This window comes from Adiantum capillus-veneris, chromosome 23 (genome assembly GCF_014529385.1).
Source record: "Adiantum capillus-veneris isolate H3 chromosome 23, ASM1452938v2, whole genome shotgun sequence".
NCBI classification, from domain to species: domain Eukaryota; kingdom Viridiplantae; phylum Streptophyta; class Polypodiopsida; order Polypodiales; family Pteridaceae; genus Adiantum; species Adiantum capillus-veneris.
Genome location: NC_140953.1, coordinates 130,825,376 through 130,897,464, shown reverse-complemented (window position 1 = coordinate 130,897,464; position 72,089 = coordinate 130,825,376). Strand labels below are relative to the sequence as shown.

The following is a 72,089-nucleotide window of genomic DNA, read 5'->3' as shown; positions in this document are numbered from 1 at the left end:
TGATTTGGAGTGGTTGTGCTTTTAGGTGTCTTGTTTAATGCTATCGGTTTTTGTGAGATCATCCACCCCAATCACAACTCTTGATGTACATGAGGACCAGCTAGCAAAGATGGACCTGGGCGAGGGTTTTCAATCAGCAAAGGACATAATATATGATGTGTAGGAACCTAATTGATGCTTTGAATCTATGCATAGGACATTTAATCTTGAAAGAATGTGCATGAAGGTAACAATGTGTAATTTTATGGCTGCTCTATCATGCAGGGTTCCCCTTGAGGATATTTCAGTACGCAAGGGAAAGCCTTGGCGAGGTGGGACTCAGCGTGGCGAGAAGTTGGCAAAGTACATAATATCCTTGTTTAGTTTCATTGAAGACACAGTGCTCGACCTCTTTGCAGGCACAGGAACGTTTGGGTTGGCTGCTGCCTTCATGGGTCGCCATGTTTTGATGTTTGAAGGAGACGATCGGATCTATTCTAGACTCCTTCTTCCTTATCGGAGTATTGAATTGTAGTTGACATGTTGGAAATGTTTTTCATTGGTATATGGTTGAAATTGTTGTGTACACATAAGGCTATATGCACCGGATTTGTTCTAGACTCCTTCCTTATCGGAGTATTGAACTATAGCTGACATGTTGTATGTTTTGCATTGGTGTTTGGTTGAAATTTTGTGTTCACATAAGGCTATATGCATATTGTTGTGTTCGAGATAATCTCTACATTTTGCTGTCAAGTTTTATTGAGTCTACTTTGTGCATCAGGTTGAGAAATTTTTTGAGAATTGTAGTGTTCTACATCAGGTTGCTCAAGGTTAATTCAATTAGTTTCCTGCTAAACAGTGAAGTGAAGTTGAGCGTGAAGTATTCTCTGTCATCATTGATGAATCCTAGCCCTCAAGCTCCAAAAGATGTGGTTTGTACATTGAATCTAGTTTCTAAGGGATCTCTTTAGTGTGAAATTGGATTCTTCTTTTTCATATCGCCAGCTTTGTCCAATTAATGCCTACATGTCGTAACAACGCCTCAAACAAGAAGAAAAGTGGGCTTGTAAAGGTGCAAGATTCCCGAGCTTTACATCAATTGGGATAGTCTAAGTGGGACTTGAACCCCAATCTTGAGGATGCATGGTGTGTGTGAGTGGGGCATGTTTCCTCGCTAGGAAACTTGATAAGAAAAACAATGCATTGTGAAACAAGCAGCGGGATTGCCCAAAAGTTAAACATTTGTTCTTAGATACATTATTGACAGTTTACGATATGAGTAAAAGATTGATGTAATTGGAGAAGTTATGGCCATGGGTGCTTTTCAAACCTGTGTATGGCATTGGAAAATGAGCAAATTATCGAACAAAATTTCTTTAGAAGATATAGCTGGGAAAGTTAGGGCTAACAAAATGCAGAGATTATCTCAAACACAACACATGCAAATTGAGTCTACTTTGTGTATCAGGTTGATTTTTTTTTTGAAAATTGTAGTGTTATGCGTCAGGTTGCTCAAGGTTAATTCAATTAGCTGAACAGTGGTGTGGCTATTTGAAGCATCAAGCTGTAGCTCCTCTTTGATGAAAATGGGTCACAATTAGAGGCTCGCTAATGCCTGCATACATGCATATTTTTGTCAATGCAAAACCTGGCCCTTCATCCAACGATGGCTGGGGGAACGTTAGCTTCCTATCCTCACCCAGGAAGCAGAAGGAATTGGCTGGACTTTTCCTTTCCTCACCCCTTCACTAAGACTCGAGAAGAATAAAATACTACCTGACAAAACATCACAAACCAAACACTAGCTGTTAAACTTCAGCCGACTCCTACATGTTTGTCGATTATGTAGTCAACCTCACCTGTCTCAATTGTGGAACCTCACACTACGACTGATTGTTGTACGAATTCCAGTTGTTTCTCCTCCATAGGATGCATTTGGCCTTTTGATTTCCCGCACTTGTCCTTTGCACCGAATGACAGTCTTTTGATGTTTTAACTGCAAGACAAATTACTTCATAGGATCTTCCTTTGCTGCCTTCTTTGAAACTTTGAGCCGTTTTGCTGCCCGCCCAACACCCGTTATCTCAAACTAGAAAGAATATTTGGATCAGCAAGAATATTCGTAAATTCGGATCAACAAGAATATTTGCAATTGGATTATAAATTCGTGCAACCCCACTTCCACAAGGATATGAACCTGCAACCCGACCTTTGCCAACAAAGTGCAGAATCATCTCTCTGTTTTGCATACACGCTGCAGGGAAACAAACAGAGAAAGTTCAAGGTTTTTTTTTTGGGGGGTTTGCTATACTTTGGGCACTTTTACCTTTGGTTTAACCAATTATTCATGGCCTTGTCAATTTGTCTCTGTACATTGTGTGGATGATGTCTTGCACTATAACACCCTCTATGACACCAAATCTTGTATGCTAACTGCTCACCTATTTTATTGTTGTCGTAAAAAGTGATTTGCACTCTACTCCCTGCTCACTTCATGTGGCTCGCTTCATACTCACACCCGAAATGCTAAGGTCAAATTTGCTGGCTTCATTAGGAAAGAAATGGACTCATTTTTGGGCCTTTCAACTCTAGTGAGAGAATGCTCCTTAGCCAATAGGAAGAAGACTAACGTTACGTTGAAAAAACATTTTTTCTCATTTTGAAAATGTCCATGAAAACCATTTTGGTGAAATTGTCACTATCATGAGAAAAGTAAGGTGCTTGATAATGACATCTGGCACAAGCGTCGAACGCCTTTTTATGACCCGTTGTTGCTATCCTATAAAGTGAAGTACTTGTACTTGTGCATTTCGCACAAGTATCAATCACCTTTTTATGAAGTACTCGCAATTTAAATGCGAAAATATTGTACTTGATAGTGATTGATAGAGGTACTATTTAAAACTATGAAGGAGTCAGAACCAAGCGAATAGGGGCGTTTGAGGGGTCTCTGGGACCTCTATTCGCTTGGTTCTGACCTCATGAGGCCCTAAGATTAAGATATAGCACTTTTTAAGCCCACGGATGCGTCCGGAACGTACAAAAACCATAGGATAGCTCTTTAAAACACTGAAATCTGAGGTCTCTAGCTCAATATAGCACTTTTTAAGCCCACGGATGCGTCCGGAACATCCAAAAACCATAGGATAGCTCTTTAAAACACTTAAATCTGACGCCTCTAACTCAAGATATAACATTTTTAAGCCTAGGGCCTCATGAGGTCAGTACCAAGCGAATAGAGGTCCCAGAGACCCCTCAAGCGCCCCTATTCGCTTGGTTCTGACTCCTTCATAGTTTTAAATAGTACCTATCAATCACTATCAAGTACAATCTTTTCGCATTTAAATTGCGAGTACTTCATAAAAAGGTGATTGATACTTGTACCTCTATTCCGTGGCATTATTTATGTATTTTGAAAACAACTCTTATGTGTTTTCTCTCATCGCACATCACATCACTCATTAAGATTCACAGACATGGAATTTTGTGTACACTTAAGTTGGGCTCTCGAAAAGCATTTTGTACGAGCATGCATTTAAGGGATTGAGAAAACTTTTACGTATGTACTATGAGAAATAGAATTCCAAAAAAAAACTTTTGCATTTTTCATAATTACCTCTCTCTATGCTGAGTTGGCGTTTCTTACAGAGCTCAAAATTGAGTCCAAGTTTCTCCTAATGGAGGGAATATGATTAAGTCCTTGGCTTCTTAAAGTCATTAAAGAGGGGCCAAAGAGACCATGAAGGTGAGTAGTTACAACATGCCCTCTTTTAGTATGAAAGACATCAGGGTGAAAGGAGAAAAGACATTGTTGGGGGTTTCCATCATTGCATAGCTCCAATGACCAACAAAATTATCAATCCAGAGGGATGAGCTACCCGACTAGGGCATGGAAACACACACAATTAGTGAGCTAATCATGGCAACACAAATGGTGACACTACGAGGTGATCTCCTCGGCCTATGGAGGAGCTACGCCACAATGATGGGTAATCTCCACATCCACTTTCCTTCACCTCCAATCAACCCAGTCACACACACGAACGATTGAAAGATGCACATAACACTAATCCTATCATGAAACACACTAATCGCAATCACACACACATAGATCTATCGAGCACCACACTCCAATCAAACCTACATGCACACACAAGCAAAAGAGGACAAAGATTAGAGAGGGATTAACCACTAATTAGTTACGATCTAGCTAATCAAAGCATCATAGGCAATCATGAGAAGCATGAGAGAGGCATAGTGAAAGAGAATTAAGCATTGATTAGTGTTAACCAAGTCACATGAGCAAGGAGAAGCTCAAGGACTCCATAGCCACACACCTCAAGAGTTCTCACCAAAGAGTGCTCTCAACAAATGAGCTTGAGAACCCTAATTTCTTACAAATTGCTTTATATACCTAGGGTAAAAATATGCAATGTTCGGGCGCCCAAGGCCGTTAGGGCACACTAGCTGACCTGTTCTTTACAGCGTGGAACTCCCATTGAGCCCGTAACACATTAAAATATTACAATGGCTTGAAATAAACCAAGAATTTACAATATATAACCATTTTAGGAAAATGTGTAACTGCAATCTTTACTGCTTCTTCATGTTGATCTTCAATGTGCATCCGTACGTCTTTGGTCTTTAGCAGCTCCGGTTAACTGATGTTATTTTTTGTGTTGCACTTGTGGCACTAAACCATAAGCCAAATAGCCAAAAACATGCATGTGCTCAATAGATGGCTTTCTATCATGCCATGCTTCATATGGAGTCATAGACTGCAACTCTTTTGTAGGACACCTGTTGAGTACATAAGTGGCACACATGACAGCGTCGAGCCAAAACAAATGTGGTAAAGCTTGACTCTTGACCATACATCTTGCCATTTTTGTAAGAGACCTGTTTTTTCTCTCAACAACATCATTTTGCTGAGGCATACATGGCACTGTACATTGGTGTTTTATTCCACGACTAGCCAGAAATGCATTAAATTCATGAGCCCCTCGATCAAAACGGAGGAGGGTGCCCATAGTACATTTTGATACATTTTCAACCATAGCCAGAAATTGTTGAAGCACATAAAAATTTCGGACTTCGCTTTATGCGGAAATACCCATGCATGCTTGGAGTGATCATCAATGAAAGCCACGAAGTACAGGTAATTGCCCAAGGACGGAGTTTGCATGGGCCCACAAACATCACTATGCACAAGCTGCAACCTGCATGTGGCCCTAATTGAACCATCCTTTGGAAACTTAGAACGCTGCATTTTACCCAAAATACAGCCTTCACAAACATGTTTGATAGGTGCTTCAAGAGGCGGCAAAGAAGCAACCATATCAGATTTCTGCAAATGCAGCAAACTGGCAAAATTCAGATGCCCAAAATGTGCATGCCAAAGTTTTGCATTTGAAATAGCCCTTGAATCTGCAACTGCATTTGCAAAATTTTGTCCACACTTGTCATACAAAGTGAGCTTATACAGCCCACGGCACAAAAGACCAGATGCAACAATTTCATCACTCACCAAAACTAAGATCATGAACTGTACATCTGTCATCCACAAATTTGACTACAAGTCCAAGTCTAGCAAGTGCGGATACAGACAAAAGATTCTTCTTGATCCCAGGTACATAAAGTGCATCAACAAGTGTAAAAGAAATGTTATTTTTAGCAGGAAGCACAATCTTTCCAACCCCCTAAACCGGATAAGAGGCATTGTTGGCACAAGTGACTGAATTCCCATGAGGGACAAACTCAAGAGAGGTGAACAATTCACGATGTGAGGTAAGGTGCTTTGTAGCACCGCTGTCGAAACGCCACACATGTGAATCTGCAACAACTGACAAGCATGCATCATGGACAACAGGATTGTAAGTGCACTCTATACTAAAAGCCCATTCTGCATCAACATCAGCATCACAGTCTCCTTTTACAAAAGACTCAACAATGGCTGCATTTGTAGTGGAACCAGCATTTGCAGTGGAACCACCCTCTTTCTTCTTAGCCTCTTTGGCCTTCAACTTAGGACACGACTTGATCAAGTGATCATTGGCTTTACAATAATGGCAACGCATCTTCTTTTTGCCCTTATCACCAGAATTGCCAGACGAAGTGCTGCCAGCAGAAGCATTAGGAACAGAATTCTTGCCACTCGCAGCAGAACCATAAGAAGTGCCTGCATTGCTGTTACCACCCTTTCTTTGAGAAGCAATAAAATCCTGTTCAACTGCACGCTGCCTAGTCTTGTTTTTTCTGGAAAGTGACTCTTGCAACAGCAATGTGCATAATGTATCAAACTTGACAACTTCTGGATTTCCTTGGGTCATAAGTCTCCAAGTACTAGCAAAAGTCTGGTAAGGCATCAAGAACAGTCTGCACAACGGAACTGTCTGAAATAACTTCACCTGCAGAAATAAGTTGCTCATTGATATCCTTGACACTAGCAAGGAAAGTGTCCATATCATCTTCCTCATGCATAATCTTCGATTCCAGCTCTTTACGCAGCAAAGCAATTTTAGCCTCATTGCGGCTTGCATAAAGACCTGCTAGAATATCCCCAGCCTGTTTTGCAGATTTTGCTGAACGAATGTGAGGAACAATGGTGCGCTTCACAGACAACACAATCAATGCATGAGCCTGTGCATCCTTTACATCCCAATGAGCTTGTTCTACCGTAGGCAACACAACTCTAATAGCAGCAATCCTTGCAGCAAGACCTGCAACATCCTCAACATCGCCTACATCATCAGAACCAGGACGTACATCAATGCCTTGCACAATATAACAAACGCCCTTTGACACAAGAACATGTTGCATCATGTAAGCCCACATAGGGTAATTGTCCCCATCCAACCTATCCTCAGCAACAAACATCTTGAACACATCTGTGTTGTTGTCAGCCATGGTAAATGTTGCACCTGATGTGAAAACTGCCCGAAAAGAGGAGAAACAAAGCGGGAACAACATGTGCTATATAGCACAAATCATAGAAGACTGTAAGGCACATGTTATGTAGAAAAGGCAATGACAAAAAATCTGCACAAAATGACGAAATAGTTTGTGCAGTACTACTTGTAGTGGAAACGAAGGCCGAAACGAGCCCGAATCAGAAATCTGAGCAGACTGAGCTCTACGAGCAATCTCGAAATTTTTGTCGACCTGTGAACGCTCACCAAAGCTCACTGAAATCGGAGAAAGTGAGCAGGCGTGTGCTGGAGATGCTGGCAACTAAGCCCGGGAGGATACAAACTGCTCTGATACCAGTTGTTGGAATTAGGGTTGCAAAGAAAGGCACACAACTTGGAGAAGACGAAGGAAGCTCAAGGCACACAACTGAGAGTGTGCTACTTGGTGTGTTGTGGAAAGATAGATAGCCCTAGATTGATGGGCGTATATACAATGCTTCGGGGAAAAAACCTCCTAAAGAGGGGAAAAATGTCACCGTGCTCCTAGTGTGTTCACAAACATCACAACCACATGTATATGGTAACACTATTTATGTATACACAAAAATGCATGGAAAACAATATGTTGTGCAAGAAAGATTTTGAGGGATTCTTCAGAAAGATGGTGTAGCTATAAAAGCACATGACATCGCTTTGCAAGCTGGCACCCCTTTAAGAATGGTTTTTGTTGTCGAGGATATGTGCTCTCATCTTACTCTGCACTGTCCGTGAGTGTTGGACTCTACAACACTCCACCAATTGTAAGTTAATAGACTTCGACTCTTATGCTCATCTCATGCAGCATGAGCGACATGACATAGATATGCTCAACTCTTCCAGCTTGAGCGTAAGCCTAATAACTACGACTCTTAACACAGAGTTTAATATGACTTGAAGCTTTGGGACTAATGCTTTGCTCATTTTATGGCTCAGCAGCCTGACTCTGACTATGCCAAAGAGTGTTTTTTGCACCCTGGCGACTTGAGTCTTTACATTCTTGTGCTTACTACAAACATTTCTTCAGGTAAAAGTAAGCTTGAATCCTCAAAAAGAGGATTAATGAAGGACCAAGCTGGCATTGAAGGTTTCTTTTGCCATACCTGTTTTATCATCTTTGAATCAAAATCTTTGTTGGTTGGATTGTCCTTCTTTGATTATGAAGACTCCATTATCTGTTTGATTCTCCAATTGATAGGAGTCGTTGATGTTGTTGTAGGCCTCTGTTGGTTGTCGGCATCTGGCTTTTGACTAGGAGCATTGGAAGACTTAGGAATCCAAATCTCTTGAGGACCTTTGTAGCTCTTTTGTTGACTTTTCTTAGCTCTAGGTCTTGTTGAGTTCCTAAGATCTTCATGTAGGTCTGGTGTAGTTGCAGTTGGCTTATGGTTGATTCGTAGCCATATCTTTGTATAACCTGTGTAGAATCCTTGTATAAGAGGAAGATTCTTTGAGATCCGTCTTTGTTTTGTATCCTCTTGAGAGTTGTGGTTGACTTTAGCATCTTTCAATGTTGTTTTGTTGTATACCTGCTTCTTAGGTATCTTAGGATATTGTCGAGGTTGATACCTTGTGGGCCTTCTTTCTTGGGAGAGACTTGAAGTTACTTCATATGCTCTTACGTGAGGTTTTGGTATCCATATCTGTCTGTTACCTCTATAGTACTCCTGTTATTTTAAGCTCCATTGTGATGCTATCCATCCCATGTGTTTGTCTTTTTGTGTTTATTTCGTGTCTTTAATCCAAACCGGTTCATTGACTTTGACTAAATGCTCGGAACAAACACTTGCTTGACTACCTTTTGCTTTCTTGAGTACTTTGGCTGAAATATCTTTTCTTTTCTTGGTGTGCCCGTCCTCTGGCATTGTTGAAAAGTGTTCGTGGAGGCTGTGGAAGCTTTTTGGTTGGTTGTTGATGGGTTGATTGTCTTCAATTGTTGTTGAGTTTGTTGATGAGGTTCAATTTGCCGCAGCATCTTCACTGGTCCGAATAGGTCTGATGTGAGAGATGATGTTGCATTTGTCCATTGTAATAGCATAATGATGAGGAGGCTTCTGTTTATTTATGAAAAGTATGTACAAGGGATTAAGAATGATGAGGTTCTAAATTAGAGTCTAATACCTGGATGACCAAAGGAAAAAAAACCCAGTGGGAGAAAAGTGTTTTTGGGATACGCGCATTATTGGGGTACTTATTAGCATTGGAAATATTAATAAAGTAATCAAGGGATTATTTGCTGATAGATATGAAATTAAAAAGGCAAAAAATATGAAAGGGTAGCATGATGGAACATGGGTTTGCCTGTTGTGGTCCACTCAAGGTGCATGGGTGGAAGCAAAAAAGAGTGTCTAATGCATATGTCCAATGATGGGACATCCTATTTATGCATACATAGAAATCCATGGGAAACAATATGCTCTGCAAGAAAGATTTTGAGGGGTTCTTCAGAAAGATGGTGGAGCGATAAAAGCATATGACATGCGGCTTTGCAAGCTGGCACCCCTTTAAGAATGGTTTTTGTTGACGAGGATATGTGGTCTCATCTTACTGTGCACTGTGCGTGAGTGTTGGACTTTACGACACTCCACCAATTGTAAGTTAATAGACTTTGACACTTATGCTCATCTTATTATGCACTTTGCGTGAGTGTTGGACTCTACAATACTCCACCAATTGTAAGTTAACAAACTTCGACTCTTATGCTCATCTCATCCAGCATGAGCGACGTGACTTTAGATATGCTCAACTCTTCCAGCTTGAGCGTAAGCCTAATAACTACCACTCTTAGCACAAAGTTTAATATGACATGAAGCTTTGGGACTAATGCTTTGCTCATTTTATGGCTCAGCAACCCGACTCTGACTATGCCAAAGAGTGTTTTTTGCACCCTGGCAACTTGAATTTTTATATTCTTGTGCTTACTACAAACATTTCTTCACGTAAAAGTAAGCTTGAATCCTCAAAAAGAGGATTAGTGAAGAACCAAGTTGGCATTGAAGGTTTCTTTTGCCATGCCTGTTTTATCTTCTTTGAATCTACATTCACGTTGGTTGGGTGGTCATTCTTTGACTGTGAAGACTCCATTATTTGTTTGATTCTCCAACTAGGCCTGTTGTAAGAAGTCTTTGATGTTGTTGTAGGCCTCTGTTGATCGTTGACATTTGACTTTTGACTAGGAGCATTGGAAGACTTAAAAATCCAAATATCTTGATGACCTTTGTATCTCCATTGTTGACTTTGCTTTGATCTAGGTCTTGTTGAGTTCTTGAGATCTTCATGTAGGTCTGATGTAGTTGAAGTTGGCTTGTGATTGATTAGTAGCCAAATCTTTTTCTAACCTGTGTAGAATCCTTGTCCAAGAGTAAGATTCTTATTTGTTCTGTATCCTCTTGAAAATTGTGGTCGCATCTTGTGGTCGCATCTGGATCTAATTGTGTCTCTGTGGAGAGTGGCTTGAGACCCTGTTTTCCAATCTGACTTTCATGAGCTGAATTAGCTAGAAATGAGTGATTGATATTTGGAGTTCCTATTGCTTAATTTTCTTTAAGCTCTACTGAAGTTCTATTCGATGGAGAGGAATCATCTTCAATAAGATCTTCCATTTGAATTGCGCTTGAGGACTTTGTGATGTCGTCCGCAAGTGACCAGTCTTGATCTCTATTCTTTGTTATCTGTGATGACTCCGTCATGTTTACATTCTGTATCTCTAACATCTTCTGGGCCATTAGCATTCCCATTATGATGTCATTTGGCATATCTTTTGCTGTGATCACGTGAAATTGAGCTATGATTATCTATGAACTTACTTCAATGGTGTTGGAGATGATTCCCCAGCATTCTGCTCGTTTGTCTCCAGATTTGTCAACGAATGCAAGAGCATCTTCCAGTTGTGGTTGGTCACATCTTTTCCAAGTGTGAAAAGACATGAGGTTCTTGTCTAACTGAAAATCTAGTTTTACTTCTCTTGACAACTTTTCTTCATTTTCACCAACAATGTTGCACTTGATCTCAGGATTTGTGTCTGAATTGACTTCTTTTGCTATGGCAACATCCTTTGGTTGAACTTTATCTGCATTTTCTTTGCTTTTATCACTTGCTTCAATTGATTTTGACTCGTATGACTGTGATATTGCACCTTTTTGCAATTAGTAAGCATTCTCCACCTGCATCTCTGGACTTTAGCTTTCATTGATTTTGAATTTTCTAACACCTTTTCTGGCAGCTTAAGGCTTTTCATCATCTTCAGATAGTCTTTGACTTCACTCATACCATCCATAAGGGTTTGTACAAGGTCATGCTCTTGTTGATATTGGTTACCGTGTGCATCTTGATATGCATATGTGAGCTTGGTCACATGTAATTGTTTGAACACTATTGGATTTGTGGGCTTTTGGCTTTGACTTGTGGAGATCAGCTGAAACTTTTGTCCTTGATGATCTTCATAGAGGTATTTATCTATAGACTCTAATGGGATCTGGGTCAATTCAAAACTTTCAGAAACCATATGATCTTTGAATGGTTTTTGCTTTGAAGGGGTTTGTTGGCTAGAGGCTCTAGGGCTTCTAACTGTTATTGCGGTTCCTGGTACAAGAGCTAAGATTGATGAATTTATAGTTCCCCCCTTCCTAGGGTGATCATTATAGCCTGCTTCATTATAAGAGATCAAAATTGTTTGGCTCTGGTTTAGTTTTACCTCTTGGGACTGTGAAGGTACACTTTGGGTAGCATTGTTTGATGTTTGGCATATGTAAACCTTCTACATAGTTTCTTATGTATCTTCGTGAAACATAACAAATTATTCTCCAAGTCAAGCTATAGATAGCATTATCTTTGTCCTGATATTGTCTATCTAATGGGTCTCCTATGATATAAGCTTCTGTGATTTCAGGACCCAAGGCATCATAGATGCTAGACTCTTGTCTATATCTACGACTGTTATGATCAAAGTATATGCTCGTTGGGTTATAACATCGAAGCTTGATTTTTGATGGAGGAGAGTTTGGCTCTGAACATATTTCTGGGTTCACTCGGGTAATATCCTTCAGCTCTAGAGAGGATGGGCTATAATAGATTCTTTCCTAAAAAATGAACCATCCTTTTTTATCTATCACTGGACGCACTTCTATGAGCTAGTATGTGGACCACTCAAACACTGGTTGATCCTTTTTGTACAATTTTCCTCTTTGGTCTACAAAGTGTGCATATGAATTATGTGTACCATACAAAGCTAACATCATTATGTTTGATGTGTCCCTTAGACTCGTGAATGATTGCACACTTGTGACAGTGGATGCACAATCATTTGCAAACCTAACAGTCTTTTCATCATTCGGTGATATCTAGACACCTTGACAATATTCATGCAGGAATTTGTTGTTCAAAAAATCAATTTTAAGTTTTTCAAGTGTCTGTGCATCTTTATGCTCATTTTGAACTTGTTGTGCTTTTATTGGTGCTTCTAATGGTAATGCAGGATCATCTGATTGCATTAAAAGTGATGAGTTAAATGCACTTACATCGAGATTTGCATTTCCAGTTTTCTCTATACCTTGCTTTGCGATTGATGTGTCCTTGTTGTCTAGATTTCTTGGGCAATCTTCAAAAAAATGTCCACCATTTTGTCCACAATCTGAGCAATATGCAATGACTAGTGGTATTTCAATTGGTTATGTCATGTCAAGCTCTTGCTGAGAAGTTTTTGCTTCTATGCTGGCCAAGTTGTAGGCATTTTCTTTTATAACACTAAGCATCAAGCTGTAGATTGCTCCGTCTTGACCTTTGTATCGTCTTTGGCTTGGTTCCCCAATTAGGCTGGCTCCTATTGGTTCATCTATAAGATCTTCCATTTCTGGTTCTCGACTATATATTTGACCACTGTAATCCATGTACAATGACCCTGATTGCATATGCACCAACTGTATGTTTTCCTGATTTGTGCAGATTTTTGGATAAACATTTGGGTTAACTTTTTGAACTTCTATCTGCACTTTGTCTTTGAGCTTGCAATACTTGGCTCCACTGAAGTCTGTGAACATTTGGGAGTTTTCTAGATCTGGCTTTACTCTTATCAATAGGATCTTGGCTCCTGTGCTGCTTTTGCTGCTCATCAGGTATCTATGGCCTTCTGAATCTACATATGAGACTTTATCTCCATTGTAGCCATATAGCTGTAAAATTTGCTTTGTTGTACTTGTACCGATGTTGCCACTACTACTGGCTTGCTCTGATGTACATGAATTCTCGACTCGATTTGAGTCCATGTCGACTTGTTTTGCGAAACTGTCTCCTAGCAGATTTTGGTAGCGATTAGCAGAATTTCTGCTCCTCGTACTAGCGTAATGTGCAATCACATGTGAGTGGTTGATTTTTGGTTTGATTTTGACAAATTAAGAAACTTGTCTATCGCATCACTACTTCGAGTTGACCGTTTTGCTCGCTTTTTTCGGCTGATCTGATTCGCTTTGTGGTGTGTAATTTTCTCGGATTCACTTTTTTTTTACTTGCTCGCTTTTGCGCAGTTTACTCGGTTTGTGACTCTTTCGGTCTTGTTTTTTTGCTTTTCTGGGTCTTTCTGGCTCGTTCGACGACTTTCTTTTTAATTTTATTAATTTTTTGTGAAATTTTGAATTTTCTAATTTTTTTAGTATTTTTATAATTTTTTTGAGAAAGTTTTGATTTTTAATTAATTTTTTGTGAATTTCTGAATTTTTATGGAATTTTTTGAAGGTTTTATGAAATTTTTATGATTTATTGGGAATTTTTCGGCCACATTTTGATTCTTTATGATTTTTTTACTCTTTTTTGTGTTTATGTGAATTATCATATCAAATTTTTTATTTTTTAATGAATTTTCTATGAGATTTTCTTTTTTTTTAAAACTTTTCTATTTTTTTAAATTTTTAATCCTTTTTTATTTTTATAAGGCTTTTTTTAAAATCCCTTTTTTGGATTTTTGCTTTCTTCTTTTGTATTATTATTATTTTTTATGTTTTTTCGTGATTTTTAAAACCTTTTTTTAAAATTGATTTGTTTATTTTATTTGATTTTTGATAAAGCAATTTTATTGGCCTGTCCCAAAGGGGGGAGGCCTTAGTGATGGTTTCCCTTTTTGGCATGCCCAAAGGGCAAAGGCTATAGAGATCACTTCTCTTTTTGCTGACTAAAATAGGAATAAAATTGAGTTGTATTTTCAAGTATTTTTTGATAGACTTAAAATGTTGATTGGTTGAAATAAGATAGTGCGCACTCATTGAAATGAAGAGTGTGTAAATCTAATGATGGACATGTCTTGAGTTTTGAAAAATGAAATGAACTGGCATATATCAAAAAAAAGATTTTGTGTTGCCCAATGCCTTAGAAAGCATGAAAAGTTGACAACCTTATATGTTAAATGATAAAGCTTAGAGGCTCCACAAATCCCAAGAGTCACTTTTTGGCCTGCCCAAAGGGCAAGGCTATAGCGTTGCTTTCTTTTTTTGCTGACTAAAATAGGAAAAAGGTTTAGTTGTATTTTAAGCATTTTTTGATAGGTCAAAAATGTTGATTAGTTGAAATAAGATAGTGGGTACTCATTGAAATGAATTGTGTAAATCTAATGATGGACATGTTTTGAGTCTTGGTTGCCCAATGCCTTTGAAAGCATGAAACTTTGACAGCCTTACATGTTAAATGATAAAGCCTTAGAGGCTCCACAAATCCAAGAGTCACCTTTTCATTTTGAAATTTGAGAAGTTCTTTACTCACCTTTTCATTTTGAGAATTTAGTTCATCCTTTGAAACTTGAGGTAATAGATTAAAGTTGTCATTTTTATTATTTAAAACTTTATGGAAGGAATTTATCATTTAGAGCTATAACCTTTAAAGGATTTTTATTTTTATTTTTAAAGATTTTAAAGCTAAGTTTAGAACTTGAAGATGTAGAACTTTTAAAGTAAGGTCTCCAATGATCTAATGAGTACCTAGAGTTTTTTTTTTATTAGAAGGTAAAACTTTGAATTAAAGAAAGTGAAAATGTTACATGGATCCACAAGTAGGAGGAGGGTCACCTAGAGATGCTAGAATTTTAGAACTTAGAACTTTAAAGCTTTTAAAGTGGGATTTACAACTTAAGGATCTACAGTTCTAAATTTGTAAAAAAGGCTCTAGAGCTTAAAAATGTAGAATTTTTAAAGTGGGGTGTAAAGCATAGAGATCTAAAGCTTAGGGTGTAGACCTTAAGGGTGCTTTTTTAATTCAATTCTCTGTGCTTATGTTTTTTTTCAAAAAGCTTAGAGATGTAGTGATTTTAAAGTGGGATCTAACTTCAAATCAAGGCCTAAAATTGACGCCTTTTTTTTTTTTGTCAAGGGCTATTTTGCCTTTTTTTTTTGTCAAGGGCTATTTTGCCTATCAAAACAATCTGAAAATTGCCTATCATTTTTTGTATTTATATCTTTAAGTTAACGTTATATATGACAAATTATATAAGTTGATTGCAAAAGGGGCTTGAAAATTTGCATGTCAAAAAGAAATTTTTATCATGCCTGGCAGGCCTGGTGATTTTATCACTTGTTGCTAATGAAAAAGGAGATGTTTTTTTAAAATGTAAGATTTTTTTATTGTTGTTAATGAAAAAGGAGAGGTGGTTTTATTAAAAATGCAAAAAATTTAATGGTGTTTTATTGGTGGAATGAGATAGTGAACGTTCATTACACATTAAGATATCTAAAAAATCATGAACTTCGGGTTTTTGACACTTGCAAAGCTCTATGTATGGATGACTCCATTCACTATTGGAATCTTTGTGAGACCGAAAAATTAAATGTCCCATCTATCAGTCCCTCCATGCCGGATGTCTCCTCTGTCCCCTCTATGCTGAAACTTGTTTGTGCACTCTCCGCCCTCTCCAGCTCTCGACTGTCATTTGTTCCTATACCAACTGTCTCCCCTGTCCGCTCTGAGCCCTTGCCTCTGTGTGGTTCGTGCCCTGCATCTTCCTTGGCCCCAACAGTTGTTGAAAAAAAATTCAAAAGCAATGTAGCTACTCGAAATATGCAGCACCGCTCCTGGCCTTGCTCAGCATTGGCCTATGCCCCTGCCCTCGACGAGCCATGCCTGGATTTTGCCGCCCCAATCCCTTGCAGGTGGTGCCGCCATGGCACCCGCACAATGGACCTTTCTCAGCACTGGTCCGTGCCCTTGTCCTCGAATGCACATCAAGCTCTGTGATTGCCTACCTGGCTGAGCGCCCCAATCCATCGCTTTCATTTGCTTTGCTTTCTCCTTTCCATAGCCGGGATTCACCTCTAGTAACCCAAAAGAAAAGATATGACCCATTTATTAACCTTTTGGCTCTCTCATACACTTGTGAGCCTGATGATGCCGCAACGCCACCCTTCAGTGCCCTGCTACACCAAACTAGCTCTACTTTGGCTATTCAACAACAACTCTGTATGTTTTTTCAGATCCATGTACGCGCCTATGCTTGGCGTTTGTGGGGTATGGCATGGCTTTGTACAGGCATCTCGGGAGGACGGAGAGCTAGGGGACGGTGAGGAGGAGGATGAGATGCAAGGTGACGTAGTTTACAATGATGTGCATGGGCATGAGAGGGCATGCATCAACATCCTTTTAATCTGCACACCTAGCAGATGGTGGTGGATGTCTTGCACTCGTTTTGGAAGTCTAGGGCATCACCTCGTTCGTCTTGGATTGCCGGAGTCATGAAGTCTAGACTTCCACCAAACCTGAGGCAAGCTGTGGCGTTGTTTTGAGCCCCTTCTTGCCAAGTTTTCCAGGTGTATGGTGCCTGCACGAGGCTGCGGAAAGCATGCAACACCTGCAACACTCCAATCGTCTCTCTCTTGGTGGGTGGGTGGGTGGGTGAGAGAGAGAGAGAGAGAGAGAGAGCTCTTTTTATTCCCATGGAATGTTCGGCCGCCTCCTTCCCCTCTTCCTGCATGTGTAGAAGTGTGTGTGGGAACACGCCTAGTTGCTTCTCAACACATCCCCTGTGTGGGTGCTTTGACCTACTGAGAAGCGAAATAGCAGCAGCATTTAACCAAAGAAACCATGCACACAATAGTGCATGTAGCGGACTAAGCTTGTGGCGGAGCAGTGAAAGGTAGGGACGGGCAGTATGGAGCTCACAAGTTCAACCGTCTGTAGAATGGGGAGGGAGATGGAGCGTTAAGGGCATGCAAGCTGACACATGCACATAAAGTCAATGGGAAAGACAGGGAACTTGTAATGGGGATGAGAAAGAAGAAATGAACAAATCGGCAAGCGAGCTGCCGGTCACTGGACCTTCCACGACACTAAGTGACACAGGATGGGACGTGGGGGTGGGTAAAGGGATCGACGGTGAAGGACGATGGCGGGGATCTCGAGGTGGGCAAGTCCACCCAAAAAATGGTGGCGTTGTTGGGAGGCGGGGGTTTGAACCCAGAATGTCGCCCCTCAATGCTTTTTGAAGCATGGGCTAATCACTACGCTCGCCCGCACACATTTGAAACCAGAGCTGTTTTACACAATGATATAAACGATAAACCTGGACAGCCTAGAACTAAACCCGGACGGGGCCCTTGGTCGGGTTTAGTTTTAATAAGACATCTACGACCCAGAACACCTCGACGATCGCGCGTGGAGTTCTCGTCGATTGATCCCCTCACCCCCCCGTCTTAAATGATCCGTGTCACTTAGTCTTGAGGACCTTCCACGAAATCTTGGATGATTCTTGATGTACAACTAAACCTTCTGAAGGCTTCTATCGAGATTGATTCTTATGTCCCTTTTATTGAGTGATTCTTGTGGATTCTCAACATATTGTTCTTCTTGATTCTATTGTCTGACAATGTTGTCTCTAGTACTAAAAACTCCATATGAGGAGCTCTCTCTCAAGAATGTGTCCTGCTCGGAATGCAAGCACAAATGCTCTATGTATGTCATTATTATCACCCTTTTGTGGTCATGTAATCTTTTGCAATAGCATTATTAGTATACTTTTTTGGACATGCATTGATAAATAAAAAACTCAGTTGTTTTGCCGTGCACATATAAGGCTCGATCTTTTGTATCCTGGTGGACAATGACCATTTTAAAACTTTGAAAATGCTTGCAGAGTGTTTTAAATTTTTTGACTATTGATCCAAAACTAGCTTGACTTGCAATGAAAACATTGAGGATGGATAGTCATGTTTCTTTGCTATTTGAATGTTCCAAAATACATGTGCTTAGCTCTTGATATATTGTACATTTATCATTGTGAACTTTGAATACCATCCAAGGTTTAGTCGCCCCTCTTTCCACATCTCTATTATGGTAAGTGCTTGCCAAAAAAATATTCTAACCATAGAAAAAAGGACGCAATTAATCTTTCCCGACTTTTAGGTCAACATTTGAAGCATTTAAGTTTTCTTCAAGGCAAGCCTTAAATCTAGCTACGATCCTCCAAATGATTTAACCAATTAAAAATAAGATTTTTATTTGAAGCACACTAGATTTTATCTTATGACCAATCTACCGATTTTGAGCAGGCCTCGTGATTTTATCACTTGTTTTAAAAAAAATTATTGCACCTTACCTGCTTATTGTCTGTGGTAGGAGCCGTGGGACCTGGCAGTGTTGACATGGCAGCGGAGAGAGACTAGAGAGAGAGCGCGCTTGTGTGGCAGCTGACAACCATCTGGCAAAGAGCATGCGAGAGAGTGCGAGTGTGTGTGTGTGGACATCAAATGATGTTCACTGTTGGTGAGCCAAAGCAGCGAATGAGAGAGCGCAATTCAGGCCTGCTAGTAGGTGTGTGTGAGAGTGTGAATCCACAACAAAGGAAGCTCGATTGTAGGTCCGAGTCAGGAGCGTAGAGACAAAATGAGCCACGTGTGTGTGTGGGGGGTTTTGCCTCGTCTATATGTAACACGGGGTCCAACTCAAGGGATCAAAGGTGGGAGTGAAATTAGCCGTTGATTGTTTTAAGGCCTATCAAATATTGGGTGCAGGCGAAAAGGGAAGGCTCTGCGTAGGTTAATTATTGACACCGAAAAAGGCCAATACTAGCGAAAGCGACGCGAGGCAGGGACCCTGTGCAGGGAGAGAAAGTGGCGCAAATGCGAGAGACCTGTGTGTGCCAGAGCGCGCCTTGACTCCAACTGGCCCTTGCGCAGCACTAGCAAATTACACACAGTCTCGACAGGTGTTCGAGTTGTGTCGAGATTACTGCGCAGAGACAGCACCTTCAGAGTCAATCACAAGGGGAGGCCACACAATTGCAATGGCGCCTAGGGGCTGGTTTCGCATGCTGAAGCAGGTTTAGGAAGTATGCTCAGCCTCCCATCAAGCTTTCAGCATTGGCATGGTGAGCTTGTCTGGGTTTGCCTCCTTCGATTACTTTTTGGCATGTCAGTTTTCAGCAAGGCAGAGATCTTGCCTCAACTCACACATAGTCATGCAGGTTTAGGGCTTTTCTCTGGTTATCTGAGTCAAGATTACTGCACAGGCGGGTTATCTGTGTTGAGATTACTGCGCAGGCAGGTCATCTGTGTCGAGATTACTGCGCAAGGCAGGGGTATTATAGCAGGTACAGAGCATCACGAGGAGGTGTTCGAGCAGTTATTGATTCTCTGATGTGCTGAGTTTACTGCACAGACATGTTCGATTTCAACATTGCAGGGATGTTATAGCAGGTACAATGTGCAGCATGCAGGTGTTTGAGCAGCTATGTGGTCTCTGATGTGCTGAGTTTACTGCGCATACTGCCGAGATTACATTATTGACACAATCTCCAGGGAGCTGCTGTGTTAGGTCGAGAATGGGGTGCTCATCTTTTTTTGAGGGCATCGTGGGTGTTTTTGAGAGAGAATGGCATTGTGAAGGTTTCTGGATTGAATTGAGTTTTTGCAAAACAGAGAGAATCGTTTTCAAGAAGGTGACAAGGTCCACGCCCAACTTGACATGATGATTGCTTACAAACAAGTTCTCTGTACATGGGCTCAATGGGTCGATAGGCATGTAGATCCACATGAAACACGTGTCTTTTTTCGGACATACTCTCCGTAGCATTTCAGGTAAAAGACAGGGATTGCACTAGCTATTTTGCAGTGTGACTTCTGATAGGTGCAAAAACCCATCTTAATCATTTCTATTTAAGATGGCTTAATCTTCTTTCCTACTTCCAGGGGAGGGCGATGGAATTCGGGCGGGCATTGTGAAGACAAGACAGAGCCAGCAAACGACAAGTCTGATCTGCCCACATATCCAAATGAGATGCGAGCTCTAGAAGAAGTCCTGGGAATGATAAAAGTACATGTTCATGTGCTCGACGTTATGAAGCTCTCCGCATATAGAAAGGATGCACATCTGAGTGTCTATTGGTATCCTCAACAACTGAATGTGCGGCAGCAAGATTGCGGCCATTGGTGGTTACCGGGGGTTGCGGACATCTAGAATGAGCTCCTGTACTATTCAATAACCTCGGCTCCCTAGAATCTGTATGTCACAGCACATGCCGTTTGCTAATCGCGCATTGTGCACCATTGCTTGGGAAGAAAAGGAAATAGCATCTCTATGATGCTGCCCAAGAGATGTATGTATAGCATCCCTTCAAGAAGTGAGGAAAGTGGCAGCTTCATGACGCTGTGGAATCAATACGTATAGCATTGCTTGAGCAACATGTCTCATGGAAACGGAACCTCTTTCACGAAGTCGGGATAGCACCGTAGGCTCTGGCTTTTGTGGTGGCTAGAGTTGGAGAAAATTAGCATTCCATACTATAACTGATATACAGAGGATTGCACCAAAGGTTGCATTCCTTAATTAAATTTTGGACAAGGCCTTGTTCTGGAAGTTGCAGAACTGGTCACCAATAAGGCTTATTTAGTAAACAAGTGATTTTCATCAGCATGCCATATGTGAGCAATGGAAAGCACAAAATCAGATATGTATATATGTTTATCAACACCACACCTTGAACCATTGTTTGCTTTGTAACGCCTTTTTAATGCAATGGGTCTGAGGTGAGAGGTTTAACCCAACACCTTGCACAACACTTGTGCATTCCTTTTTGAGTAAGTTATACCTCTACTATGTTGCCTTTGACGTTGTGTAGGTTGCATTGGAGTGCACTTAGATACCAAATACATCTTCAAATTGCTCTCTAATTTGATTGAAGCAAACTCTTGGCCACGTACAATGACTAAATAAACGAATCACGTTAGTGATGTTTGTATGGTTTCTTTCTAGGAATATACACATTATCATGCACATGATCGAGACTCCTATCTTGAAAATCTCTTTAACTTATGGCAAATATTGAACTAACAATCTCCCCACAATCAAAGAGATTTTGACCTTTCCACTTTAGTATCTATAGCTAAGTATGGTGAAGTAAACCTTGGAGCAACGTGATGGACCACATTGCGACTAGATAAGAAGCAATGGCCTCCTAATTGAAAGGACATCTAACAAGAAAGGTACAATAACATTAGCCTTGCTAGCAAAAAGTCACTTGTATGCCTTTAAGGGACTTTGGTAAGATTTTTTTTCGTATTGTTACGATGTCCAAAACAAAAACCCTTTAAAGGAAACATGTCCAATAGACAACATAAGTACAACTAATAGAAACAAAAGAAATGAAGTATAAAATTGTTATTCCATGGCAATTACTTATCTAAATTCTTTCAAAGGTAGGCCAAATAATGCTTGAGCAGGCTCAAGCTCCTTTGAAAACTCCTTATGTGAATATTTAACAGAGTTGCTAGACTTGTGCAATACCTACATAGGACTAATGACATTTGCAATTGCTTTAGTTGATTTCTATTTGAGAGTATGAAGATAAAGGATGGTGCATTCAACAAAGGGGTATGTCCATTGATAAAGGCATTGTGTTGTGCTCATGATAATAAGTGACATCGTAAGGAAAATATCCTTGTAACTTTGTCGTGATTTCTCATGAAATAAGCCCTCTCATCAATACTAGGGGAGCACAATAATACTAAGTTGGCAATAGAAACCTATTTAAGGTATCATCAAATCTTATAACACTTTCAAGGGCTTAGGGTAAAAATTGATTAAATATTAATATACAAGGATTTGTATGGTTTAGTTAGTGCATGATGTGAGTGTTCCTATCTTGATTACTGCATGCTTGACTCATTCTATCCATCTGTGCATCCTCGTGTATATATAAGACCAAGAAAGCGCTTTCCCCAAGCAATTATATCGGAGTCAATGACGTAGTTGGTTTGAAGATCCAAGGTAGATGAACAAACAAGCATGTGGGATGGATTGGTTCTCAACACTTGTAGGAGCAAAGCTACCATGAAGGCCAAAGGTGACAAGACACAACCCTATATGCTATGTAGAGATGCCAAGGATAGACATCGCACCATGAAAGCACAAATCAAGAAAGAAGATAGTCTAGTCAAGCTAGAAGAAAGCCACAACAATCAAAGTCATATACCTCTAAAAAAACAATCGAACATGAAGCAAAGATCCGTTTTGACATTTCAAAACTAATTTACTTATGAATGAGAACTATGCCATAGCTACATTATTTGTGTGTTGCAAAGTTAAGATAGCGTTTCACCCTGAGAGTGCTAAGTAGTTCACTACTCAGATTGATTTCAAGGGTTGCAAGGCTAGATTGACATCAAACCTACAAGAATATAACTATGGACAATGGTAGTGAAAGGGATGGTACAAGGTTGTACCTGATGCATTAAGTTGCATGCTAGAAATCCATGCTCTTTTTTACAGAGATTATGAGTCAATTTTGGCATATATTTGCGATACTTGTGAGCATGATTAGTCATATGATAAGGTGCATATTCGTGTAAGAATGTAAGATCTCTCTTACACTAGAGAGAGTGTTATAGATGACTCCACAGGTAGTTCCACTTTATTGAGTGATGAATTGTAGTTATGAGTTTTTTTCTATCAAAGATGGGTACTTGCTTCACAAGGGGAGAGTATGTGGACTTTCGTACATAGACTAAGTGCTAGATTCTTTTTGAGTCACAATAGCCCAAGTGTAGGTCATTTGGTATTAGAAGACATGCACCATTAGAAGCCAATTCTATAGGCAAGTTTTGCATTAGAATATGTGTTTTTGAAAGTGTCGAGCAACAAAGGTAAAGTTTCATAAGGTAGGTTGGACTCTTGCATTGCTTAGAGATACCTAATATGGGAGAGCAATTCTATGGATTTTTATGGTTGGTCTCTTGCTTCAAATTGCAATCAAAATTCAAGGTAGACCACTTGACAAAGATGTGTCCTCTTAATCTTACTAAGATGATGCTCAAGGCATTATAATTAGCAAGGTGTCAGAACAAGGGTAGGACCAAGGGGGGCACCGTCCCTAGGCACAACTGGCTAAGGATGGCTTAGGAGTTCATAAAGATAGGTTAGGATGCTTATAAGAAGATGAGGGTGGAGAATATCATGCTTGGTCCCCTATCTTCTCAGTGGTATCAGAGCTATAAAGATTTTTGGAGAAAGGTGGTCGTGGAGAAACAACCACTTTTTACATGTGCATGGATTCTCTCTCTCTCTCTCTCTCTCTCTCTCTCTCTCTCTCTCTCTCTCTCTCTCTCTCTCTCTCTCTCTCTCTCTCTCTCTCTCTCTCTCTCTCTCTCTCTCCGTCCGTGAATGAGGGTGATTGGATGAAAAAGCACACTTCTTTGCGTCCGTGAGTGTGAATGTTACTGTGTGCGTGTGCGAGCACGTGTGCGAGAGAGGGGTAGAGAGAGAGTAGTTTTTTTTTTGCGAGTGTCAAGATTACACACAGTGTGCCGAGATTACATATAGAGTGGGTTTTTGCATTACTTTGATGTGGGTTGAAAGTTAGACTCTTTAAAGTAGGATGAGTGAATGTTGAGCATACTTGCAAGAGTCATAAATGAAAGAATCTACTTTAAGCTTGACTTCAATGCACAAATAAAAGGCACCGTGCCATGCCACCGAAAGTTATGACTGTGCAGAGATTACTTCTTGTGTCGAGATTACAATTGCACGGCGCCGAAAAAATCCGCGGTCCTCATTGAATCTTGATCCTACTTTTCACTCCCACCTTTGATCCCTTGAGTTGGACCCCGTGTTACATATAGACGAGGGGGGGCTTGGCACTATGAAGGCGACCGGGCAGTCAACAAAGACTTCATGGTGAGGTTCGGGTGGTGGTTCTGCAGCGCTGTAACCCGCTATTAATGCTGGCAAGTGGAGTTGATGCGATGCCTAACAACATGCTTGAATGTGTGTGTGTGTGGTAGCGAAGCTGTAGAATAGCCCCCTTGCTTTGCGCCATCATGGCCTTTTCAGAGTGTTGCGGGCCAGCAAAGCACTAATAAAACAAGATCAGCGTCGTGAGTGTGTGTGAAAATTAAACAAAAAGGGAGAGAGAGGAGGTCACGCTAAAGACCGCAGCGGGGAGAGAGAGTGAGAGCTAGAGGGGATTTAGAGAGAGAGAGGGGGATGAGAGAGAATGTAAATGAGCCCGCTTTTAGAGTGAGGGGGAAGAGAGAGGTTACAAATAATGGGACCTTGGGGAGAGGGGAGTTAGAGAGAGAGAGGAGTGTGTGTTGGGGTGTCTTCACACGGAGCGAGAAAGAGAGAGAGAGATGTCGGCCAGTGTGAGAGAGAAGAAGAGTATTTTGAAGTCGTAGAAGAAGAGTATTTTAATGTCATAGGAAACTATCCCAAGAGACCGTAAAGATCTATCCGACAAGGAGAAACACAATGGGAGAGCGCTCATGCACCGAAAGGCACAGCTCAAAATTATTCGCTTTATCCAAAGCCGCTCAAATTTTGATCGCCGAGTCCACACAACCATCGAACTTTGCCGGGACATGTGCCCAAGCTCGAGGTCAACCGCCGGCGCTCGCCAAAAGAAATTCTTTCAATTTTTAATTTTATTAATGCTCGAAAAAGCCAAATTTAGTTAGCCAAAAACATTAAAATTCACTCGAAAATCCAAAAAATCATCTGAAAATCCCAAAAATTCTCAAAAAATTTCCCAAATTTTTCTACAAATCTCTAAAAATCATTGGCAATCAAATTGAACACTTTTGACACGTAAAAGCACACCAAAAATACTAGTTTTTACCAAAAATACAATTTACGACAAAATCAACAACCTAACCCTCGGAAATAGCAAAACACTCAAACTTTGACAAACGAAGCCCAAATGCGCTTGAAATCAAGCCGTAAACACGCATTCAAAACATCTCATAAAGATTGAAATATATCAACTTTTTACGAAATAAAGCAAAAATTAATGCAAAAATTAGCAAAAAATTACCATAAAATTATTCAAAAAATTCCCAAAATTTATCCACACATAGAGGATTAGTGTAGCCAAATAAAATCACAAAAAACACATCGATTCAATTGCCAAATAATTTGATTAATAAAATCCAAACTAAGCAATTAAATCGATAAAATTAGGCCAAAATTTGACGCAATTGGAGTGTGTAAATCCCTGTTTAGAGCTAAAAAACATAGCAAATTAACCATTACCCACATCAAATATGCAATCAAAACATTGAATTGATCATGCACATTAAACACTTTTTAGGCCCACACACACTAATAAAATTGACAGTTTTTACCAATCTTTAGGTGCGTACACAAAAGGGTTCATCTTGTCGAAATTGCAATGTGATTTCACAAATCTCTAGTTGGACATGAGCACAACACAAATAAATCATCACAATTGAAAAATCATTAAGCACACATTGATTTTTAGGTGCACAAACAAGGGCAAAATAGTGCACGCATACTTAAAATTAGGCCTACACACACTCAATTAGAATGCACACACACTTGCAATTGACCATTCAAACATGCAACTAACGCAATTAGACACCCAATTAGCAAGGTACAATCACCAATCAACAATTGAACTTGTCAAAATTCATACGTCACCAAATCTGGAAAATTTCGGCATTACGACGGCACAAAAACGAACAATCCAAAAATTTCATAGCATCAACATTGCATTGCAACAATATAGCATCAACATTACATTGCATCATGGTGGAGTCTCTACACAATTCTACACATCTTTAGATTCTAGGGAGGTTGAGAATACCACCTTGATTACCTTTCCAATGAAGGTCGATTGACGGTTGAAAGCTCCAATCCGTAGCAAATTAGTGTGTAAATTAGCAAAATTAGTCAAATTAGCAAGGGGTTAGTGTGAAAATAGAGTGTGTAAATACACAATTGAAAATATGTGGTGACAAATTAGGGAAAAATGAACACATTGCTTCATGCACACACATCCAAAATCCACAAAACCATAAACACACAAGTGAAACTAGTAGTGAAATTAGTGAGGAAACACATTTGATTATGCCACAATTACACTAGCGTAGGCCATCGTCCCTGGTAGCGGCGCCAAATGTTGAAGGTCCCATCGTTGCATAGCTCCAATGACCAGCAAAATTATCAATCCAGAGGGATGAGCTACCCGGCTAGGGCATGAAAACACTCACACGATTAGTGAGCTAATCATGGCAACACGAATGGTTGACTCTACGAGGTGAGCTTCTCAGCCTATGGAGGAGCTAAGCCACAATGATGGGCAATCTCCACATCCACTTCTCTTCACCTCTAATCAACCCAATCACACACACTAACGATTGCAAGACGCACACAACACTAATCCTATCATGCAACACACTAATCGCAAGCACACACACATAGATCTATCGAGCACCACACTCCAATAAAACCTACATGCACACACAAGCAAGAGAGGGCAATCATAGAAGATTAGAGACGAATTAACCACTAATTAGTTATGATCTAGCTAATCAAAGCATCATAGGCAATCATAAGAAACATGAGAGAGGCATAGTGAAAGAGAATTAAGCATTGATTAGTGTTAATCAAGTCACATGAGCAAGGAGAAGCTCAAGGACTCCATAGCCACACACCTCAAGAGCTCTCACCAAAGAGTGCTCTCAACAAATGAGCTTGAGAACCCTAATTTCTTTTACACATGGCTTTATATACCTAGTGTAAAAATATGCAATGTCCGGGTACCCAAGGTCTTTAGGGCTTCACCACTTATTGATCTGCAACCTAGGCACACTAACTGACCTGTTCTTTATAGCTTGGAACTCCCATTGAGCCCGTAACACATTAAAATATTGCAATGGCTTGAAATAAATCGAGAATTTATACTACGTGACCATTTTGGAAAAATGTGAAAAATGTGTGACTCAAATCTTCACAGCTTCTTTGTATTCATCCTCGATGTGCATCCATATGTCTTCGGTCTTTAGCAGCTTCTGTTAGCTGGAGTTGACTCAGTTAACAACACCACTAAAGTACAAGGTTCTGCAGGAGATGTGGACAGGCAAAGAGCCCAATTATGACAAATTACGTATATTTGGGTGTGAGGCATTCTCACATGTTCCAAAAGCGCTTACACAAAAGCTGGACCCCAAATCACACAAGTGCATCTTCATTGGATATGGTGTAGACGGAGAGATGGGATATCGTCTCTTGCACTCGGATTCAAAGAAAGAAATATGCAACTCATAGGTGATATTCAATGAGTCTAAGATGCATAAAAAGCCAGTGAAAGACATTGAGTATCGTAGAGTATGCTTTGAGGATGTTACCTCACAACCACTTACACAGAATGTTGGATGTGCTAGTGATACACCTTCCACTAGTACACACACACATGTTGATCTAGAGAGAGAGGAATTTAGCATTAAAGCACTTCGGAGATTTACTCGTACATCTCGTGCACCTGAGCGTTTTGAGCCAGGATTAGACTACTTGCTAGTCATTAATTGCGGTGAACCCACTTGCTACAAAGAGGGTGAAGTGGGAAGAGGCTATGCAATCTAAGTATAACTCAATTTTAGCAAATGAAACTTGGGAATCGACAGAGTTACCTGCGGGTAAACATGTATTTCCATGAAAATGGGTGTACAAGAAGAAGTATATCAGAGATGATCCCGAGCCTAAGTATAAGGCTAGATTGGTTGCTAAAGGATTCAAGAAAACAAAAGGTATGGATTTCTATGAAATCTTTTCTCCAGTGGTCAAGATGACTACATTGCTTCTTGTACTTGGTCTAGTAACCATCGAGGACTTGGTATTGGTCCAAATGGATGTGAAAATAGTGTTTCTTCATGGGGATCTTGAAGAGGATGTTTACATGAAACAACAAAAGTTTTGTGATAAAGCCTGAGAAGCCAACACATGCAAGATCTATATGGATTAAAGCAAGGCTCAAGGCAATGATACATCAAGTTGATAAGTACATTCAATCCGAGGGTTACGAACGGAGCCAAGAGGATCACTACTTGTACACAAAGAGGTTGAATGATGGTTCCCTCATCATTTTGATTTCGTACATGGATGACATGCTCATAGCCGAGAAGTCAAAAGATGAGATTGCACTTCTTAAGGATGCCTTAAGCAAGCAGTTTTCTATGAAAATTTGGGTGATACACATCAGTACTTTCTTGGTATGCGTATCAAATGAGATCGCAAACGTGGTATGCTCAAACTTTCACAGGAAGAGTATATTCACAAGGTCTTGCAATGTTTTAATATGCAAGGGGGGAAAGCATTGAGTACCCCAATGACAACATACAAAAAACTTAGCAAGCATTATTGTCCCAAATCGGATGTTGAAAAGGCAGAGATGGCAAAGGAGATGTATTCTTTGACAGTTGGTAGTCTCATGTTCACCATGGTTAGCACACGGCCAGACTTGCATATGCAGTGGGAGTGGTCAACGGGTTAATGGAAAATCCAGGCAAAAAGTATTGGGAAGTAGTGAAGCACATCTTGAGATACGTTAAGGACTTAGCTGGCAAGTGCTTATGCTTTGGGTACAGTGATGCATCCATAGTTGGATACACTGATTCGGGTGTGGAAAGTAGGCAATCCACATTTGGCTACATTTTCTTGTTCGCTAGAGTGACACTTTCTTGGAGATCATGTATCCAGAATTGCACTTTGTCTTCCACCACTGAGGCAGAGTATGTTGCAGTTTCTAGTTCCAGTAAGGAAGCTGTGTGGTTATCTCATATAGTGGGAAATTTTTGGTATACACCAAACTCTAGTGCTACATTGCGACAGTCAGAGTGCGATTGTGTTAGCAAAGAACCCTGTGTTTCACTCCAAGTCAAAACACATAGTAGTCAGGTATCATGTGGTACAGAATATTTTGTCTAGCAAACGCATTGAGTTAGTCAAAGTTCACACGGATGAAAACCCAGCGGGCTCTAACAAAGAGCCTAGCCTCATAGCAGTTTGCACATTGCATAGAGATGATGGGCGTAGGGTGAAGCTACAGTCATGCTTCACGGTTCTGTACATTTGTACATAGTAGCCCCTACATTCTTTAGCCACTTGGGCCACATTGGACTTCAAGTGGGAGAGCGTTGGGTTTCGGGCCCCATGGCCAGGTTGTGGCCGGGTGCCCACCCACTTACATTCATTTTGGTTATATTGGAAATAAGGAGAGTGAGAAGTATTCTCTCACAAGCTCCACCAAATATCTGAGTCTGCTCTCATCCCTTTCTCTTCCCCTTCTCTCCTTCCCTTCCCTTGCACTCTCCGCATCCGCAACCTTCACACGGGATATTTATGACACTTTGTTGCCTCTTTTCAGTGGTGGAAGTTCAAATGCAAATTCCAATGAGGCAAATGTACAGCCTATGGGGGTTTCTAAAAATGTTACATATCAACCTATTACTGATGCAAATGTACATGATGTACTTGATGAGGAAAGGGCTGAGAATAAGCAGGCTAGAGGTATGCCAAAATGGCTGGTGCATACTTTTGTGACAGTAAATTCGATGCACCTTTGTCTAGTCGTACTCATTCAAGTTCTCGCCAGGCATCTTATGACATTAGATTGTTATGCCTTGGCTATGTCTAGCTTACATTATGTTGAGGAACCTCTGTCTTTTGATGAAGCACAGAATTCAAAAAATTGGATGGTTGCCATGCAATCTGAATATGATGCACTTATTGAAAATGACACATGGACTTTATGTGATTTCCCCCCTGGAAAAAAAGGCCATTGGTACAAAGTGGGTTTACAAGTTGAAATGCAAGCCGGATGGTGAGATTGATTGCTATAAGGCTTGACTTGTTGCAAAGGGTTATGCACAACAAAAAAGCATAGATTATGAAAAGACTTTTTCTCCCACTTGTCGAATGACTACTGTGCATTTTCTATGTGCATTGACATATCATTTTGGTTGGGATATACATCAATCAGACATTGTTTTTGCTTTCTTGTGACATATTTGAGGAAGTTTATGAATCATAGCCTCGCGGTTTTGTCATTAAAGGGCAAGAAGATAAAGTGTGAAAATGCAAGAAAGCTTTGTATGGGTTGAAGCAATCTCCTCATGCTTGGTATGAGAAGCTTGGCACTCATCTGGTCAAACAAGGATTTTGTAACAGTCCCAACAGAAAGCACATTGTATGTAAAGCGTGAAGTTGATGTACTTCTCATTGTCGTTCTCTTTGTGGATGATTTGCTGATTACTGGACCAAATGAGAGACATATTGCTGAATTTAAGGCTGATTTGAATTCTACTTTCAAGATGAAAGATTTGGTATTGTTGCATCATTACTTGGGTATACAGTTTAAGCAGTGTGATGGTGGTATTGCCTTGTGTCAGACAAGTTACATAGAGACATTGCTATGTAAGTTTGGACTTGAGGATTGCAAATCTATAGCCACTCCCATGGAAACAGATTTGACATTGAGTCTTCATGATGTTGGTAATCCTACCGATGTCACTCTTTACCAAATTGTTGTTGGATGCCTCATTTATGTATGTAACACGAGGCCGAATATTCAGTTTGCAGTCTCATAGGTTAGTAGATTCATGTATAGCCCAGAGTCTAAGCATTGGTAGGCTATCAAGAGGATTTTCGCTACTTGAGTGGCACTTTACATCTTGGCTTGTTTATCCCAAGGGGGGATCATTGCCGCCAAATTTACATGCTTTTTTGGACTCAGATTGGGCTGGTTGTTTTGACACACGAGTGTCCACAAGTGGTTTTTGTTTCATGCTTGATAGCTCATGCATATCATGGTTGACCAAGAAGCAACCTACTATGGCCACTTCCAGTTGTGAGGCTGAGTACATGGCAGTCTTCATGGCTACGGTTGAATGTGTATGGCTCAGATGCCTTATGGATGATTTGAGTGTTGGAGTACAGGACACTGTCAACACTATCTACACTGACAGAGAACATTGGCAATTACAAGGAACCCAGTTTTTCATCCTCACACAAAGCACATTGAGGTGCATTACCACTATTGTCAGGGAGAGGCTCTCAACAGGAGAGATCAACTTGGCTTATGTGCCAACACAGGACAACCTTGCAGATCTTTTCACAAAGGCATTGTCTCGTGAGAAGTTCAAAGCTTTCTACAAAGCTTTGGGCTTACTCCCCTTTGTGGACTGATCATGTCCTTAGGGCATGGCACTTTCCTATACTCTATGTACCAACTCTTGTTCACCGCATCACTCCCAAGGGGGAATTGTTACCATATACATGTGGTAGTGATGTGTGTGAACACACTTAGGACCGTCGGCACATTTTTTTCCTCACTAGGAGGTTTTTCTCCCCGTGCATTGTATATATGACCATCACTCTAGGGCTAACTCATCTTTCCATTGCGCACTAAGTAATACACTCTTTGTTTTGTGCCTTGAGCTTCCTTCGTCTTCTCCAAGTTGTGTGTGTTTTTGTGCAACCCTAATTCCAACAAATTAATGGCAGTAAGGCATAATTTGCTCAATTATTATCACTACAGTACATGTGACCATGCCTTTAGTTCTTCAAGCGTGTCATGATTTTATTTGTCCATAGCCACCACAATCCATCAAACCATGTTGGTCCTTGATCCCCATCTCTCCAGTGTACTTAAAGTTGCATCACAGGTTAACTCTACCTTGGGAAGACTTCGAGTCCATCCCGAGATCCCTCTCTAGCTTTGAAGTCCTTTCATGGTAGCGATCCCTCTCTTTCTATGACAAATTCACATCAGGAAATCCTCTCTCTGTTCTTTTTTTATTGTTGTCAGCATATATTTTCTTTGACCTCTTCTCAGCCTCATTGCTCTTAGATTCATCAACAACCTCAACCTTCAAAGGTGGGGTTTCCCTAAACTCACATTTTCTTGAAGGTCTTGTTCGTTCAAGAGGAAGTGCTCTTTTCCTTACTAAATCCTCTGCTTGGCTTTCTAGAAACTTATCATGTGACTATGCATCATCAAGTGCTTTGGAACGAAAGTAGATTGTGATGACTCATAATGTCTCTCATTTCTACACCCGTGATAATCATCTCTCGGCGTGTCATCATATCAAAATTTTGGGCGAGGTTATGTCCACGCATCATGCTCAAAGTCTCTACATTTATTACTTCTTTCAGTAGGAGGCCCAATGCGATCATCATGTTGAAAGTAATATCTTGACCTTGGTAGATACGTAGGATTCACACGTGTGGCATCTATAGCAACATCATTCTCAGAAACTATTACAAAAGGTTGTTGTGCTTGTTGTTGTTGGTGGAAAGAAGACCACTTATCTCCCGTTTGTGGAGCCTCTTCCAAGGGGAGTGGATCTCGCAGTTCACATTCTTGACCTCTATTGTTTTGTCAATGGGGTCTATAGAGGCATCTGGGTCATGGGTAGCCAATATTTGTCTTCCAATGGAAAGCTTTCCATCACGCTTGGTAGCCTTAGGACTCTCTCTCTCTCTCTCTCTCTCTCTCTCTCTCTCTCTCTCTCTCTCTCTCTCTCTCTCTCTCTCTCTCTCTCTCTCTCTCTCTCTCTCTCTCTCTCTTTGAGAATACGGATTTCATGTTAGAATTCAAATTATTCAAGCAATACTCATTCCATACCTACTATATTTCATCCCATTGTTTGATTGGTCCAAACTTAAGATAAACCAGTTTAACTCATGTCTTGGGAAGTTTCTTTGGGGGAAAACTAAGAGCAGTGTTGCTCTTATAGCTTGGGATCTGGTCACACAAACGAAAGAGCAAGGAGGTATTGGGTTTATAAATTCACACACTCATACATTGGCCAGAAGATCATGCCTTCTAAAACGCATGATACTCTGGTAGAGGTTGGACCTCCTGTCTTTGGGCATCAATAAACACTTCTGTTGTGTACTTTCATGGTACCTGGTAATTGAACTCTTGGGATAAACTGTTTTCAGTTGTGTAAAACTCAAAACTGGGTTTGATACTCCACATTCTTGATAAAATCTTGCAAACAAGTCTGCTCAAAACTAATCTAGAATGGGAGGATTAGGTACATAGGGAATTACCTTGGGTGGAACATGTAGTCTAAAGTCACGTTTAAAAAAAACCACCAACTTTGTTTCTTGGCAAAACTGCCCTTCTATGTATAAGAAAGGCAGTAATCAATTATTGGACTCTAACTACTCCCCCCATATATTTTTGCTAGCCAGGAGGGAATTCAAACTACAGCATGGATTGAGGATTGCTTGGAACTTGTTGTGTACCTGCATACACAACTTATAGGTACCTCTGAACACTCTTGCTGTTGATAGACAGAGAGACTGGGCTCTCCCTAACCATGAACTTACCTGGTGGCTAGCCAAAACAAAATAGTTTTATCAAGTGCTAATGCAAGATGCTATTATGCATACCAGATGTAACAAAGTACGGTCAATGAGGAAATCACAAGCATGGTGGTCCAAAGTATATGACAAGGTTTGAGACTCTAACTGCTCATTCATATATAAAGTATTCAACTAGAGAGTGCTTTTGGGAGGGTTGCCTAGTGCTCAAATCATCCAAAAGAAAGGAAAAGGAGATGGAAAATGTGCGAGATGTGGTCAAATTGAATCATTCAAGCATGTTTTTTTGGAACTATAAAATAGTCCAGGAATGGTGGAGATGGAGCAAACTTTTGCTTTTAAACTCTGTTTTTTTTCAAAAAAAGTGGAAAACCTACCTACTAGCTACTGTTCGGTGACTTACCACTGGTTTGGTTATGGCTCTGCCCTGGTAACTGGTTCAAACAAAACAGTTTTTCTAGTACTTACTAATTTGATTGCAGGTTGGCATGCTATTTGTGCCTTTTTGCATGGGTTATTATTCTATGACTTGATAAACCTTATGTTTTGGATATTGATGGGAGCTTGAAATATGGTGGTGTTGTTCCACCCTCTACACATTGGTAGTGAATATTTGTTGTGGATAAATGGGCTAGGTGGCACGCTACTGCTGTATTGAAACATGTCTTTATGGCCAGGGAACAAGATGGTACTTTACATTTTCTGCTTACTCATTAACGGTTGCTTTTTTGAGTAGAAAGGGGTTTTTACCATTGTGTTATGTAACATTATTATGGTATGGGAAGTTGCCATAACTGCATTCCATGGAGACTTTTGGGACTGTTTCCGAATTCTGGTTGAGTTACTGCTTATCCGTATTTACATGGACATTATGGGTTTTTTTAATGGTAAAAACAAGGCCTGGCCCTGCTGCGTACAGGTGTTTGATTATTTTCTCTAGACCTACTACTTTCAGTTATACTGAAATCGTCGTGCTAAAGTACTGCAAGGATCTCCTCTTTCATTGACATAAGGATTTGGAAACTGTGTAGCATGATTCTTCTTTTAGTTAGACTCATGTTCTTACTTGATTCAACAAGGGCAACTTGCCACCTGGGTAGACCATAATGATTTATAAGGTAAGTGACTTGCAAACCGGTGGATTTGGATAACATGGTGGACCTAAACTTTACCCAACTTAAAACAAACATTGAACTAGCCTATGGCGGATTGGAACTATTAGAGGAATTTTTACAAATGAACACCTATTTCTTAAAACTTCATATGATGGTGCTTTCATTAATCTAGGAAGATTAAATGTGATAATAAAAGTGGGGGGATTTAGACACTTGGATTAGAAGGGGTGATGACCTTCTAATCAGAATGATATAAAATTCTTCTCTAAATTAAAAAACTTTGGGTTTTTTTTTATAAACATTGGTCCACATAATTACTATGGACTTAGCTTGAAAAGGATTAATTTTTTTTTTTGTGAGATGGACATGGATAATAACTGGTATAGTCCATTAATACCTGTAAAACACATCCAAGGTTAACATATATGTTGTCTTGTTTTGGATGGATGCAGGTAAGGACTCTATCTTATCTTGGAAGGTTTTTTTTTACTTTGGCAAGCTGTCCTACACTGGATTACACACTCACATACTATTTGGAAAGTTCATATGCTATTTGTATATTAAAATGAGACCTCATCCTTACAAACATTGTACAAAAATAATTCTAAGGCTGAGTTGTTTTTGTACTTATCTTTTTATTTTTCTGAAGCTAGTTGCCTTTTGAATGTAAAAGTTCAATTATGTCTTGTTATTTATGATAAAACAACTACACACACACACACACACACACACACACACACACACACACACACACACACACACACACACACACACACACACACACACACACACACGCTCACACACACACACACAGGGAGGGGGGGGGGAGATAAATAAAAATTAAAAGAAGCTCTCTCCTAAAAGATCGCTTCAATAGCTCCAATCGCCTTGTGAGGAAGTGTTTTTGGTAAAATATAGCATCTAGGCGATATCTAAAAAAATCTCACTCCAAAGCTCAATCAAAAAGCTCACTCAAAAATCTCGCTCCATTCTAATCCCCTTCCTCAAGAAGGAAACTTTAGCACGAATGTGTGTTGTAGAGAGGGGGGACAATGTGTTTTGTTTGTATTTTTAGATGGGCATTTGTATGATGTTGTCATCTCTTATGGCTAGCAACAAAAAGTTAAAGTCGTACTTGGGCTAGGACAAGGAAAGCTTACCAGGTGAAAAAATTATGTGCAGAGCACTTAGAAGAATTTGCATACCTTCCAAGGGATGGTAGGTTATTGCATGAAGGACAAAGGGGAGACACACTTTCAAAAGGTGATGCACAACATGTTACTGTTGATGATGTCAACAAGGATGTCGAGCTTTGTGGCCTCTACGATGTAGACAATCTTAATAATTAGGTCTTCCTGACATCAAACAATATCTTTGACGAGGCTGTAATGTATTGGAAGTTTAAACTATGGCATCCTCTAGGGAATGATTTTCTATCCACTTTGCACACCATGGTGCGTATGGGCAAATACTATCTTCTGTCGTTGTGGATTATTCTTTATCAAGGTTGATGAATGTACCTGAAGAAGATAAGAGTGACATGGTAGTGCATGTCATTTCCCTCGACCGTGACTTACCAAGACATTGTGAACATTTCTGACCGATAAATTGTACGCAAATGCACAACCAAGAATTGATTGCTTAAAGTTCTGATGAGATTCTATAAAGAGGTTGGTATCGTAATCTTTTGCTTTATTTACCATCAGTTCATATCGTTAGTTACTTTTTATCGTGTGTCAAAAGCAAGGAGTTTACCAATACAGAAGCGTTCCGAGCTAATGACATCGTGGCCGCAAAGGCAGTTATCACCATTATTGACAATAGTGATGACAAAGGGGAGGTCCACAAATAGGTGATGACTACATGCCTCTTGTACATCGTACGGAGGTCATACTTGTTGCATCTTGAAGGTAATTATGTATTGGGAAGGTATCATTGCTAACTCTTTTGTGTATTTCTTGCAATTATTGTTCTTAAGTACAACCGATGTCTATGAAATTGAATTTCTTCGTACATTTCCACAAGCTGATATGTGGTGCCAGCTAAAACAATAAGTTGAATAGCTTGTGATATTTGCCACAATTCTAACGTGTTCAACTCTCAGTATGAAGTAGTATATGTACAGCATGTCAAGAACAAGAGGTGAAGAAGTATTTGGTACTCTAAGTTATGTTTTTATTGGCCTGCCCCAAAGGGGTGAGGGATTCCCCTTTTGCTAATAAAAAAGGGGATATTATGTTTAAGAAATGCATAATTTTTTGATCGGTTGGTGGATATAAAAGACACTCATGACAAAGACAAGCAAGTATTCACATCCCCACTAAATCATAGAGAGGAGACTCGTAAGTCATTTATACTTTTCAAGCATCCATGTGTCATGCTTTAAGGGCATTCGGCAACTTCAGGCCATTAGCTCGTTACAGATCGTTCAAGAGGCACAACCAAACTCAATCACACGGTGCTCAAAGATTTTTTCCTGGCATTGATTTTTGTCCGACCGTTAGCGGAGGCCGCTGGAATGTTGCTTGACACTTAAAAAAAAAAAACTCATACTATAGAATAACACGAATTTGTCATCTGAGGTCCCGTTTTAGCGTTAGATTGCCAAATGCCGTGAGAGAGAGAGAGAGAGAGAGAGAGAGAGAGAGAGAGAGAGAGAGAGAGAGAGAGAGAGAGAGAGAGAGAGAGAGAGAGAGAGAGAGAGAGAGAGAGAGAGAGAGAGAGAGAGAGAGAGAGAGGCAATGGGTCATTCTAGAGCATCAATGGAAAAAGCAGGTGCATGTAGAGAGTGGGAACATCAATTGGTAGTGAAGGAGTTAGGGCACATGACGAGGATGCATGGCGTGGGGTAACCAAGCATGTAAGAGATGAGGGCAACATGTTCAATTACAGAGAGGCAGTGAGAATCAAGTTATCTCTCTCTCAATCTTGGGAGCTCTCTTGATCTGTAGCTATGACATGTTGTTAAGCCTAGGGAATTTTGGATGTTTTACCTTAGTGGAATTCAGAATATCAGCTTTTGTACTTTTGGGATTCCAAGGGGTGTTCTTGGGAAAGGGCATTGCCCATTAGTATTCTCCAACTATGTAACTGCCGATCAGTGTCTATTTGGGAATATGATGACGGAAGTTATGGTGGAATTAGTATGTTTCTGTTTCTGTGTTATGTTCCAGTTCCAGTTCCAGTTCCATTCTGACTCCTATGTTTGCCCGTTTTGAATGTCTGTACCTTAAACACTGGTGATCACGGTGTATGTGTGACGTAGCATGGACGGATTCAGATTTCTCTTGTGGGAGCGAGTGCTGAAGAGATGGAAGTAGTTACTGAATGAAGGGAAGACGTTCAAAATAGGGCAAGTCTGTATGGGCAGTTATTTGTGCTCTAGAAGAAGACAGTCACATTCACGTTGATGGAGTTGGGCTGATTTTCTGAAAGTCATCAAAATTCAGATGTTGCCATAGAAGAAGCAAAAGAGGACACATATCCAGATTAGACAAGAAGATTTGGATGTACCAGAGGATTATCAGAGAGATAGACAAAAGGAAGAAGTGGAAGATGAACCAGATTTATTATCACATATTTTGAGGGTCATCAGGAAGAAATTCCGGGGGATCAGTTCCACCAGGGGGGAGTTATGGGAGTCAAGTTCCACTAGGAGGAAGTGCAGGAAGTTGAGTACCACCAAAATCAGGAATCGGATAAGTTTGCAGAATCAGAATTCAAATCACAATGACTGTTGCATAGTTTGAAGTCAAATTGCGGAATCTGGAATTAGAACTGTTGCAAATGTGGAAGTCAGAAATTAGCCAAATTTCAAATCAAAGTTCTAGCGGATAAGCGCCATGGGGAGTCAAAAGAAGAAGAGAAAGAAATGTAAGGTATGCATGAGTCGGAAGCATGAAGTGGAGGATTGCCCATGTGCAGTTGATGAGTGTTCAGAGGGAGATGCATGTAGGAAGTGGTGTATGGTGGATTTGTGTTCAAAACTTCAAAAATTTAGCCGAAGAATGCATAAAGCATCAGTTGATGGGACACAGGTAGCATGGGATAAGTTGGAAGATTTTGAGGATGACTTAGAGAGGGCATATGAGTGGTTGACTAATCATAAAGGAAAGAGGAGGACATCATGTTCCAGCAGGAAGGAGGTGAGAAAATTGCAGGAAGCATGTGAGAGATTGAGGGATGCATATGCGGCTGAGGTTGAAGATGAATTAAGTGATGATGATGACGGATGGGTTGGCTTGGAGACGGACATCCATCATGTGGGGATACCAAAGGTGGAGGAGAAGGAGGTGCAAAAGGAGGTTGGACAAGAGAGCCTAATACTGCCCCTAGATACCCATACCCTACTACTGGAGTGTGCTCATAGAGTGGAGATGGAGTATCCATTGCTGAAATTGATGTTGGTGTTGTCACTTGTCAATGATATTTATTATTCAGAGGAGAAGCAAATCATGCATATTGAGGATGTTGTTCACGGAAATCAAAGACCATTTGAAGAGGCGGATAATGTGAGGAATGGATAGGTAGATAGTCGGATGAACGGAGAGGTGATGGATAGAGAGAGGAATGAAGAAGAAGAGGTGATTGATTTATTTTTGGGTTCAATTGAGAATGTATGTAGGATTACAAATGAAGAGTCAAAGCAGGAAGAAGTTTCAAACATCAGATGTACTCAGGAGGAATTTGCAGCAACAACAATGAACAACTCAAGTTCGGAGGGATTGTCACCACGAAGATCCACTGATGGAAATATGCAGTTAGCAAATCTTGTGGAAATTGTATCCCAACAATGTACACAACAGTTTCGATAAGAAAATCAATGGGTGGTAGCTCAACAAATGCAAGTGGGAAGTTGGAATGAAGACCATGTGGAGGATCAACAATATCAGCAGGATAAAAGGCAGCAAGGTAAGGAGGAGCAACATGAGGTCAGGGAACATAGCCAGGCAGAAACCCTGGTTACCTCTATCCTACCACGGAAGTGTGTCCATGAAGAACATGAGGATTATTCCTTTTCGACTGATCGAAGTGTCATGCTCATTGGGAATTCACATACATTTGAAGAGGACAATTGTCAACAGCAAATGGAGGATGTGCATGCTAATGCGGATATCATGGCAGAATTTTTTCATTTCAAGCAGACTTCAAAGCAAATGTCAAAAGAGGATGTCAAAAGAGCCAAGCGACAATTGCAGCAGCAAGGACCAGAAGATGACAGCAGGATAACGGAGGAGATTGAGGATGATGATATTCATTCCATATTGCGGCAAGTTCATATAGATGGATATGAAGAGACATTCAGGGAAATTTTTTAGTTGATAAAGCAAGTCAAATTTTGGAAGATGCCGAATGTGATTCAGACTCAAATTCAGATTTCAATTCAGATTCAGTCTCAATTTTGGATTTGGATTCAACTGCAATTTTGGATGCAAAGACCAATTCAGATGCAAATTTTAATGGAAGCCGTGGAAAGCTTGATGAAGAGGTATGACAATCAATGTCACAAGGAGGATGACATCGATACTCAGTGGGGATTAACAACATCATTTTCTTCTTGGATTGAACAAAATCAGAACAAATATGTAGGAGTTGATAGGGCACTGTTGTATAAGGGACATGAAGAGGAGTATCCCAAGTGTCAGATTTTGGTTCAGCTTCATATTCGTAGTGAGATTCAGATTCAGATTGGAATTTAGATTTAGGCGGAAATGCAGATGCAAATTCAGATACTAAAAGTTCTTGAAATTTCACAGTGGATGTTGCGGAAGGCTAAAGATATTGCAGCAAATGATGAAGTCATCTTTGGAAATGTAGATGGATCTAAATTTTATCATGGCGATTGTCAAGCCATTTGTCAATTTGGGAGTCAAGCAGATGATGTAAACGTGGAAGTAGAGGATGTTCAGTAGAATGCAGATTTAATGTCAAAGTATGTTCAACATGTAAAGGGATCTGGAATTCGGAATTTGAATGGCGGACTGGATGTTGGAATTTGGACTGTGGGATTGGAAGTCCAAAAAGAGCAAAGTCGGGGGAATGGAATTGGGCAAAAGGGTCAAGGGGTACTCATTAGTGGGGGTACTCACTTTAAGGCTAAAAACTCGCTCAGTGCTGATGTGACTCACTTAAGGACGAATATTTTTTGGGTGAATCTTGCATGGCGTACCCGAATCGAGGTGAAAATTCATCATTATAAGATTAAGGTGGTGAGAAGTGTTGGAGATCACATCCAAGTGTGCGAACGTCGCAATTCACTGATTGTTAAGGAGAAGACTGGCAAAATGTTTTCTGAAAATATTAAGGGAAAGCTGATGGCGGGGATGACAGGTCTCTTAGTAGCTAATTCGGATGTGGATGCCTCGAAGCAGGAAGTGCTGGAATATGTGCAGGAGATGTGGAATACATCAACTAGGCTTTGGAGGGAGCATATGGAAGTGTCGACGGACTGCTTCAAGAATTGGTTTCAGCAAGTTGGAAAGGAGAGCATTAGGAGGGAGAATGAGGCATTGAAGATGGAGAATGAGAGGCTCGTTGTAGAGATGGAGGAGTCGAAGACTAAAAGCAAGGGAATTGAAGTAAGTGCATGGGGTCTGAGTAAGTGGAAGGCGGAGTTGAGCAGTGGCGTTTTGGAACCAGATCGGAATTTGGCAGGTGGAGTGGAATCGGAAGTGGAAAAGCAAGCGGAATCAGATGTGGAAAAGCAAGGGGATCCAGATTTTATGGCAGAAAAGGCTGTAGAGATAGATGCAGAAGGAGTTGCTGGGGAGCAGATTACTTGATCAAGGGATTGTGGGTCCAGGTCAGCCTATGGCTCTAGCCACCGGGCTGTGCCAGGTGTTAAGCCTAGGGAATTTTGGATGTTTTACCTTAGTGGAATTCGGAAGATCAACTTTTGTACTTTTGGGATTCCAAGGGGTGTTCTTGGGAAAGGGCATTGCCCATTAGTATTCTCCAACTATGTAACTGTCGATCAATGTCTATTTGGGAATATGATGACGGAAGTTATGGCGGACTTAGTCTATTTCTGTTTCTGTGTTCTGTTCTAGTTCCAGTTCTAGTTCCATTCTGACTCTTGTGTTTGCCCGTTCTGAATGTGTGTACCTTAAACACACGTGCACATTCAATTTCTAGCAACTTCCACAACCAAGTACCTGTCGTTTTTGTCTTATTTGACCACTGCTTCAAGAGCTTCAGGCAATTGCGCATGTGATCACTAGAGATTGGCTTGTAGCCGCCAACTCCTAAAGTGCTTAGAGCGCAATAAATTATGTAGGAAGGACAAGCAAAGGCTGCAAGCGAGGGCTAAAAAGGCGGAGTTGAAATGGTTTGAAAGATAAAAAATAGGAGAGAAGAATGGATGTAGGGCAAAGTTGAAAGAGGATATGAAGGAAGGAGCTAGGCAGTTGAGTTTCCTTGCGGACCTCTCTCTTTCTCTCTCTAAGCTGACAGGCATGGCACACAACAATTGTACTATGTATACTATGTGTATTATGTGTGTGTGTGTGTGTGTGTGTGTAGCAAAGAGGAGATGAAAGGGGGGAGAGAGTTGAGTTTCCTTGGACACCTCTCTCTCTCTCTCTAAGCTGGCAGGTGTGGCGCACAACAATTGTATTGTGTGTACTCTTTGTATGTGTGTGAGTGTGTGTTGCTTTTTTTCATATTGTGGGGGCAGCTAGCAGCATATTCTAGCGTTCAGAAACAAGGGCGCAATACCAACATATTGTAGTGGTGAAAATCGGAAGTAGGGCAACCGCAGAGAGAGAGAGAGAGAGAGAGAGAGAGAGAGAGAGAGAGAGAGAGAGAGAGAGAGAGAGAGAGAGAGAGAGAGAGAGAGAGAGAGAGAGAGCTCACTAAAGCATTCCAACCAAAGCTTTAATGAAGCTTGCCCTAGCTCGAGTTGTGTCAACTACTTACATCTCCATTTTCCTTTTTTTCCCCCCTTTTATATTGTGTCATACATGATAATGATATCATTATTATACCATGGCGCACAAGTTGGCAAGATGGAATAAGATCATGACATAAATATGTCATCTAGTATGAAAGAGTCGCACCTTGCTCTCAACCAGTTTTTCGTGAAGTGGTTAACCATTGGTCCCACTGGCAGATGTAGAGGTTGATAAATACACGCCCACTTAGGGTTGCTTGTTCAAAATTTGAAGCATTCTCACCCCACTTAGAGTTGCTTGTTCAAAATTTGAAGCATTCTGATTTTTAGCAGCACACCAATGCTTGTAGGCAGGCCTCGTGATGTTTCTTTTTGTAGCAAATCGCTTGTTTGTGACTATGAATTTGTTTGCATCTCCGCCTTGTAGATTCCAAGGAATCTTGAAAGAAATGAATTTCTTTTAAAACCTAACCATGATTCACAAGTTTTACAGTAGTTTAATAGCCGGCATGATTAATTAATGTGAGACAGGCGGATGTACTTAGGTCATACATACACAAGGATGATCCTTCGAAACAACGAGAGAGAGAGAGAGAGAGAGAGAGAGAGATGGAGATGGAGATCAACGGTCTCGTAGAGAGGATGAGCGATAACTTGGTGGCGTGCGCAGTTGCAGTCGTAGTCGGCGTGGGAGTGGTGGCTCTTTTTGCCTTGTCTCGTGCCGAGCATGTGAAGCGCATGCCGCCTCTTGTCTCCAGAGGATGGCCTCTCATCGGCCACACCTTGCACTTCATCGCTACCCACTCTGTCTTTGAGCTCCACCCCTTCATCAAGCATGGCATTCGCAGGTTGGTACACTTCTTCACATTCTTTCTGACATGACACACATGTGAGAAGGAGAGAGGTTAACACACACACACACACACACACACACACACACAGAGAGAGAGAGAGAGAGAGAGAGAGAGAGAGAGAGAGAGAGAGAGAGAGAGAGAGAGAGAGAGAGCGCAAGACGCGTTATTTTCTATTGAGAAGGGGTGCAATTATATACACGTGTGGGAGTGGTTACAAGGGTCACAGGAGGTTCATAGGATTCATGGGAATGCGTGCTGTTTGGCATCTCACTAGTGACAACGTGGATGATGACATGGATTATTTATCCAACATGGCCCCGTAAGACATGTTGTTATACAAGGGCATCCATGTGATATGGTTTCATGGTGAATGAGTAGCTACATGCTTTGGGTTTACACAATATGCTCATGCAAACCTGCATAATGCAGGAAGGGACTTCACCATGAAGAAGATCAGCAACACTGAATGATGCTTTGGTTGAGCTTTGAAGTATTGATGCTTTGGTCGAGCTTTGAAGTATTGATGCTTTGGTCAAGCTTGGAAGTACTTCGTCAGGTCCCTAGCATGAATGATTTCACGAGCTTGGACATTGCACATTCGCCCCCACAAGCGAAATGAAAGGATGAGATTATCATTGAGTGAATGAACCGCAAGGGAGCCAGGGTGGGGTTTCAGCATTCTTCCATGGTCGGTTGAGGCATCAGCTCAGAGTGTAAGATGGAGGTCATGCAGGGGGGGCCACCGGGATCAAAGGGGGTAGAAGGAAAAACTCTTGGCGAGGGAAAGTGATTTAAGGCTTTATCATTAAGCTGAGTATTGGTTTGAGGGAGAGGTTCACCTGGCAAGGTCTGAGTTAGTGTAGCCAATGGAAAGGGAGGTTGGTTAGGGGATACAGATGACTGAATGGCTCAAATGATTGAGTTTGTTGAAGGTAGCACAAAAGATGAGTGAGCATTTGCACGCTTGATGCGTCGGGGTGCTGCATTATGCGGGAGAGGCAGTTGGCAGCAAGGTACATGTCCGTGTGCTTGCGAGAGACAAGGTAGTGAACTTTACCAAGAATTGATGTTGTTTTGGCTGCTTAGGATGCAAGGTGATGAGTGGCGTTTGTTTTTGGATCGTCCCACGTGCGAGGATTGATGGCACTCGAAGGTTTCGAGTTGGAGCTACATTTATGAAAGCATCCTTTGCAGTAAGTGTAGAAGAGGGTGGGCCGGGAGGCGGTTCTCGTTGATGGAGGTGAGAGATTAGCTTGTTAAAGCGAAAGAAAGGTAGTTGCTTGGGCTGTAGCTTGTGCAGAGAAAGTAGCAGGCAAGCATGAAGGGGCCGTTGTTGTTGCAATTGTAGAGGACATTGATTGAAAAGCGGCAGGAGCAAGGGGGTATGCTTCAGAGATGGATTTAGTTGGCCCGACTCTTTTAGTCGGAAGCAGGGCAGCTGGAGAGTCAAACTGGGATCTAGGCCTCGGGCTAGAGGTGTCGGAGTTTCCAACCATGTGTGCATTGAGGGCCACTCGATAAGGTGATTCCAGAGTATGCTTTACATGGTGTGGGGGGGCTGTAGGGAGCCTGACTGAGTGGTTGGCATAGACCAAGGCGTTAATTGCAGCAGAGAGGGAACGATTAGCTGGGCGGGCAGCTCCAACAACACACCGATATGCTCGGGTGGATTGAACCATCTGATGGTCTTCACAAGCAGGGAAATGGTAGCCTGAGAGTGTAGGGCCTGCAACAAGACGCCATGTCTAGGCGCGGCGTGGATGGCTGGCTCGGTGGGCAACACTTGCAGTAACACATCGTGCCTGGGTGGAGTGAACTAGGGCGGGTCCTCGGCAACATGGACATCATTCCATGAGAGAGTTAGAGTAGTGGCATCATGGCTGGCTCGGTGGGCACTGGCAAGGTGGTGCACGCGAGCTGTCACAAATTGATGACGTGGCAGAGCAACCCGGACACACACACACCCAATTGATGACGCAGCTGACTGGCTGACAATACGGATCGTCGCAATTCACGTTGACTGGCTGACAGTACGGATCGCCGCAATCCACGCTGACTGGTTAACGTGGCAAGTGTATGGAATCCGGCGATTCGTGCTGACTTGCTAGTGTTGCAGTGCGTACGGAATTCCACGATTTTCGTTGGGTGCTTTTGGCAGCGCTAGCTTTTGGGAGTCATTGCTTTTAAAGTTTAATGCTTTTGGGGCTTTGCTTTTAGCAACCCTTGCTTGTAACCTTTATAATTAAACCCAAGGGGGGCTCACTCGGTAGAGCATCTGGACGTAGAGTCTGAGAGCGAGCACTTGCGAGCTATTGTAATGTGCTTAAAGATTAATATAAAAGAAATACTGAAAGGGGCGCTCGTCTTTGGGGCCAATATCTCTTGGCACGGAACTACGCCGGGCTGTGTGGACTCTCTCTCTCTTAATTTGTGAAGTGTTTTGAAGCAAATCTCTGTTGTGTTGCGGTAGAATCTTGACTTGGGGCGTCCAAGTTTGGTATCAGAGCACAACGAGTGCACAAAGCAGATGCTTCAGTTTGCTAAAGATCCCCAGTGTGCAAAATTTTTGACTCAGCAATCCATGGCTGAAGTGCATAGTCAGTGGCAGAAAGCCATCGAACCATCAATTAAATTGGCAATCAAGAAACCTTCTACTCCGAGGATGTTCATTGAACAAGAACTTCAAGAGGTGGTTCAGACCCAAATGAGTCAGCTTTTGGACTCGAAGAATCAATCAAGAAAGCAATTGAAGAAGTGCAAGAAGGGGACTGACTACCCTTGTTACTTGGGCCGTCAATCTTCTTTTGCATCTACAAGAAAGCAGAAGAAGCGTGTGTGTTTTGAAGGATTACCGAGTTCTTCCTCCTCTTCTTCTGACAATTCTTCTAGCTCTTCCGACTCGAGTGAGGAGGACAAAAAAGGCAAGAAGTGAAAGCAAAAAGCAAAACTTCGGAAAGAGCAAGAAAAAGGCAAAGAAACTCAGATTCCGACCAGTTTCGGATAGCTCTACGGAGGAGTCATCCTCTGACAGTTTGGACTCCGATGACCACATGTTTTACGCCCTTTCTCGAAGACAAGAGCAAGAAGACAAAGGAATTTAAAGGTGGACAGTCGACAAAATCTGAATCCTTTTTGGATTCCGAGACGCTCCTAGGGCTTTGGCCTTCAGCCAACAATTTGACATGGCCTTCTCTGGAGTGCAATACTCAGAGCACTCCAAGATCAAGAGGGCTGCATCTTTTCTAAAAGAAAATGCTCGAACATGGTGGTCCACTCTTCTTCTGAGGAAAGAAGCTCCAGTCAAGTGGTTGAAGTTCAAACGGCTCTTTATTTCTTCTTGGCTGACTCGGGAGTACGAGCGGGATGTAAGAACCGCTTGGAACCATCTTCGGATGACCAAGGGAGACTCTTTGGACGCTTATTGCGAGAGGTTTTGAGATTCTTTTCTACCAACCTCTTCATTTAAGGTGGTCACCTTTAAGAAACAGATTGAGCGGTTTTGCTGTGGACTCCCTATAGAGATCCGAGATTACTGCCTGGAACAAAAGTCGGACTCTATTCAAGAATTAATGGGTCTTGGAAATGGGGTTTCTCGATACATTCAGGGAATTTGACTTACCTCATTGATGAAATCTTGACTCAAAGGACTAGACAGACCTCCAACAATGAAAGTAGAAAGAAAAAGAGTCTCCTAGGAAAAGGATATACGACCCCGACTGACTCTTAGAGAAAGGGGTAACTATCTCAAAGAGGTGAAGTGTTTTGGTTGCAGGGAACAAGGGCACATCTCTGCAAAGTGCCCTACAAAGGCAAAGCAAGGACAGGTTGAAGACAGGCCGGAGAGTTCTAGAGCAACAGAGGAACGTGGCAGAAAAGGCAAGATGAAAGCAGGATTGGTACCAGATTGCATGGGAATCAACCCAAGTCAGATAGATGAAAGTACAGAACTTTGCCGAGCTTGGGGCAAAGTGAAAGATCAAGAAGCCCTTATCTTTTTCGATAGAGGAGCCAAGGCCAACTTCATTTCACCTGAATTGGCAGCACGGCTCGAGATTACACCCGATAGGATGGGGCCACCAGCAGAGGCAGTTCTAGTGGCGCCCGGACGGGATATAACCATCATGCCTGTCATTGGCAAACTTCATTTGCATTGTTAGGGGTATTTAGGGCACGGGGACTTTTACATCATGCCTTGGAAGGGTGTGAAATCCTCCTAGGAGTCCCTTGGTACCATAAGAACAACGCCGTGGTCGACTATCGGGCAAAGAAAGCGACTTTGACAAATGAAAAGGGCAGAAAAATTTGTACTAGATATAAAACCGAAGGGCGAGTCCGTCCCTATTGTATCGGCTTTGGCCATTTCCAAAAGTAATGAAATCCAGTCTCTTGTTTATTCGATCTATTTGAAAGAGTTGAATGATGAACACAGAACGAACATGTCTGAACTAGACAAAGAACGCCAAGATTTTCTCCACACTCATGCCGATCGTTTCTCTGAAGGCTTGCCAGGCGAGTTACCCCCATCTGGTCCTAAGGATCATACTATTGCTATGATTCTTGGAAGCACACCACTGAACTGCCACCTTATCATGTTGGCCGAGCCCAAAATGAAGAAATCATGAACCAAGTAAAAGACCTTCTTGAAAAGGGTCTTATCCAGTCGAGTACTTCACCCTACTGCTTTCCGGTTTGAGATTTGGAATGAATTTTTCTGTGATTGATTTAATTTGAATGTGATGTGAACGTTCAGTGACTGTCGTCTTTGTGCAAGTGCTGGATTTGTGTCGTCTAGTGCGTCGATACTTAGAGTCAGTGTCTACTGAATTGGTCTATGGCTATGTCTGACTTTGCAGGTGTAATCAAGGGCGATTACAATTCTTTCAAGAGGGGGGTATGCCACAAACCTATGACGTGGCGGTACTGCCCGGACACACAGCAATGACGTGGCAGCATGCTGACGTAGCAGGCATGTACATATGATGACGTGGCTGTCGTACGGAACCCTTGCAAAAAGCGCCGACATTCTGACGTGGCAGACTGTACGGACAATCCTAGATTTTGCGTTGACAATAGTACGGAAATTCCGCAATTGGCGCTGCTGGCTTTTTGGGGCAGCTTTTTGACCAAATGCTTTTGCGAAAATTTGCTTTGGAGTTTAGAAGCTTTTGGGCTCTGCTTTTGGGCATCCCTTGTAAGAATAAAAAGGACCCAAGGGCCTCACTCTTGAGAGCATCTGGACGTAGAGTCTGAGAGCAGAGGTCCCTCGAGAGTTGTCCTTTGCAACGATTAATGAAAAATAATTACCGAAAGGTGCACCAGATTTTGGGGCCAATACCTCTGGGCCGTGTCAACTCTCTCTCTCTCTCTATTAAAGTTCAGTGATTATGAAGTTTCTGTTCGTGTGTTGCTATTGATTTCTTGCTTGGAGTGTCCAAGCTTGTTACGGCAGTGTGAGTAGCAGTCGCAGTTGTGTGTACCTTGGGGTCTATCCATTGGGCATGTCAGAACTATGCCCGACCACCCTTGGTTACTGGTATGAGCAGTTGTTATCAACATGGAGAGCCTCTCTCTCTCTCTCACACACACACACACACACACACACACACACACACACACACACACATTCCGATATGTGTTGTCTCTTTCTACCTTAGTGATCTCTCTTCTCCACAGGTGCCTTGTTCATGTGTGAGGCATTGCAGGTGTTCTAGATTATAGTTGAGGTGTCCACCGGATCACGATCCAGTTCTTGTCTTCATTGCATCTTCCGCTGCCATGTTTGACAACTCTTTCTTATCGTCTTATGTAGGCGATTGCGATTTTTCACCTTGCTTGTTTGTCTTAAAGATGTGAAATATGGCAAACATAGAGCACATTATGTAGTTTTATGAATGGCAATACATGTATTGTAGCCAAGGGACAAAGCTCATTATTCTCACTTAGTTAGCTGTATATATTTGATGTCTTTATCCAAATGATATCCTCGCAATTACTGGACAATTCCTATTTCTGTAAGATAGGTAGTTTTGTAGCATATATGTTTTGCATTGTCAATGAATAAGATTAATTCTACTTTTTGATGCGAAATCTTATTTGTAGATATGGAAAAGTTTTTCAAGCTAGCTTATTTGGAAAGAGAACAATAGTGTCAGCAGACACAGAGTTGACAAAGTTGATAATACAAGGAGAAGGGAAGACTTTTAGAAGTGCATGGCCAGATTCACTAATAAGGATTCTTGGACAAGAATCATTAATTGTGACAAGTGGGGAAGAGCATCGCCACTCCCGAGCACTTTTGGTTGCTTATATGGGTTCTAACCGATCCAAACTTTCCTCTTTTCTCCCTCATATTGAAGCTGCTACCTTGGAAATTATGTCAAACTGGAAATCTGGCTCCATAATCTCCTTTAAGGATGAGGCAAAGCATGTAAGTGCTCGGTTTTTTTCTCTCTCTTCAAGTCATAAATTTTAATATATTTCTCTATCAAAATGTATGTAATTTTTTGAACATGAAACGACATAGATTCTCTGCATCTTTGGGTTTTGTTAAAATTTCAAGCTTTGCCATGAGCTACTCATCATTCATGATAGTACGAAAATAGTTCCACAAGTACCTATCTATCTCTTTCTTGTCGATAGACATTGTGTGGGTTGAGGTTGTATACAATTTATGAGTTCACATGACATCATTTGCAAACCTTTCCATAGAGTGAATAATACTAGTAAAATAGTAGTAAGAATAATACCAATCATCATAATGATTTTTCTGAATCTATTAACTTCGGTGGCTACACATTGTGTGCGTACATTTTTATTGCAAGAGCTCAAATTATTCGTTTTCCTCCATCTTCTCTTGATGTAAGATCTAAGAAGCTGCGCTTGTAAGGAATAGCATCATAAGCATCCTCTTCTTGTCATTATGACACCTTTTTGGAGCTTTTTCGTGCCCCTCTTGCAAACTCCCATTGAGGAGATCTGTTCTGCAAACAAGTAGGAGATAGTATGCAAGATTGTGCTCTAGTCTTGTGGCTGGTTTGGGCTTGAAAGGAGTGTTTCTAGAGCACTTGCACGCAAGAGTTGAACAATAGAATTTTCCATAATCCAGTATTTGACTTGCCAAGAGTGTGGTCTTGAGAGATTCACTACTGATAATTAATGGACGTCACTCATCAAAAGCCCCTTTTTTTTGTATGTGCCTTTTCTCCCCTCCAAGACCTCTCTCCCTTACATGTTACCATGCGATAACTGTTAGTGAATCCTTAAGGATTATAGTCATCTTTTGTCCTAAAATGCTTGTAAAGTATGGTTTGGTTGTGTTTTGCAAAAGTGGTTCTTTTGTTCAGCTTGTTACAAGTAGTCTTTGTGTGATGATGATGCACCGATGTTCTTGAGTACTCTAATTATATTGTATTATCCTATAATAGTTCAAACAATTTAGTAGGTACTGTATTCTAGGGACTCTAAATTTTATAGAGATATATGTGGCTTACAGAGTTGAATAGCTGCCCTTGCAACTAGGATATTGTCACAATACATGAATCATCAATACAACACGTTGCGAATGTTGCCCTAACATTGAAAGGACAAAGCAACTAAGAAAATACATGCTCCATTGAGCCATTTTGCACTCTATTTTTGTACATTGTCGTGAATACAACAAAAAGCCAGCTCCTAATGCCTGATCTCATTTGTTGAATGAGCAAAATTTTCTTCCTTAGCAAGGTTTGCCTGCTTGTAATGCATAAATGGGTACACCTTGTGGGCGGACAATTATGTAAAAGCAGTCTAGTAACTCCCAATAGGTACAGTCTCATCAAAAGTATCACAAGATGGAAAACAATAGGCCAAAGAATAGTCCCCAGTCCGTTCCTTGGCTTCCCTATACTATTTGGTGAAGTGTGTCTTAGCATACAATCGTGCCACTTAAAGTTTCAAAATGAAAAGTCTTGCCTAAATTTGAGAAAAGTAGTGTAAACATGATAAAAGTTGGTTTATAATTTTAATTGTTTTCCTTATTAAAATTATAGCGAATGGTCGGGAAAATGACTTCTCCTGAACACTATTTCCCTATCATTAATAATAAAGGTGATGCCATTGTTACAACAATGTTATTTAGGTAGAGTTTGGTAATCTTAGCTTTTGGGCAAAAGTGTAGTGGACATGCAGCTCTTGGTAGCTTGTTGCTTCATCTTTCACATCAAGGAACAAAGCCTTTTACGTTCTTGTTTCTCAATAAGGACTCTGTACTTGACACAGGTGCTTTCTTCTATGTGCACATTTAGCAATTGCAAGTCCTTGTGCTGCAATCATGCATCAAAGCCAAAATGTTATGGCCATTGTGATGCTGCTCATCCACGCGCTCCCCTAGCCAGAGGTATGCCAAGGTGGAGGTGTGAGGTATGCCAAGGTGGAGGTTCACACCTCCCGTCATGACCTCGATCCATCACGTCGGCCAACATAACCATAATAGAGTGCATTTTTTACCTTATGGGAGAAGCAAGGCTTCACTCTTCAGCTATGACTGCACCTTTGCCACATTTTACGATCCTCTTACAATCATCCGTTGCCCTCTCATTAGCTAATAGAGTAAAGCATCACCTATGGATTGTGTCGAGGCCCATTTTTGCTTCTCCTGTGGATTGCGCACTAAGGCCCATACTGATGCTTGCTTGTTGCCAAATGTCCCAGTTGTTGTCGATGAAGCTGTCCCTACAGCCCAGGCAGTTTTTGTTTGAATATTTTTCCCTTGTCCCGGCTTTGGTGTGTGTGTGTGTGGTGTGGGTGAGTGGGAGTTTGAATTGTGTCTATGCCGCTTGTTATCTAGTGTCTGTACTTTTGAGGCTTGCTTTTAGAGGGGTGCATGGGTGGGTGCATGAAGCTTGTCTTTATAGTATGGCTTTGCTTTCCATTTGATTTTCGGTTAATCTGTAGTTCTTTCTCTTCTTGTTTTTTCTATTTTTTGTTTTTGTTTTCTTTGTTGTTGTGTGATGGGGTGTTGGGGTATGCTTGGGTTGGAGCTCTTCTCTCTCTGGGAGGCTTTTGGTTGATGGACAACCTCTTGGGCCTCGGAGTTTTCTATATTGTCTTCTTGGAGGACTACAGGAGCCACCTTCATCAAATGAACTGTCTTTTGTAGCTGTCAAGGCCTCCTTGGCAATGAATGCTTGTTTAATGCTTGATGGTTCATCCTCTTGATTCTCTTGAATAGATTTCCTAGTGATGGTAGTTGCTTCGTATCTATCATCTTCGACACCAACTATTGTCTCTGTTTGGTGCCTCCTCATCTCCATGGTTGGAGATGGTACTAGCTGGTGGGCTTTCACCCAACAATGAGCAATTGCCGTTTGGAACAAGTTCCTTTCTTGTTGATATTGGTGGTGGATTTTGGGTTGTCTTGGGATTTTGGAGTATAATCGTTGTACTTTTGGTGGAAAGCCCATCTTTTTTCTATAGATGACTAGTGCACTTTTTACTCTAGTTAGAAAAGACTTCTCCCCTTGGCCATTTCAGTTCGTCTAATCTTTCAATTTTTGCTCTTGTGGTTTGTCAGATCATGCCATCGAGCCTGCTTTGTATTTTAGTCATGTACTTATCCTCAAGATTGGCACCATTTAGGTGTTTTGAGGGGTTTTTAAAGTTCACACACACACACACGCGCGCGCACGTAGTGCAATATTGTGCTTATACATACATATATATATATATATATATATATATATATATATATATATATATATATATATATATATATATATATATATATATATAAATGTAAAGCAACAAGAATATGATGAAGGTCATGACATGATCTATCTTTTGAAAATAGTGGATTATACGTGCCCGAGAGAGAGAGAATGGAAGAGTCATGGTAGAGGTTCCAAGAGAGGTCTTGCTGTGTGGCAAGAATTTCAGTCCCCCTATTGAATCCTATACTTATCTCTCTCCTCTTGGCTTCCTCCTCTAGTGCCTGCCTTTACTTCTAGCTTCTAACTTTGCTAGTGACGTGCCTCTTTGAAATTGGTTCTTGATGAATGTGTTGGGCCCCTACTTGAGTTCTAGTAAATCTTCCATTGTCTTCCGGCTGCCATCCCCTTTAAGGCCAAAGAGTTTTATCGTAGTTTGTTCTGACACATTCAAGAGGAGGGATTTATTGCTTAACCACAATATATGGCTGCATGTCTCTCTCATGATATGAGTTACCATTGGGAAAATTCACACTTCTTCTCACAAGCTAAGAACAAAGATAGACAAATGGGAAATATGCCGTCACAAGACATGATATGTGAGCTTCATGGCTATGGGCACAAGACAAAGGAGCACTACACATGTAGATGCATAGTTTACTGTTATATGTAGGGAAGGTATTGTTGCCTCTTCAAGACCCTTATATCATGTCATGGTGTCTAAAGGCCAACATTCCTTGGACTATACCTTTTATAGATACGACTTAGATAAGAGAACAATCTAGTTAAAAATTCCAATACAAAGCAAAATGTCACAATTGCTTCACAGATCAAGCTCTGAAGACAATCCCAAGTGTTACGATATATGTGGTAGTGATGTGTCTGAACACTTTTAGGACCGTCGGGGCACTTTTTTCCTCACTAGGAGGTTTTTTCCCTTGTGCATTGTATATACGCCTATCGCTCTAGGACTATCTTATCTTTCTATTTGTGCACTAAGCAATACACTTTGTTGTGTGCCTTGAGCTTGTCCAAGTTGTGCGTGCATCCTTGCAACCCTAATTCCAACAATGGATCTTTTATTAAAAGGGTTTCATTTTTAATGGTCACATGAATAATTAATGTAAATTTCTATTTCTTAAAATTTTAAAATTGACTAAAACATTATAAAAAGTAAAATCAGGATCCCTCTAGCTGCCTCCATGTTGTAGGAGAAAGCCCCTAGCTTGTAAACTCACCCAAGCTTGCTACTTCACTCAGGTAAGGTCTTGAATGCCACCTACAACTTCTATGTTGCCCATTAGGTCAAGTTGTAGGGCTTCTAGGACTTGTAGTTGATTCCCTACTGATATCTTTTATCCACTCTAGCCAATAGGATTGTATGTTTTTCAATCCTTAAAAATAACAAAAGATATGTAGAAATTATAAGGCTCCATTAAAGCTTCAATCTATGTTTCAAGGGTTTAAATTTGTTCGATCTCAACGCAAAAATTCTCTTGTGTGAAGGAATTCTTAACTTAAGATTTATAAAATATCACAATTTATTTAGTTTTGAATCTCCTTGAGCCATTTGTAATAAAAGAGTGCTAACTTTTAGTGGATAAGAAGGTAGATACCTTACAAGATTTTTAACTTAAAAATTGAGATGGCCTCATTTCAATAATAGGTTGGGATAGTCCTTGAAGAGTGCCGTTTCCTCCTCCAAATAGCATCTCCAATGGGATAGTCCTTTGATGAATGGAGTTGTTCTTAGATAGATTTGTTCACAATCTTCCTCTCTCGAGTTTCCAAGATAGAATCGGGCTGAAGCTAAAGTATATCTTGGGTAGGTAAGATAATTTGTTCATCATCATGGATATGATATGGGTTAAGCACATATTGTTTAAGCAAGCTAATGTGAAACACATCATAAACTTTGAGGTGAAACGAAAGCTTTAGCTTGTAGGCTTCACTTATGATCTTAATGATTTCATAAGGCCCACAATAGTGGTAGCTAAGTTTTCTGTATTTCCCCAGGGATAAATTACTTTTCTTGGGCTTCACTCTAAAGAAAACTTTGCCACCATCCCCATGAAAATCCTGTCAGATCTATTTAGGTCTGTATACTTCATTTGATGATCTTGAGGTGCTTGAATATCTCTTTGAATAGCTTTGGTATGAGCCTCCACGTCTTCTAATATTTGTTTTGATACTTCTATCCTTACAGGAGGGTCTGAAAAGTTTAAAGATGATACATACTCTTGTCTGTAGAAAACATTGAAAGGTGTCATTCTGATACTCGTGTGAGTAGAGGAGTTGTAGGCATATTCTACAAAGAGTAGATATCGAATCCATTTATGAGGCTTTCAATTATAAGAGGCTCGAAGGATATCTTCAATTACTTGGTTAACCCTTTTTGTTTGGCCATTGGTTTGATGATGATAAGCAATGCTAAAGCATAGTTGAGTTTCAATGGCTTAAAACAATTGGTCTCCAAAATTTTGAAGTAAATTTGCTATCACAATCCTTATAATCCTTAGGGTAAAACATGAAGTTGAAAAACTTCTTTCATGAGAAGACAACTAATGTAACAAACTTGGACACCCCAAGTCTAGATTCCGTCGCGACACGAGAGAGAATCACTTAAAATACTTCACAACTTTAAAATCACAGTTCAATTTGGTCGACACCGCCCGTCGGTGTAGTTCCATGCTCAGAGAGATTGGCCCCAAAGATTTGCGTCCCTTTCGGTATTTCTTTTATATTAATCGTTGAGCAAAGTACAACTCCTGCAGGGTCCTCTGCTCTCAGACTCTGCGTCCAGATGCTTTGAGAAGTGAGGCCCTTTGGGCTCTTTTATTCTTACAAGGGATGCCAAAAGCAAAGCCCCAAAAGCAATTAAACTCAAAAGCAAATAGTCCCTAAAGCAATTTGTTCCAAAAGCAACTGATCCCAAAAATCTGCCAAGAAAAAAAAGCATCAGCACAATCTACGGAAATCCGTACAATAGCCACATCAACGTGTCAACGTGATATGTGGAGATTCGCACTGCTGCCGTACAGTTTCTGCCACGTTAGCACCTGTCCATATTGCCACGCCAACACAACTGCTCGTACAGGTTCTGCCTGTGGGTGGTCATGCCACATCACCATTATGTGATATATCCTCCCCGTGAAAGAATTGTAATTGCCCTCGATTATGCCTGCAAAACAGACAGAGGCCATAAACTGTCTTAGTAGACACTGACTGTTAGTACCGACGCACTACACACGACACATCTAGCACATGTACAAAGACGACAGTAATATCACTACACATGACATCATAGGACATCACATGACAATCAATTACAGAAACATTCATTCCAAATCTCAGACAATGACTGCCAGCAACGTATTTAGTAACCACATCTAGAACCATTCTGGACCTGATTGATGTTGGGTTAACTAATCCCATATTGCGATCATGTCTATAGAGATTTTTCGGCTCAAGCACTATCGTGTGCAAGTAGTCATTCGCCTCAAGCATTGTCGTGTGCGAGAATCATTTTCGGGGATCCCAATTTATCACTAAGTTCATACTGAATAGAGTGGTCCAATCATTCATTCCATTGAATCAGTCGTGATTCATTATTCGTTAGCTGGTTCATTCAAGAGCTGTCATTGCTCCATCTCATTCTTAATTCTGCTCTTTTTCGAGAATTAACAGATCCTTTCGTAAAACATTAGTTTTATTCAAAATTTAAAATCATCTTCCAAAAAGTTTTGTTTCATAAATTCATAAAGCAAAATAATGCTAATTCAAAAATCTGTTCTGGAACGAGTATCGCCTCGTCCTGCTGTTCTTTCAATCTGCCAGTCATCCTGATTCTTATGCCCTTTTGGGGCATCGTGCAGCGATATGTTCTTGTTCTCCACATTCAAAACACTTTCTTGCTTTGAAATATTCATCTCTTCGGTCTTCTGTGAGAGAAGGTCGTTCATCTCTTCGTCGATTGTTTCTGGTATGACTTGTTGAAGGTTCATCTTATGGGAAAGTCAATTTACCTGAATGTATAGCAAATCCCTGCTTCGCATGTCCCATCAATTGTTGTATAGACTCGAACTTCCTTTCGAGACCACTGTAACAAACTTGGACACCCCAAGGTCGGGGTCGTGACATGCTGACATGGCGGCCGTACGGATCGCCGCAATTTCCGTTGACATGTTGACGTGGAAGTGTACGGATTTTTGAAAATTACGCAGGCTGAATTTTTATGGCAGCTTTTGGTACAATTGCTTTTGGAGATTATAAGCTTTTAACTTTAAAGATTTTGGGGCTCTGCTTTTGGGCATCCCTTGTACTTATAAATAAGCAGGCAAGGCTTCACTTCTCAGAGCATCTGGACGCAGAGTCTGAGAGTGAGCACCTACCTGCTCTCTTGTACTTTGAACACAGATTAATACAAAAAGAAATACCGAAAAGGGTGCCAGTCTTTGGGGCTAATACCTCTTGGCACGGAACTACGCCAAGCCGTGTCGACCTTATTGTGAATTGCTCTGATACCACTGTAACAAACTTGGACACCCCAAGTCTGGGGTTGGGACCTGAAGATACCTCAAATAACAATTTCCAAGAGTGCCTTGTCTGCAATTTGATAGGACCAGTATGCTTTGAGAAAAGCACACGCCTGATGCTTTGATACCACTGTAACAAACTTGGACACCCCAAGTCTAGATTCTGTCGCGACACGAAAGAGAATCACTTAAAATACTTCACAACTTTAAAATCACAGTTCAATTTGGTCGACACGGCCCGACGTAGTTCCGTGCCCAAAGAGATTGGCCCCGAGGAATGGCGCCCCTTTCGGTATTTCTTTTATATTAATCTTTAAGCAAAGTACAACTCTCGCAGGGTCCTCCGCTCTCAGACTTCGCGTCCAGATGCTCTCAGAAGTGAGGCCCTTTGGGCTCTTTTATTCTTACAAGGGATGCCAAAAGCAGAGCCCCAAAAGCAATTAAACTCAAAAGCAAATAGTCCCTAAAGCAATTTGTTCCAAAAGCAACTGATCCCAAAAATCTGTCCAGCAAAAAAAAACATAAGTGCAATTTGTGAAAATCCGTACAACAACCACGTCAGCATGGGAGCGCGCTATGCGGAGATCCGTACTGCTGCCGTACAGTTTCTGCCACGTCAACACCTGTTCGTAGTGCCATGTCAGCACATCTCCTCGTACAATTTCTACCCGCAGGTGGTCATGCCACGTCACCATTTTGTGACAACTAATATCTAAAGCAATGAAATTAGTCTTGACTGGTGAAAGATGCGCCACTTTAGTGAGCATGTCGACTATTACCATAATTGAATCATAGCCAGCTTGAACAATGGGAAGTGCAATAATAAAATCCATGCTAATGAATTTCTACTGCATTTGAGGAATATCCAAGGGATATAGTTTTCCTAATATCTTTAGTCTTCAACCTTAAGCCTTTGACATGAAGGAAATTGCTTGACATAACAAAATATGTTACCTTTTTGTTTTTGCTAACTAATACCTTTTGCAAATAGTATTGAGGGTTTTTGCATAGCCTAGGTGTTCTGAAGTTGGGTTATTAAGTGCTTCATACAAGAGAGCATTCCGTAAGGTAGTATCCTTAGGTATGCATAAACGATCCCTATAGTAAAGTCATCCATTTTCAAGTATAATGTAGAGGATTGGATACATTCTCGCTACATAGGTTTGTAATAAGCTTATGATATTATGAATCCTTAACATTAGTATCTATGACCTTGTCTAGAATAGGAGTGTTGGCCATTGAAATAGTCCCCAAAAAATCTTTGCTACTTAAGGCATCTACTATAATATTATTCTTACCTAGTTTGAATTTGATTCAAAGTCATACTCTTGTAGCAATTCTATCCATCTTTGTGTCGCATTTGAGGTTAGGCATGGTGAAGATCCACTTTAAGCTCTTCTGATCAATTATCAATTGGAATTTTCGACCAAGGATGTAATGTCTTTAAAGTTTGAGAGTATGTATGACTACAAGCAATTCCAAGTCATGAGTGGCATGTTAATCTCATGTATCCTGAGCGTTTGAGGAGTGTAAGCTACAGGTCTTCCCTCTTGCATCAAAACACCTCCTAAGGCAAGATTACTGGCATATGTCACTATCTCAAACTCTCAGGTGAAGTTCGAAAGTTTGAGAAAAGGGCTTGAAATCAGAAACTCCTTGAGTTGCTTAAAACAAGCTTCAAGCTCATCTTGCCAATGAATTTTGGAATTTTTCTCTAGTAGATCAGTCAATGGTGCCATTTTGAGAGCATAGACCTTTACAAAAGTACCATCTTGTAATTCCTAGGAATGCTCTAAGTTTGCTTGTGAAGTAGGTTGTGACTATTTCACAATATCTTTGATTTCCTCAGGGTCAATTGATATCCCTTCAAGTGAAATGACAAAGCTTACATAAGTGACTTTAAGAGTGAAAAATGTACACTTCGTTTTGCAAAGAGCTTGTGCCGACGTAGGATCTTTAATGATTTTCAAAGATGATCTTCATGCTCTTCTTTACATTTGGATTAGAATACAAAGACAAAGTCGTCCAAGAATTCTCTAAAAATATATTGTATCATGCAATTAAGAGTTGTAGGAGGATTACTAAGATAAAAAGCCATGATTGTGAATTCATAGTGTCCATAGCGAGTGTTAAAGGCGGTTTTGGGGATGTCAATCTCCTGAATTCGATTTGATGATAGCCTGAGCAAAGGTCAATCTTTGTGAGCATCTTTGCTCCATGTGGTCAATCAAGCATCTCATTTATACAAGGAATATAATACTTATTCCTCATTGTGAGACATGATTTCCTTCCCATTTGCTAGTTCTACCCTCATTTTGCTTACCAAATGTTGCTTAAGCCTTAATTTACTTAAGCATCTCGACAACAAAAATGAATCAGTACTGCCACAATCAATGAGAAGCTCAAATGATTCACCTTCGTGATTTGCGGGTGCTTGAATGACAACATATTGTTGACGTGCTACAAGGTTGTTGATAGGGGCATGTAGAGTTGATCATCTTCTTGCTCTTCTCCCAAGGTATGTTTCCCTATGGTAACATGAGCTCTTCTAGTAGCCCTTCCACCACCTCGTCCTTGTCCCCCATTTCTTCCTCCACGGTTGACAGGTTGTCCTTGTTCTCTTTCTTGAACATGTGTATTTGTAGCTAAAGCTTGCTTAGGACAAGTGTTTCTTAAATATCTTGGCTCATTGTATTCAAAACATCGGAGATCAAAATTTTGAGTTCCAATTGATTGAGCTACAACTACAGGCTGAGGTCAATATGCTAGGTTGGCTAGCCTTTGATTCCGGATCAAGGGTCTTGCTCTCCTAACAACATTTCTTGAATTTTCATTTTCCCCCTTTGAGAGCGAGCCACTTCTTTAGCTGAGGGTTTGAATCTTAGAAGAGCATCTTGTAGATTGGTTGGCCTCATTGCTTCAAGCGAGTGTTCAAAGGAGCATTTGGACCTTGGGAACAACAGGTTACTTGTTGTTTTGCAGACATTTGAGGATAGTGCCTAAGGGTTTACATATTTTGAGTAGTACTTCTTTAAAGTAAGGTGACCCTGGCGTAGGTTGAAGAATTCGTTTATCTTAAGGGACTCATGAGAAGGTGGGAAATAACATTTCTTTACAACAACCTTAATGTCTTTCCAAGTTTGGGTGCCTTAGGCCACACTGTTGCCCTTGCAATGTTGATTCCACCAAAGCTTAGCATCATCGGTAACATGGAACATGCCTATCATAGCTTTATTTTTAGTGGAAGTGCCAACAGTAATAAAGTAATCATCCATCCTTTAGCTATACTTTGGCATCACATTCAATTTGAGCTCCTTCCCCTTTGAAAGAGGGCGGTTGAACTTGCTTAAGAAAAAGTTTCTTCTCTTGAATAGATGTATAGATCACATCCTATAGAGCACGGATAACTTAATCTTATATACTTAGCTAATTTTTCAACTTAAGACAAAATAGGCAAATAACATCAAAAACAGGAGAGCTCAATGTATTGATTTTTATTCATATGCACAATTTGTTTACACGAGTTGCCAAAAAGACAATATGCCATGATCAAATACACAAGGAACATATGCCATGATCCCTATACATTGAGTCTATAAAATAGTAGGGGTTTTGCTATAGGATCAAGGAATAAAACATCTAATGATTTTAAAAATTTGGGAGATACACACATAGTTCTAATTCTACCATTGGGAATGACTAGTGATTTGATCATAAAATTGTTAGGTCTGAGAGCCTTCTTTTCCTTTAGTTGTGATAGTTGCCAATAAAGAAGTAGACTTCTTTGTCTTCAACTATGATACTTGCGTTAGTTCTTTTGGTACCAATAAAGAAGTAGACTTCTTTGTCTTCAACTATGATACTTGCGTTAGTACTTTTGGTACCAATAAAGAAGTAGACTTCTTTGTCTTCAACTATGATAGTTGCGATAGTTCTTTTGGTGCCATAAAGAAGTAGACCTCAAGGACTTTCAGTTCTTTAGCTTAACGAAGCTTCAAGTCGTTAGCCATGCATCCTAGTTGATCCAATGCAATAGATGCCGCTAGACACTATCCAATCAATCTTCCACCCTCTTCGAATCCTTGAGACAAGTGGTACACACAACTTATTAAGAATCTTTATCACCGTCTTTCAAAAAACATATTTTGCTGAGCGATAAGAAGCCTCATACACGATGGCATCAGAATAGAAATGTCGTGTCAATCCTAGTTGTAGAAAGATGTGCATCTTTTTCTCCCTAAGGGAGGAGGTGTGGTGTGTATGTCTCACCTAGCATATCTGACCACCTAGTGTAGGAGGATACTTGTTGTGGTCTTCATAGAAACCCATCTTTGCATATAATCATCTTGTCGGGCACTCTACAAGGCAAACTCATTTGGCTCATTCTTGCTTTCACCTTGTATACATCACAATATGTGTGTGTGTGTGTGTGTGTGTGTTTGTGCGTGCCCTTGTATACATCACAATATGTGTGTGTGTGTGTGTGTGTGTGTGTGTGCACATATGTGTGTGTGTGCGTGTGTAAAAAGTATAAAGCAATTATTCTAGAATGTTCAAGTTTTTCTTCACATAGTTAGTATAGAGCATTAACTACCGTTTTTGTTATTTTTAATGTGCAGTTTACCTTCTCTGTACTTTGCAAAATTATGATAAGTCTAGGTAAAAAGGAGGTTGCACAAACTCATACGCTCTTTGAGACATATGATGATTCAATATTGTCAATACCCTTGAATTTTCCAGGAACACGCTACAATAAGGGCCTAAAGGTAAGTATTAACTTTGAAAACTTATGTGCCTTTGAGCATGTGTCTCCCTTGTGTGTGTGTGTGTGTGTGTGTGTGTGTGTGTGTGTGTAGGGAATGCTTTGTTACTCTACCAATCTACTAGGAAAAAATACAACCAAAGCCTCCCATTGCAAAGGGGGGGGAGAGAGAGAGAGAGAGAGAGAGAGAGAGAGAGAGAGAGAGAGAGAGAATCAAGCAAAATAAAGCCTCTATGAAGAGATGTGAATACATTGTAGTGTATAAGGGGAGAATGTGGGCAAGAATTGCAGACCAGCCAAGGTGGGAATACAACTTTATAAAGGGGTACAACTTTTTATAGAATAACTAGAAAATTACATCCTGATATGTGCTGCCATCACAGGCAAATAACACATTAGTTAATCCATGTGGAAAGCATGTGTCAAAAGATATAACTACTTGTTATTGTTGTTGATGATCTTTTAAAAATTCATAACAATCACTCGAGAGGGAGGCTCCATTGGTGGGTAGTGGTCGTTACGGTACTCCTTTTTTTGTGTGTACGTTAGTGTATGAATTTGGTTACCACCCTTATATAGTAGAATTCCTACTCCATTGACTTTTTGAATAACAGTTCTTTAGGCGCCATAACCTCTATGTATGCTTCTTGGGGAATGGTGTGGCTCCATACACTAATAGTAAATATATTGTTTATTAACCATGCATTGGTGGCAATGTCTTCTTTTAGATTAAAGGATAGTATAGACTTATAGATTTGTGTCGACCAAGTCCCTTCAATGCAATCATTTGTTATCTGTCTAAAAGAGATGGACTATAAGGGCGCGAGCCCAAAGGTAGTTAAGATGTTTTTAAAAGTGAGTAATGAGTCCCCATTCCTCATTATGAAGGATGTCCTCATAGCATTTTTAAATGTCTATATATATGAATCTCTTAGCAAGGTGAGGGAGATTGAGAATGCAATCATATACAGAATCCACCAACATTGGATGGTAAGGTTATGGCAGAGTAGAGCTTTTCTATATAATCTCATAGCCCTAGTTTTTAGTTGAGGGATGCATGCTTTTTGTAAAGACCCTAGATAGGTCATTTGTTGTTATTTATCTTGATGACGTTATTCCACACCCTAGATAGTGCGTTGTTAATATTGAAGGGTTGGGATGGAATATGGTTCAACCCATAGTTCAAAATGCCTTGCGGATATGATGGAGATGATTTGAGATTATGTGTGACCACATGGCCAAACATCTGGTCCTTGAATATGCATCATTCCAACAAGGGTTCACATACCAAATACAAATAAAATGGGAATCATGCTTCTTACACTTTGGGACCAAAAAAACTTTGGATCACAAAATCCTTATATTTGTGTCTAGAGACAATTGGCATAGTTTTGACTCCAAGAAATTTTATTATTAATAAAGAAATAAAACTTTCATTGTTTGATAAGACTAAACAATCCTTCAAAAGCTACTATGTTTGTACTCTCGTTTGACCTCCAAATGTGATGATTCTTTCCTTTAGTGAAGTTTGAGGGTGAACACAACTACTTTTTTTAGGGTGAAGTTTGAGGGTGAACACAACTACTTTTTTTAAAAGTCTAGGATATTTATTCCATATTCTAAACATCAAACAGGACGAGATGAGAATTGAGAGAAATTACTCTTCTTCCAATAAGGAGGCCTTGTAATCTTTATTACTTGTTTTCTTGGTATTTCTTTCAAGAGGGGATCATCTTATGTAGGCCATTGTGACTAGGTATTTGAAACTTTTTTGTATGAACAAAACAAGTATTGAATCCATTTTCTAATGCCTACTACTTTGTTTATGGGAGTTATATGTGTCCATAACATGTAGATTAGTGTGGTGTGTTTGTTCTCTCTTTTCTTCAAAATATAAATACCTTGTCAGATGATTACCTCATGAAAAAGGACATTATGAAACACGCAACTTGAAAAAAACACTTAAATGTGGCCCTGTTTGGAAAACTAGCTTGATATCAATGAAATATGTGTGCATTTCCTTCACAACTTGTGTATTGAAGATTCCAAATCGTGCACACGTCAATGATATTAATCAATAATTAGTGTAAGAACTAGCAAAGTATAAAAAAATTACAAAAAATCACCAATAAAACTTCCAAGACTTTCACCAAATTAACAAAAACTTGGTGTAATTTCTTTCCAAAGTATTAGCATTAACATGAAGCATCATTACACAGCCAAAATTGCACCCAACCTTGACAGTCTTTTACTGGTTCTAGCTTCAAGAGTATGCCCCAAAATTGGTATGGTTAGTGCTTGAATTAATTAAATTATAGACTCAAACTTGCACTACTTACTTTCATTAGTCACTTCAATTAAGCATTCACATGTGAATAATCAAATGCACATACTAATTTTTATGCATGTGCACGTGCATAAGTGTGTGCGTGCGCACATGTGCAATTTGGAATAACCAACATTGACTAGTTTTGTACTTGATATAAGAATAAAGGGATATTTTACTTTGTGTCTATGTGTGGCTTGTCTCTCTTTCCCCTTCAATGATGTGTTGGTGTTTGTAGTGCTCTCTTGTGCCCTTTATGTAATTTTTGCATTATTCTAGTTTTTCTACTTGAAAACATGTCCAAATGTAAGTCTACTTAATGGACATATTTAACAAACTATTTGGCAACAATATAAGTATTATTGAGACTACATAAGTAAACACATGACTAAAAAAGTTTTGAGGATATAAATATTGGAGGTATATTGGTGAAAAGAAGAATATGACTTTCAATGCCCCCTCTCTAAGTTTAGTAACATTACCTAAAATTATGTTATCCTTTTAATTATCCAATGAGCAATAAAAGAGTGACAAGGTTTTGATTAAAAGCTACAAATTACATGCAAGCTTTCTTATGAGGAAAAAGAAATCTGGTGTTTTAGAAACATAGTGAAATGATTAATTTACACTTACATCATAAGACTATTTGGTGGTCCATATGGGATATATTACATCTATTTGGTTCAACCACTCAATTCAAACCTTGGCATAGTCAATGTTTGTTTTGTTCACATTTTACAATTATATTTGTTACTAATATTTATGTGAGGACTCACTATGTTTTGTAAGTATTTTTTGATAAAAATAAAAGAGAAAGGTTTTCCAATTTCATCTGATATATGTTCTTGTGTGTGCTCTTTTAGTTGTGTTACATTTGTAATCATATCTGAGAGAGAGAGAGAGAGAGAGAGAGAGAGAGAGAGAGAGAGAGAGAGAGAGTTTTCTTTGTTCTCCATCCCTTCCTCTACCTTATATCTTTGCCTTGTGACCCCAATATTTTTCATGCCCATTGTACAAAATTAGAGGAGACAAACAGATATGGATAGAGATAATGTGTGACCATGAAAATTTGAATTATTGAAACTTTCTATTTCTCAAAGTAGATAAAATAAACGATTTTGGTTTTCAAAGTAGAATTCATGCATCTTAACAAATAATCAAAACACATCAGCAGATGGCTCTTATGCATGCATAAAGCACTACACATGCATTACACACTTAATGTTGATTTACTCATCAATGCTTTTTGCTTGATTTTTTGAAAATAATCCAAGTAACCATATGTTGCTAGCCTTTCAACATAGTATGTTCCAATGCTACCATGTATTAGTTCATGCTAGAGGAAATTCTAGAAATGTAACTACTATGGGAAGATGGCAAAATCTTCCTCTCTAAAGTCAATGACAGGCCTTTTGGGATCATCTTGTGCGGGATCATCTTATGTTTTGGTGGAAAGTCATATTTGTGATTAAGAATCTCTTTTGCAGGAAATAATTTTCAAAGAAGAGAAAGTATCTCCTTATTCTTGTGAATGTATGTAAGTTTGCAAAGGAGCACGGATTTGGGTTCACACATGTACAAAAACTTTAGAAATTTTGAATAACAACTTTTCTAAAGTTATAAACCATACAAGCAATGGATCTTCACTTGGAAATTATTGCTTCACTGCCTAACTACTTAAACCTATATTTGGAGTACAATGTTTGATTAGACCTGGCTTAAATGTAAAAATAAGTGTCTCTTCAAAAGATACAAGGGTTGCCAAGAAACGCTTAGCTTAGCTAGATATAACTTAGGATTATAGTAGGTATTCAAGAAAATTTTAAAACTTTTGGTTAATTGATTAATAAGCTAGAATCTTGGGGCAAGAATATCCTGCTCTCACTATGATGGCTTCTGATGTAAGCATTGAATTGGATTGTCTCAGCTTCAAAAATCACATTGTTTTGTAGAAAAAGAAAGCTCTTGTATTATTTTCTAAGCATATAATTGATAATTATAATGAGGTGGCTTTTATATATCCAATGGTATCTTTAGTGGTTTGGCTAAAAGTATCACACCATCTCTCAATCTAGATACCGTCAATTGGAAATTCAAGTTGTCGGTTATGTGTGTGTAGATTTAGCAGCACTATGTTAATGGGCGCACAACTTTTTGGTGCCATTACATCATAATCAAAGGTCTAAGGTAGAGGAGCGCTTTTAATTTAGAGAAGAGGCAAAATTTAGTTTGATTCTAGTTGTTTTTGCTCCCAAAAATGATTGAGCTTAGCTCCAATATTTTGCTAGTTTTCTCAATTTGGCACTAATTTCATACTAATTGCATGCTAACATAACAATAGCACATGTATTTTGAAATATTTATCACTATTTTTGTGATAATATAATAGTAATCTTAATAATCTTCGTGTTTGCTTTTGCTTCTAATTTTCTCAAGAGATGCAAACGTGTGGCTTTAAAATGGGCTTTTTTGTTAATCTCTTGTTTGTTTTTATAGCTTTGTGGGTTTTCTAGAGGAATAAGTAGAGATTAACATTTGCGGCTATACATGTATGTGTGTCTGCACGTACGTACACACTCATGTGCAGTGCTTGCACATACACCAGTAGTGTAGAGATTTTCCCCCCCATGCATTCAATGGTGCATGGAAGAAATTGTTTAATTTCATTAGGGTTAATTTGGCTATTGGATGCTTCAAGTGATACAAGGCTAGTGGATATTTTCCCTCATTGTGGCTGCTTGATGTTTTGGACTTGTACCACTCATTTTCTGGAAAATCCATTGGCATGTCACTATGTTTTCAAAATTTTGATAGGAATTTTATGTGCATAATGATTGGAGTAGAGGAGAAGTTTCTTAAGGGCATAAAATAGGCAAAGTCCTCAACTGGATTGTTATGTGTGATTATTGATTCACAACAATGTTCATTTCTTATCAAAATATATGGGTGTGCATTTAGGTTTAGTGCAAAAATGCCGAAGTGTTGATGTGTGCACACACACACACACACACATACACATATACTATGTATATATAGGTGTGTGTGTATATATATACCTATATACAACTAAGTTTTTGGTTTAAAATAAGTCAATTTTGGCATGTACGACTAATTTAGGTGTCACCTTACAGCCGAAGTCAATCAAACACAATGTGTGAATCTTAATATAAGTTGTTCTTAATGAAAATGAAGCTTGTGCCAACCATATCAGATTTGACAAATTAAATGTGTTGTATTACTGAAAGCTTTTCTAAATTGTAGGCGCGCTCTAAGCTTGTGGCTATCATTCAAGAGATCATCAATAAAAGGAGGAACCAGACTAAATGTGACCATGAAAATAAGGACCTGCTCGATTATCTCCTCTCTAATGCTCAAGAATACTCTGATACCAAACTTCAAGATTTTATCTTAACAGCTCTTTTTGCAGGGCATAGTACAAGTGCCATAGTACTTGCGTGCATAGTCAAACTTTTACATGACACACCCAAAGCTTTGCAAGAAATCATGGTATACTAATTTTATCATTTTGCATTAAACAAAACTCTATAGATTAAGCATATTATTATTTGCTAGCAATGACATAGCCTAGCATGATAATATAATGAGAAGCCATCAACAAAAATATTTTAAGAGTTTTCAAACTTGTTTTAATTGGAGAAACTTTCAATACAAAAATATTGATATTTTCACTTATATTTTCTTATACATGGAAGTAAAAACATTCAGATTGCATTAGGTTAGAGGCTCCAACATTGAACCAATGCTCTAGAGAGAGAGAGAGAGAGAGAGAGAGAGAGAGAGAGAGAGAGAGAGAGAGAGAGAGAGAGAGAGAGAGCCTATTTGGGTGCATTAACAGTTACAAAGGGCACACACACTCAAGCCCTGTTTATGCATATAAGATTCTATAAACAAACAAGGTTTGGTATTATGAGCATTCTAAAATTATCTATGTATGCATTATCTCACTTTTATCTCAAATTATCTTTAGTGTAAAGCCATGCAACTATGTGGTTGTGTTAAATAGTTATGCCCTAATGTACATTTTCTCCATGTTACCAAAAGTAAGTTCAAATTAAATCATGTGTTATTTGCACACAAATTTCACATAAATCAATGCAAACCTCCACAACTTTCTACAATATAGAAAAGCTTCAAGTCATGAAGCGTACAATAGGTACGTGTCATGAGAGTTTGCTTCATGACTTGAATGATTTATATTCTATGAAAATTCTTTTCAGATTTGCATTTCTTTATGCAATTTTTAAGTGCAAATACACATGATTTAACTTGCATCTAAGTTTGTAAACATATGGAATACATTTAGCATGACTATAACCACAATCCCATGGTTGTGCATGTTTGTACAATACAATCTTGTGAGATAATAATGTTATGATGCATATACACATGATTTTAGAATGCTATAGCTATAACATTATACAATGTTTCGTTTAAGGGTTTGAGTAAAGAGGTTTGAGTACTATGCAAGCCAAGACCAAAACGTTGCAGCTTTTGCTATCGTAACAAGTTCTATAATTGCTATGCCTGCCTAGTTTTTTGTTTGCTCAACTAAAATTGAAGAATCCTCTCAAATATCCCCGTTAAGAAAGAGAGAGTGCACACTTTTATGTCTTTAGTTTTCCAGCCTCCCTTTGTAAAATATGCAGTGATTGCAAGGCTATATGATGAGCATGTAAGGATATTTACAACCAATCAATAGGTTTGCTTTCAGCAAGAAAATAAATCAACAGTGGTTTTTGAATTTTAGTTTGCCCAAAAGGGGAAATCAATGCCTTGCCCTTACGGTAGGCAAAAACTCTAAGTTCATGTGTGTGCACATTGTCATACTCTTCACTCTATAATGTCATGTGCAATATGGAATTATATATTTGGTTATGCCAAATCTACATGCATATACATTGCGTATGGCAGCATAACCTGAAGTAAATTTTTTTTACTACAGTGTTAACACTTACAATTCAAAGTTCGGCTTAAATTTAGAAATTTTTGAGGTTGATTTCAATCACCCACTTTCAAATTTGGATGCAGGAAGAGCACGAGAAAATTCAAAAAACAAAAACACAAGGTGAAGATTTGGACATGAATGATTACATGAAGATGAGTTTCACTCAAAATGTATGCCCCAATCTACCTAGCATCATGCATACTTCATCCAATTGATAAATTTTGATTTTCAAGGTTGAGAAAATGACTTTTGTTGCTAGGTAATCAATGAGACACTAAGATTGGTGAATTTAAGCTTGGGCCTTTTTAAAGTTGCACTTGAAGATGTAGAGCTTAAAGGTTTGTCTTCTTTTGCAAAAAACTTTAATGCTTATCTTGCTATTTATCACCACTCACTTTTTTGATGATTTTCTTATAAATAGGCCACTTCATTCCAAAAGGTTGCATTGTCTTTGTAAGTCAAATAGCAGTGCATTTTGACTCTGACGTGTATCCGAATCCTGAACGCTTTGATCCATCACGATGGAAAAATGTGAGACAATTCTCTTCTTGAAATTCATTGTTCAATTCTCTTTCTCCTATTTAGAAAGCTATGGTGGTAGCCACGTTCGAAATTAGAAATATCAATTTAAATTTTCTTTTGGATTATTTATATTTGTAAAATAGTGAATACTTATGTACAGATCAAATCATCACCATTTGTCCCTTTTGGTGGAGGCATTAGGCTTTGCCCTGGTGCAGAGTTGGCAAGGCTAGAAATTTCAATTTTCTTACACTACTTCCTTACTCATTACAGGTAACACACCTAAGGTCCATGTTTGCTAATTACACTAAGACTCAAGCCTACCATTGCTTAAATTAATGAAACAATTGGGAACCATATAGAAAGTGGTTCAAATTTCTTGTGTGAGGACATATTTTAATGAAGTTTTAGGGTGTTATAAGCTTTAGGAGATCTAGTTGTAATGAAGAGAAACTACCATGAGGACTGGGTTATAACCATGGGACTAAAAGTTATATTGGTTCCCTAGAGATCGCCTAAAAGAAGTTATCCAAGATAAGCATGGGACTAAAGGCTACACTAGTTATAATGGCTAGCTAGGTTATAACCATGTCTATAAAAGTTATAATGGTTAAGTAGAGATTAAAACTACTCAATAATTCATGGACAATAATTTTACTTCTGATTACCTATATAATCTCGCTATGTTTTGGAACAAAAGTTTTTATGACCAAGGCTTGACTACTTTGACATCATGTGCAGGTGGACTATAGAAGTTGAAAACATACAAATGCTTCATACTCCATTCCCGACTATCACCAAAAACTTACCGATAAGAGTTGTGCGTAGAAAACTATAATAGTGTGATATATAGAGTATACACCACATACCCTATCTCCATCAAACTAGAAAAAGATTTTTTTGTGATATTTCAAAGTCTCTCTGTCAAAAATATTTCTACATTGAAGTTTGGGATACTCAACTTGCGGCTTCAAAATCTACCTTGTTTGAAAGTTTCCATCTCTTTTGGCTAGACATATCTAAGATAATTGGCCTTATTGCTCATTAGTCTAAGTTTTAAGGTAGATTGCATTAGTTAAAATAAAGTAGTTATCTAATATGCATGGAATGGCCACAAAAACAGTCAAGTGCCCCTCTTCTGGTAGTTTTTGGTGAATTTAGATCAATCCATGCCCTCCCCCCCCCAAAACACACACACACACACACACACACACACACACACACACACACACAAAGGATGGGGGTCTAGGAGGGCCTCTTTATTTTCCATTATAGATATGATTATTATTTTGAGAATTAGGTGCATGACATGTGTGCAAGAATGTTGGGTGTGCAAGAGAGGTGTAATAGTAGTGGTCAAAGGATATACTTTACTCTCCAAAAGGGTGGTGGACAATTTTTGGACTTCTATAACTCCTACATACAATCTTCAATTTGAGCCTAGACTATAGATCTGTGATCTACATACCAAGCTTTTTCCGTAGATATGTTACATGATATGGTTTAATGCGATAGATTTTAAATTTCATTTTGAGGGGATAATTTGAATTCAAATGAACTAGTTGTTTTGCATATTTGAATTCAAAACCTGTCTTTTGATTGCTCGTTTGATACTAAAGGTCTGACGCCCTTAAAATGGAAAATAAAGAGGCCCTCCTAGACCTCATTCTTTTCTTAATCTCTCTCTCTCTCTCTCTCTCTCTCTCTCTCTCTCTCTCTCTCACGCACGCATGCATGCATGCACGCAGTGACTCAACCCATATAGCCTTTACCTACCATACCCTTGGCATAGAGAAAATTATTTTTGAGGTCATTTCTTGGGATTCCAGTCTTGTAAAATCTTGATGAAAACCCAATAAAACTATTTGGCATCTTGTGAATGTCTTGCACGCCTTCCACATTTCATTGATAGGCCTTTTTGAG

The 72,089-nt window shown here is 39.9% G+C and overlaps 2 protein-coding genes and 2 pseudogenes across 2 annotated transcripts in view; 3 read left to right on the top strand and 1 right to left on the bottom strand.

Annotated features, from left to right (window-relative positions):
* The window catches only part of LOC147428561 (uncharacterized), a 3,306-nt gene extending 3,143 nt beyond the window's left edge, over positions 1-163 (top strand). Inside the window, exon 7 of the mRNA XM_086497377.1 lies at positions 26-163. Within this exon, the coding sequence (XP_086353503.1) occupies positions 26-163 (138 nt within the window). The remainder of the gene's footprint in view (positions 1-25) is intronic.
* A 31,587-nt stretch (positions 164-31,750) lies between these two features.
* Positions 31,751-32,651, bottom strand: LOC147428560 (uncharacterized; annotated as a pseudogene).
* A 5,941-nt stretch (positions 32,652-38,592) lies between these two features.
* LOC147428559 (uncharacterized) lies at positions 38,593-40,539 on the top strand (annotated as a pseudogene).
* A 2,503-nt stretch (positions 40,540-43,042) lies between these two features.
* On the top strand, positions 43,043-71,019 carry LOC147428558 (steroid (22S)-hydroxylase-like). Its single transcript, XM_086496677.1, has 9 exons — positions 43,043-43,366; positions 49,472-49,799; positions 62,210-62,356; positions 67,940-68,185; positions 69,728-69,814; positions 69,904-69,982; positions 70,066-70,175; positions 70,327-70,439; positions 70,908-71,019. The coding sequence occupies exons 1-9, from the start codon at positions 43,128-43,130 to the stop codon at positions 71,002-71,004; spliced, it is 1,446 nt and encodes a 481-aa protein (XP_086352803.1). The 5' UTR covers positions 43,043-43,127; the 3' UTR covers positions 71,005-71,019.
* The last annotated feature ends 1,070 nt before the right edge of the window (positions 71,020-72,089 follow it).

Bases quoted from the DNA above. Each gene is read 5' to 3' on its own strand.
- LOC147428558 (XM_086496677.1), top strand. From the start codon at position 43,128: ATGGAGATGGAGATCAACGGTCTCGTAGAGAGGATGAGCGATAACTTG. The intron at 69,983-70,065 runs GTTTGTCTTCTT...TCTTATAAATAG, and splicing joins TGAAGATGTAGAGCTTAAAG to GCCACTTCATTCCAAAAGGT. The intron at 70,176-70,326 runs GTGAGACAATTC...ACTTATGTACAG, and splicing joins ATCCATCACGATGGAAAAAT to ATCAAATCATCACCATTTGT.